Source organism: Amblyraja radiata, chromosome 1 (genome assembly GCF_010909765.2).
Source record: "Amblyraja radiata isolate CabotCenter1 chromosome 1, sAmbRad1.1.pri, whole genome shotgun sequence".
Lineage (NCBI taxonomy): Eukaryota > Metazoa > Chordata > Chondrichthyes > Rajiformes > Rajidae > Amblyraja > Amblyraja radiata.
This window is the reverse complement of record NC_045956.1, coordinates 166,241,962-166,314,050: the sequence shown is the minus strand read 5'-3', so window position 1 is coordinate 166,314,050 and position 72,089 is coordinate 166,241,962. Positions and strand designations below refer to the sequence as shown.

General features: G+C 45.0%; 1 long non-coding RNA gene across 1 annotated transcript; it reads right to left on the bottom strand.

Annotated features, from left to right (window-relative positions):
* Positions 1-30,649: 30,649 nt before the first annotated feature.
* Positions 30,650-38,130, bottom strand: LOC116976591. Its single transcript, XR_004413003.1, has 3 exons — positions 37,994-38,130; positions 32,776-32,778; positions 30,650-30,659 (listed from the first exon to the last, which is right to left on the bottom strand). It is a non-coding gene; the product is annotated as an uncharacterized LOC116976591 (long non-coding RNA).
* Between the last annotated feature and the right edge of the window lie 33,959 nt (positions 38,131-72,089).

Genomic DNA, 72,089 nt, shown 5'->3' with positions numbered 1-72,089 from the left:
TTTCAAATTATCTGGTGTTAAACGACGCCGTCTGTCAGACAGAATATGCTTCAGTTGTAAAAAACTTCTTTCTACCCCAGCTGAGGTCACTGGTGGACACCCAAAAACTCTATATTCATGTCGATATCTTGTGCATTATAACTACCTTTGAGAACTTTAGCTATGTTTTGTATTTCTTCAAGATCTTTGTTAGCTAAAATATCTCTCACATTTTCCTTGTATGTCTTTACCTACATCGCCAGGAAGTTTACGAATATCACCAGTTACTTTGTTGAAAACCTGCAAGTTATTCACTAATGTTTCGCCACATTTCTCAAGGGAAGTGATAGCTTGTGGGAAGTTTGCAAAATTGGAAGCAATAAACACAAGATAAACACAAGATCCCTCCTCATTTTTCTGCATGATTTCACTGACGATCCTGACTGCAGCAGATTCTTCTTCAAAATAGTTGACGATTTCAAGATACAAGGTACAAGATACATTTATTTGTCACATGTGCCAGTTGGCACGATAGAGTTCACCATAAAACATCCCCACACAGTAGAATCAAAAGTTTCCCACTGTGAGGGAAGGCACCAAACTCAGTTCTCTTCCTCTGATGTTCTTGATGTTCACCCGTGGTCGGGGCCTCCGGAGCCCTCCACAGTCACCGCTACGGGCAGCCCGCCGTTCAGGCCCGCTCGCCGGGACATCGGAATGGGAGGCCAACCTCAGCGGCCTGGACCTCCAAATCGGCCTCTTCCCACCAGAGTCCGCAGCTCCCGACGTCCCCAGGCCGCGCCGGGTGGAGATTCAATGCTGGCGGCCCTCGGCAAAGGGCGCCAGGACTCCGCGATGTCGGTCAGCGCCGCCCATGCTGGGAGCTCTGCGTACCACAGCCCCGCGATGTTGGAACTTCAAACGGCGATCCAGGTAGGTATCGCCCGCTCCACAGTGAATCCAGCGCCGCGCCGCTGCTGACGAAGCTCTGGTCCAATCCCCGGTCTCCGGTAGGAAAGGCCGCTATGATCCAGTGGTAGGCCGCGAAGAGGGGGGAGGGGGCGAGTACGCGACTCAGAGCAATAGTCGCATCCTCGCCAGGAAGCGACTGGGAAGCGGTTTCCCCCTTACCCTACCTCACTCCCCCACATAGAAAAACTAAAGTATCCCCAAAACAAAACGGCTTAGACAAACTAAAATTTTAAAAAAGATAGGAAAAAACGGAGAGGCTGTAGGCAGGCGCGCTTTCAATGCAGCGCCCCTGGTGACTTTTATCTTTTTATCTTTTATCTTTGCAGCATAGATCCATGTACCCCACCTAGTCAAAACGGGCTGAGGAGGTAGCGGAATCTTGGGTGCCATTTCCTTGAACAACTGCACACGTGACGGTGCTTTGAGGGAGATTTTCTTAACAATGGAAACTAAGCGATCGACATTTGGAAACAAGCTACGTATGGGCTTGGCAATTCTACGAAGTCCGTGAGCTAAGCATGTCAAATGCAACATTTTGGGGAATAAAACGTTAAGAACATGAGCAGCTTTTTTCATGTACAGAGCTGCATCAGTCACAAACAGAAGAACATTCTTGTGTTTTATACCTTCTGGCCAAAGTACAGCAAGTGAAGATGTAAACAACTGAGCAATAGTTGAGCTGTTTGACTTCTCCAAAACTTCCGATGTCAACAAATACTCCTTTGATGGTTGACCTGCCTCCAGTGTACTCCTTTGATGGTTGTCCTGCCTCCATGCAACTTCATCTCAAGTTTTCTGCACAACAATGTTGAAGTTGATGTCAACAAAATGTTTCCGTGATGATGACTTGCTTGGTATATGTTCCTCTGTGTATTTCTCTAAAAAATCTCTGAGAGATTAGTTTTCCAATTTCCACAGTGGAATTCCAGCATCAATGAATGCCTTACGCAGATCATGTGAAAACTCAGATTTGCGACTGGAGCCAGCAGTAAATGTAGTGAGGAGACAAGCTTGGGTATTTCGCTTGGGTACTCTACACCCCAGCGGTATCAAGATTGACTTCTCTAATTTTAGATAGCCCTTGTCTTCTCCCTCCTCCCGCTCCCCTTCCCAGCTCTCCTTCTAGTCCTACTCTCTCCGGCTCTACCTTTCTTTTTCCCGCCCCCCCCACATCAGTCTGAAGAAGGGTCTCGACCCGAAACATCGCCTATTCCTTCTCTCCATAGATGCTGCATCACCCGCTGAGTTTCTCCAGCATTTTTTGTCTACCTTTGATTTTTCCAGCATCTGCAATTTTTCTTAAATAGATCTTGGAGAAGACTGAACCAGCGGGCAATGGCACGCACGAATGAACGACCGACGGTGGCACCCCCGGTTTCGCCCCGGTGGTGCAAATTTTCTTGTAAGTTATACTATATTAACACGTTAATAATAACTTACTTATATTAACGTGTTAACATAGAAAACGTCATTGTAATCACGGTACAACTAGAGAAAATAGCACGAACCTTTAGCAAAATGGCAAAAAAAGGCTGATTTAGGCACTCGACTGTGAAAAAGGCATTATCGTGGTAAAATCATCAAAAAAAGGCATGAAAAGGCACATGACATTTATGGCAAAATCCTTGCTCTAGTTATGACTCTAGATAAGTGTCATTCATCTGAGATTAAGTGGAACAATAGACAATAGACAATAAGTGCAGGAGTAGGCCATTCAGCCCTTTGAGCCAGCACCGCCATTCAATTTGATCATGGCTGATCGTCCCCAATCAGTACCCCTTTCCTGCCTTCTCCCCATATCCCCTTACTCCGTTATCTTTAAGAGCCCATGTATGTTCCATGAATTAAAACTAAGTGATGGTGATGTATTTCTGAATTAAGATGGCGTGACACTTAGGTTTAGGTTTATTAATAGGTTTATTTGTAGGTTTATTAGGTTATTACATGACTAGAGGTAGAGTGAAAAGCATTGTTTGGATGCTATCCAAACAGACCATGTAATACCGTAAATGAATGCAATCAAGTCCAAATCAAGGGCAATGCGTAGAGCAAAGGGGAAGATGAAGGGTGCAGAAAATAATTTGAGATTTACAGATAGAAAAGAAATGGTATGGGCTCTGGGGATATTTGCAGAGCAGCGAGATCTAGGAGTGCAGGTACATAGTTCGTTGAAATTGACATCACAGGTACATAGGGTGATCAAAAAGGCTTTTGGCACATTGGCCTTCATCGGTCAGATTATTAAGTATAGAAGTTGGGAGGTCATGCTGCAGTTGGAATGGGTGACGTTTCGGGTCAAGACCCTTCTTCAGACTGTTGATTTACTCACAACATGCCACAGACTCAGTCTCTTAGCTATGCCCTTCAAGATCTGACCAGCTCAGTCAGTATGTGAAGGAAGGAACTACAGATGCTTATTTAAACCGAAGATAGTACCAAAATGCTGGAGTAACTCAGTGGGACAGAGATGAGTAACTCCCACTGCGTTACTCCATCATTTTGTTTGTATCTTCAGCTCAGTCAGTAATAGTGCTACTAGATAAGGGTGCATTATGTACTTTTTCAGACAAATATTGGTAATTAAATGAGATTCTTCATCATTTTGACAATGCCACGAGACTTCAAGTGTAATTTTGAGGAGTCCCAAGGCTAATCTTTCCTAACCGTAAACATCTCTACACTCATGTCTGGAGGGTCGGTCCTCCCAGATACCCTATTGTTAAAATCGAAGAATTAAGGTAGCGTAAAGCTTAACACGAGAACAGAATTTGTTTTCTGAGGACAAGTTTTGGTGAAATGTTCAGAATTCAAAACTATACTTTTGGTGAAAAAGATAAGGAAAGCACCTTCAATCAACATTTTCGAGACAAACTGAAATGCTCATTTAATTAATTGAAAGCAGCAGAGATTGTGTTCGATATGCTAATTACAGCAAAGAAGGAAATTAGATAATTAACAACATATTGGAGAGCTGGAGGTCATTCATGACTTACATTAAAAAAAAAATAATTGGCTCAGCTACCACTAGTTTCTTTGCTGTTTCCTGGGAAATTTTGTTTAAGATATTTTTTGTTGATGCTCCTTTCCATAACTCACCGAGAAACATACCCATGGTGACTATCAGACTATCCTTGATCGGATTTTGCTGGCTTTACCTTGCACTAAACGTTATTCCCTTATCATGTATCTATACATTGTAAATGGCTCGATTGTAATCATGTACAGTCTTTCCGCTGACTGGTTAGCACACAACAAAAGCTTTTCACTGTACCTCGTAACATGTGACAATAAACTAAACTATAGTATACTTGTCATCCGCCTGCTGTTTAATGCCTGGAATTTCTACCATAGATGTTGCTGGGAAGATACCTTGAAAATGTGTAGGAAGGACCTGCAGATGCTGGTTTACACCGAAGATAGACACCAAATGCTCGTGTAACTCAGCGGGTCAGGCAGCATCTCTGGAGAAAAGGAATAGGTGCTGTTTTGGGTTGGGACCCCTCTTCAGACTGGGATTAAGCGGACAGGAAATTAGAGGTTTGAAAGGCATAAAGAACAAAGGAATGAAAGGTACGTAAAGAACAAATCAAAGCCAACAATAATGATTGAAGAAGGTGGAGCCCACAATGGTGGGAAGTGGTGAAAATGCCGGAGGATTATGTGCTGCATGTGATGGCTGATGGGGTGAAAGGTGAGGACTAGAGGGTCTCTGTCCCTGTAGCCACGGGGGGGGGGGGGGGGGGGGGGGGGGGGCAAGAGCAGATCTGTAGGATACCAAGGAGACACGTGTGGGCCTAATCTACGATAAAAGAGGCGAACCATCTTGTGTTGATTTTCAGGCCCATTCTGCCAATGTGTAATTATAGACAAACTAAAAGACATCTTCGAGAGTGAAGAGTGTTTAATTATCCTATGCACCAACAATGGAACAATTAAATTCTTATTAGAACACTTAGAAGGAGATGTGTTCAAGTGGGAATAATACTTACGGGTCAAGATATTGACTTGCTCACATAAACCCTGCTCACATGCGATTTTAAATTATGTGTCCAAATATAGCAGAAGTATCTGGGAGGCAAATCTGGTGGATAAACCAGTCCAATATCTCTTCTGTGAGATTGCATCAGCTTCCAATTACCATTTCAAACTTGCACATTTTGTAAATTGGCATTGATTTATTTCATTTCAACAGAGATAGTCAACACCCTTGAAATACAAAACTAACTTCATCAAGATGTTTTCATCAACTTTTCCATGATAATGCTTAAACCTCGACAGTAACTATTGGAACTAAGTCCAATCCTATTTAATTGTCTCATTAGCAATTAAAATCCATCCCTGATTTTAGAAGGTGATAAGCTGCTAACTGACGCTGTCCTGTACTGAACTAGTACATGTCTTATTCTAGAAAGAGCTGGATAAATATTGTAACCTCGAGCAAAAGTTGGTATTCCAAAATAAAAGCTGGAAAATGTTGAAAATATTCATCAGGTCGTGCCACATCTGTGGGTAGAGAAACAGAGTTCATGTAGAAACCAGGAACTGCAGTAGCTGGCTAATACACAAAAGGAAACAAAGTGCTGGAGTAACTCAGCGGGTCAGGCAGCATCTCTGGTGACGGAGTTTTAACAGAATCAATGTTAAATCTGTTCAATCTGAACGCTTTCCATAGAGGTAGTCTGAGCAGTTGAGACATTTACTGATTTCCCGCATCTGCAGGGTTTTTTTGTGATTTTCACTCAGAAGTTGATATTCTACTTGCCTCCCCTCTGATCTTTAATACAAGTTGAAGTATCTCTGGTGAAGTAGTATGCAGCCCAACATATAAAATAGATCATTTTGCATGTTACCATCTGCCACAGTTTTGCCTTCTCACTTAATTTGTTAATGCCACATTGTAACTTCCTGCTTCACTCAATTCTTAAGGAAAGAAATTAAGGAATGTGGCATAAAGTAAGCAAGATTTGATTAATGTTTTGGAAATTCGCTTGGTTAACTTGAGTGGAAGAAACGGCCAAAGTTTTCCCTTGGAGACTAAATTAATTCTTATTTCCAAAATGTAATCTGTTATAATGGTGATGAAGGCATTTTAATCCAGCCAGGAGACAGGAAACCTACTGCCTGAAAAGTGTTCAGGAAAATGATCTAAAGCTTGGCATTGACTCCATTGCACCAATTTATTTTGTAATATTATCTATGTTATTATAGTTTTTTGAAAGACAATATTAGCGAAGTGTTCAAACACAACTCGAGAGTCAATATTAAAAAAATCAACATTTTTACTGCAATATATACTTACGGTTCAGGTTAAAAATGTGAGAAAAAACATTATTAAACATAGTAGGATGGCAGAGTGTCGCAGCAGTAGAGTCCTGACCTCGAGTGCTGTCTGTGTGAAGTTTGCCTGTGGCCACATGGGTTTCCTCCTGGAGCTGCAGCTTCCTCCCACATCCAAAAGACATGCAGATATGAAGGGCAACTGGGCTCTGCGAATTACCCCTAGTGTGTAGCAAGTGAACGTGAAAGTGGGATAACGTAGAATTGTTGTGAATCGGCATGGACTCTGTGGGCCGAAAGGCCTGTTTCCATGCTGTATCTTTCAATCTGTGCAGGTAAGTTAATCAGTGACTGCAAATTATTCTTTAGTATGGGTAAGTGACAAATAGATTCAAAAGGGAAATTAAAATGGGATGAATGGGATTGTTTCCCTGGGGGCTAGCATAGAGTGAATGGGCTGGATGCCCCCTTTATTCTATGAGATGATAGTGCTGATGCAAGTGTCTCCAATGGCCTGAAGCTGATCAGTCTTTCTTCTCTCAAGAGTCCATTAAAAACTATCCTAATAAAGTAAATGTGTTTGTCACATTCGACTAGAAGTGTTCACCTTGTATGTGCAAAGGAAGATATCAATCCTGTTCAAGATCTGTTCATTTTCTGACGAGTTCCTCAGTCAGTGTGCAAAAAAATACCTTGCAGCCATTTCAATCTTCCAGTTTCATTTGGTGAATTTTATTGTCCAAACTAAACAGTAATAGTCATGCAAATTCACGATGTCTTGCATCTGCTTAATCGGTCTGGTTACTAAAATATAGAACAGCAGGTTAATGTTTCCCTGTTAGGCGTTCATCGAAACATTTTCACTCCATACATTTTCTAGAGAATCACCAAAACAAATTATATTTTTCTAGTTTATTGTCTGCACATTAATAAATAAATTCCAGAAATAAATGACATTCAGGTAGGTTTATAGGTTAATTGGCTTGGTATAAATGAAATTGTCCTCAGTGTATGTAGGATAAGTTAATAGATACATAGATACATAGAAAATAGGTGCAGGAATAGGCCATTCGGCCCTTCGAGCCTGCACCGCCATTCAATATGATCATGGCTGATCATCCAATTCAGTATCCCGTACCTGCCTTCTCTCCATACCCCCTGATCCCTTTAGCCACAAGGGCCACATCTAACTCCCTCTTAAATATAGCCAATGAACTGGCCTCAACTACCCTCTGTGGCAGAGAGTTCCAGAGATTCACCACTCTCTGTGTGAAAAATGTTTTTCAGGTACACAGGCAATGGAGAAAGCTAATGGCATGTTGGCCTTCATAAAGAGAGGAGTTGAGTATAGGAGCAAAGAGGTCCACAGTGAGGCCACACCTGGAGTATTGTGTGCAGTTTTGGTCTCCTAATTTGAGGAAGGACATTTTTGCTATTGAGGGAGTGTAGCGTAGGTTCACGAGGTTAATTCCTGGGATGGCGGGACTGTGATATGATGAAGAAATAGAGCGACTGGGCTTGTATTCACCGGAATTTAGAAGGATGAGAGGAGATCTTATAGAAACATATTAAATTACTAAGGGATTGGACACGCTAGATTCAGGAAACATGTTCCCGATGTTGGGGGAGTCCAGAACCAGGGGTCACAGTTTAACAATAAAGGGCCTGTCCCACTTGGACGACCTAATCCGCAAGTCTAGAAGACCCTAGAGGAGTTGAAAAAAATGTCAAGGTCGTTTTGACTCGCCGAAGTAAAAGACCTCCTACGACTATGTCTATGACCTCCTGCGACTATGTCTACGACCTCCTACGATTATATATCTATGACCTACTACGACTATGTCTATGACTTCCTATGACCCCCCTCGACCTCAGTCTTCCACACCTAAGACCAACTACGACTAGCTACGAGTGGAAAATTATCACATGATAAAATGATGTCATGTTCGTATTTTTTTGTTCGGGCCAGTTACCGACCTACGACTACCTACAACTACCTACGATCACCTACGACTACCATCACGACCTACCTACGAGTAAAAAGTATCAATTTTTTCCATGGACGATCTTTTTTTTACTCGTGGGCATTTTTTATCAGGCTGGAAAAAATGCCGCGACCTACTTGAGGCCACGAGTACGCGGAGACCACTCACGAGCATGAGGAAGAGTTACGAAGACCTCCTACAACCTCGTGGCGACCATGCTGCGAGTATGAGTCAAGGGCAAATTCAGCAGAGGTCGCCAATTAGGTCGTGAAAGTGGGACAGGGGCTTTAGGGGTAGGCCATTTAAAACTGAGATGTGGAAACACTTTTTCACACAGAGAGTTGAGAATTTGTGGAATTCTCTGCCTCAGAAGGCAGTGGAGGCCGCTTCACTGGATGCATTCAAAAGAGAGTTAGATAGAGCTCCTAGGGTTAGCGGAATCAAGGGATATGGGGAGAAGGCAGGAACGGGGTACTGATTGTGGATGATCAGCCATGATCACAATGAATGGCGGTGCTGGCTTGAAGGGCCAAATGGCCTACTCCTGCACCTATTCTCTATGTATCTACAGTATGTGTTTATGCGTTGTCCCCATACCCCTTGATTCCGTTAGCCCTAAAGAGCTATATCCAACTCTCTCTTGAATACATCGCTCTTGAGCATTTCACTAATTGCTACCTTCACAACTGGGATCGAAATCCTGCAACAAAACAAACTTAGTCGAGCCTTCAAATGTTAGCGAGGTCAGGTCTTTAGGACCAAAGCATGTGCTAAAGTGTCCTGTAGAAATTACTGAAGAAGACACGAGCGAGGTTCACCTTACATCTCACCGTGAATAGGAACCTGAGGGGCAACTATTTCACACAGTGGGTTGTGCATATATAGAACAAGCTGCCAGAGGAAGTGGATGAGGCTGACCCTATAACCACATTTAAAAGACATTGGGTGAGGTAAATGGATAGGAAAGGTTAGAGGGATATGGGCCAATTGTGAGCAAACAGGACTAGCTTAGATGAGCATTTTAGTTAGCATGGATTTATTTGTCCAAAGAGTCTGTTTCCATGCTGCAAGATACCATAACTATGATTTATTGGACATTGGTTCCCCGAGGCAGATTCTTACAGCGACTGTGGTTCATTTTATGTAAGTCTCAAAAATCCTGCCAGTATAGAAAATGGAACGTCAGCTATTTGGATCAAATATAGATTTTTAAGGTCAAAAAGCGCATTAAGATGGATAAATCCTCAGGGCCTCACAAAGTGCATCCTTGAAACTTGTCGGAAGCTAGGGAGGAAATTGCAGAGGGCTAGAGATATTTATATCATTTTTAGCTGCGGGTGAAGTTCTCGGAGGGTGGCTAATATTATATTCTTATGTAAGAAAGGCAACAAAAGCAAGGAATTGCAGGCCAGTGAGCTTCACGCCATTGATGGGAAAGTAGAAGAGAGGATTCTTAGTGACAGGATCTACCACCATTTGGAAAGGCATGGACTGTCTATGGAGATTCACCATGGTTTGATGCATGAGAAATCATGTCTCACAAATCTGTTTGTTTGACGAGGTCACTAAGAGGATTGATAAGAGCAGGTCCATGGACATTGACTGTGGATTTTTATGACACCTTTAGTCAACAGTGAGGAAAGGCATCTAAGTTTACAACAAGATCTGGATCAGTTGGGAAGGTGGGTCATGACAGGCCAAATGGAATGAACTCTGACAACTGTGAGGTTTTGCACTTTGACAATAGAAATAGACAATAGGTGCAGGAGTAGGCCATGTGGCCCTTCAAGCCAGCATCGCCATTCAATGTGATCATGGCTGATCATCCACAATCAGTACCCCGTTCCTGCCTTCTCCCCATATCCCCTGGCTCCGCTATCTTCAAGAGCCTTATCTAGCTCTCTCTTGAAAGTTTCCAGAGAACCGGCCACCGCCGCCCTCTGAGGCAGAGGATTCCACAGACTCACAACTCTCTGTGTGAAAAAGTGTTTCCTCGTCTCAGTTCTAATAGGCCCCTTATTCTTAAAACAAGAGAGCGTTAAAAATAAGGAAAGATTGGAGTGCAAAAAACAGGCAGAAAGCATAATATTATCTGGGAGCAAAGATCGAGAGGAAATTTGAGAAAGGTCATGAAAGAAAGAACCAGTATTGAGAGGAGGGAAATGAAAGAGAAACATGTGAATGTGAACATGACAAATGGAGTGAGTATGATCCAAAGTGGGAGTACAGAGAAAGAGAAAATGGACAGAGGATAGCGAATATATTGGGAAAGAAAAGGACTTTGATTGCAAGCAAGATTCAAGTATTAAATTACCAAATGTACCAACAATGGAGCAATGGAATTCTTACTTGCAGTAGTTTAACAGCCCCATAAGCGCAATCCACAAAGATAAATATAGCATTCAAAAAATTCAACGAATTAATGCCATTATAGTTTAGTTTTAGTTTAGATTAGTTTAGAGATATGAAGCGGAAACAGGCCCTTCAGCCCACTGAGTCCACACTGACCAGTGATCCCCGCACATTAATACACTAGGGACAATTTACATTTATGCCAAGCCAATGAACCTACAAACCTGTACTTCTTTGGAGTGTTGGAGGAAACCGAAGTTCTCAATTCGGACAAACTCCATTCGGACAGCACCCGTAGTCACGATCAAACCAGTTTCTCTGGCGCCATAAAACAGCAACTCCACCGCAGCGCCACCGTGCTGCACTTAATGCAAAAAAACTAAATCCATAGTGCAACCCAAGGCACAGTCTATAAAAGCTCACATTCGAGGTTAGTGTTGCATAGTGTTCAAGAGCCTGATGGGTGCTTGGGAGATGCTATTCTTGAAGCGTGTGGTCATTGTTTCCAGGTTCCTATGCCTTCTTCCCAATGAGATCATGGGCAGGGTGGTGTTAATCTTTGATGGTTTTTACTGCCTTTTTGAAGTACATGGGAGAATTAGTCGAAAATCATGCAAGCAATTGCTGGCACTTTAATTTGAATGTAAGTGAGTTGAAACTTGGAGATGTTTGAAGATATCAGCAAATGCTCCAGATGTTACACTTAACATTTGCCGAACTCTATCAACAGACATTTGTATTTTCTGGCTCTGAAACTTGGCAAGTCCCACGTTATTTAATTCCATTATAGCCTTTCTTGGAAATTTAAATTCTTCATGAAGACAACTGGTCTTAAACACATGAAAAAAAGGCATAAATTATCCTAAGACCAGTAGATTTTATATTTAGTATGCCATCCAAAAGCATTTATGTAATAAACATCTATTATGCTTTGTAGGGTAAGAAATGAAATGAAAATGAACGGTTAAAATGGGCAAAGTAAGGTGGTGACAGATAGATTTGACAAATAGGTTTTATTCTAACACAAATATACCCAAATAATATCCTTTTGGAATTAGAGTGATGAAGAGCTAGTGAAAAGGTTGGCGCTATTAGAACTGAAAAAAATATCAACTAGTAGTAATAGTGTGGCTTTAGAGTAGGTCTGGTGAGCAGAAGCTGCCAGCTTTGGCTTTGGCCATTTTACTAACTAATTCATGATTTCAGAACAGTAATTCAGCTACTCAGTGGTCTTTTTGGGCATATGGATTGATGGATCAGTGTCTACTTGCCCAATACACCTGTGCGGCACAGTAGCACAGCTGGCTGAGATTCTGCCTCATAGTTCCAGCAATCCAGGTTCAATTCTGACCCAGTGCTGTCTGTGTGGAGTTAGCACATTCTCCCTGTGAATATGTAGGACTGGGACCCAGTCTCTCCCCAAAGGCCAAAGAAGTTTCAGTTGGTAGGTTTATTTGATATTGTACATTGCCCATAATATATAAGTAAGTTGTAGTTAAAGGGAATGGAGAGAGAATAAAATGCCATTGTGAATGGGTAGTTGGAAAAGAGTGGGTGACCCAGGGGCGGAAAACCCGGGGAGGCCAGAGGGGACACGTCCCCCCCTCCCATGTTTTGAGAGGTGGGGGACATCCCCCCCAAGTTTTTGTAATCCGGATTTTAAAACCCTGTGAAATCTCTGCTTTGCGCAAGACAGTGGAGGTGGGACTGATGATCGAGGGCGCCGATTGGACGAGAGAGACGTTGGTCAGCAGGCAATGGGGGCGGGACATGATTCAGCGTGATGATTGGAGGAGGGAGGAGTGGGGGTGGGGGGTGGGACTGAGGATAGAGCGCGGTGATTGGAGGAGGGAGACGTGGCACAGACCTGCGCTTCATCCGCAGCCAGGATCTATCCTGGCCGGGTCTCCGGCGCTGTCCTGTCCCCTCCTGAGTATAGAATAGTGCATGTTCCTTTAACACAGTGACCTCACCACTACTAACCACTCCCCATATCTTTACACTGAGTACCCCCCCGCGGGTGGCCAGAGAGGTCGGCAGCAAAGATCCTCCGCTATAGGATCTTTGGTCGGGAATCAGACGGGCCAGTGCAGAGAAACAGCGCTAAACCCAGCTCAACTCTGCCTGTCTGCCAGGTGAGCTTACAACCCTTCCTGGACTTGCGGGAAATATGTCCAGCGTGGAGAAGCAGCGCAGGTATCTCGTCAGTCCAGTCAGGGCTGTAGGTTAACCCGGTGAGACAGGCAGAGTTGAGCTGCATTTAGCGCTGGATTGAGCCTCCGAAGCCTTGTGCGTGTGTGTGTGTGAGTGTGCTCACAAAAATCTATGTCTCACAAGAATTCTGTCTCCACAATGTTATTTAATGGACAAGGAGCATCAATGATTCCTAACCCTCTGAGAGAAGAACAAGTGAATGTGGACAGGTATGTGGATAGGAAAAGCTTAGAGGTATATGGGCCAAACGCAGGCAAAGGGGACGAGCTTAAATGAGGCATCTTGGTTGACATGGACAAGTTGGACTGAAGGGCCTGTTTCTGTACTGTATCACTCCATGTCTCCAAGATGTTGTCAATGTTGTTCAAAGACTAAATTGGCACCTCCTCCTTCTCCCAGGAAATTGGAGCACACGGAGAATCCAAAGGTGTTTGGAAGATGAAAACTGATACAAAAGGGTAGTGAAACTGTGGAATTCATTGCCGCAGATGGCTGTGGACGCCAAGTCTTGGGTGCTGTTAAAGCAGAGATTGACAGGTTCTTGATTAGTTTGGGTGTCAAAGGTTATGGCGAGAAGGTAGGAGAATGGAGTTGAGAGGGAAAGACAGATCCACCATGAATGAATGGCAGAGTAGACTCAATGGCCGAATGGCCCTATTCTACTCCTATGACTTATGAACATGAATTTCCTCAGCCTTATTCCCTAGGTCCCAATATTCACATTGACTATTTCTCTCTTCCTTTTTCTCTCCTTTTTGGCCATTTTTATATTCCTTGCTAGTTTGCCCACTTAATTGATTTTCTGAACATAATTTCATTTGATTCACCTTTGCCGGATTAACTTTCCCCTTTCTTTGCTGTTTGTCATGAATAATCTCCTTAAATGTCTGCTTTTTCTGGCCTACTCATCCATCAGCCCAGTCTACCACAGCCAATACTATACTCAATCTGTTGTAATTCCCTTCATTTAAGTTGAACACAGTTATTTCAGACCCAAGTTTCCTCCTTTCAAGACAAACATAATATTCCATTATCCTATGATCACTACCTCCCAGCAGACCATTTACTCTCAGGTCATTTGTTAAACATGCCTTGTTAACCATTATCAGATCCGAGATAACTAATTCCCTGGTTGGCTCCAGAACTAATTGCTCTGAGGAACTGGACGAACAGTATAAACCCTTTCATTTAGCTACTCTTTCCAACTAGATTAACCCCAAGGTAGATACAAAATGCTGGAGAAACTCAGCTAGTGAGGCAGCATCTATGGAGAGAAGGAATAGGCGACGTTTCGGGTCGAGACCCTTCTTCATGAAGATTAAAGAATCACATAATTATTGCAATGTTCTTTTCAATACCTATGTGGCTACTTCATGATCATCTCTACCCTACCCCCATCCCAGACACTTCTTTCCAGAAGTCTGAAGAAGGGCTTTGGCCCGAAACGTTGCCTATTTCCTTCGCTCCATAGATGCTGCTGCACCCGCTGAGTTTCTCCAGCATTTTTGTGTGCCCTCTTCTTTCCCTTGTTGTTTATAACCATCACCCTAATGGACACCATCTTCTGAATCTAGATCATCTCTCACAACTATACTTACTTCATATAAAATATATCTAATTATGTCATCTAATTATGCCACTAGTCCATCTACCTTATTACGAATGCTTTATACATTAAGATTCAAAGCTTTAGGTTTGCCTTTTTGCCATTTGGAATATAGAACAGTGCACCAGGACATTCTATTCATTAGAGGGCATGGGTTTAAGGTGAGAGGGATAAACTTTGAGGCTGGTTTGTGACAGTTGGTCGGCTGGTTTGCGACAATTTTACACAGTTGGCTAGAATGTGTTGCAAAGGGAGGTGGTAGGGATAGCAATGTTTGTGAGGCATTTAGACAGGTACATGAACAAGGAGGGAATAGAGAGATATGAACCAGGTAAAGGCAGATGGGGTTATTTTAGATTGGCATTCAGGTCTCTGCCAACCATGACTTAGCAAGAGATTAGCAAGAGATCAGACTGATTGGCTCTAGCCCGAGTGGGAGGAGAGAGGTGAGTCAGTGCTGGGAAAACAGTTGAAAACTGAGGAATTTGGTTTGTAAATTGGTAAATCAGGCAATTTATCAGTCAATTTAAGCAAGACTGCTCTTAGGGAGCGGCAGTGAGTGAGCGGCCTTGTGAGTGAAGTGCCCTGTGAGTCTTTGGCTCGAGAGTCTTTGGCGAGGAGGCTGAGGAGAGGTAGAGACGAAAGAAGGAGATGTCAGGCAAGCTGATTCAGTGCGATGCTTGCAGTATGTGGGAGGTCAAGGACACCGCTGGTGCCTCTGGCTGCTACAAATGCGAGAAGTGCATCCAGGTAGAGCTCCTGAAGGACCGTGTTGCGGAACTGGAGAAGCAAGTGGATGACCTCCGGTTCGTCCGAGAAACGGAGTCGTTCCTCGACAAGTCCACAGTAAGATTGTTACACCTAAGCTACTGGAAGAGAGAAGGTGGGAGACAGTGAGAAAGGGAGGGAAGCATGGAATGCCAACGTCCCCGGGTGTTGTACCTCTTGTGAACAGGTTCACCCACTTAGAAGCTGTCGGGACAGAAGACGTGTTTACACTGAGCGGCGGACTGGCTTGTGATGCGAATAGGGCTGCTGAGCCAAAACCAAAAAGGCCTAAGGCAGGCAACGCCATTGTAGTGGGAGACTCCATTGTGAGAGGTACGGACAGGGGTTTCTGCGGCAACAGACGGGATGCGAGGATGGTGTGCTGCCTTCCTGGTGCCAGGATCCAGGATGTCACGGACAGAGTGCAGAAAATCCTCAAGGGCGAAGGTGAACATCCGGAAGTGGTAGTGCATGTCAGCACAAACGATGTCGGAAAGAAGGGGATGAATATTCTGCAGCGTGACTTTAGAGAACTCGGAAAAATGCTGAAAAGCAGGACCTCCAGGGTTGTTATCTCCGGTTTGCTTCCAGTTCCTCGTGCTGGCGAGAGCAGGAACAGGGAGATACGGTACCTGAACGTGTGGCTGAGGAACTGGTGCACGGGGCAGGGATTTAGATTCTGAGATCACTGGGATCTGTTTTGGGGTAAGGGGGAACTGTACAAAAGGGACGGATTGCATCTTAACAGGTGTGGGACCAGCATTCTGGCAGGCAGGTTTACCACTGCTACACGGGTGGTTTTAAACTGAATAAGGGAGGTGGGGTGTCGAATGGGATAGTGGAGGATGGAGTTAAAGGGAAAGGGTTTCTTAAATGTGTGAGCGTAGAGACAGAGGGGTGTAAAATGAGGGTAGAAGCAATAGGTAGCAAGGTGAAAGATAAAAGCGGCAGGCCGGCAAATCCAGGGCAAAAATCAAAAAGGGCCACTTTTCAACATAATAGTATAAGGGGTAAGAGTGTTGTAAAAACAAGCCTGAAGGCTTTGTGTCTCAATGCAAGGAGCATTCGTAATAAGGTGGATGAGTTGAGTGTGCAGATAGCTATTAATGACTATGATATAGTTGGGATCACGGAGACATGGCTCCAGGGTGACGAAGGCTGGGAGCTGAACATCCAGGGATATTCAATATTCAGGAGGGATAGACAGAAAGGGAAAGGAGGTGGGGTAGCGTTGCTGGTTAGAGAGCAGATTAACGCAATAGAAAGGAAGGACATTAGCTTTGAGGATGTGGAATAGATATGGGTAGAGCTGCGAAACACTAAGGGGCAGAAAACGCTAGTGGGAGTTGTGTACAGGCCACCTAACAGTAGTAGTGGAGTTGGGGATGGCATCAAACAGGAAATTAGAAATGCGTGCAACAAAGGTAAAACAGTTATAATGGGTGACTTCAATCTACATATAGATTGGGTGAATCAAATTGGCAAGGGTGCTGAGGAAGAGGATTTCTTGGAATGTATGCGGGATAGTTTTCTAAACCAACATGTAGAGGAACCAACAAGAGAGCAGGCTATTCTAGACTGGGTATTGAGTAATGAGGAAGGGTTAGTTAGCAGTCTTGTTGTGCGTGACCCCTTGGGCAAGAGTGACCATAATATGGTTGAGTTCTTCATTAGGATGGAGAGTGACATCGATAATTCAGAAACAAGGGTCCTGAACTTAAAGAAAGGTAACTTTGAGGGTATGAGACGTGAATTGGCCAAGATAGACTGCCGATTGATTCTTAATGGGTTGACGGTGGATATGCAATGGAAGGCATTTAAAGACTGCATGGATGAACTACAACAATTGTTCATCCCAGTTTGTCAAAAAAATAAATCAGGGAAGGTAGTGCATCCGTGGAAGGGAAATCAGGGATAGTATCAAAACAAAAGATGAAGCGTACACATTAGCCAGAAAAAGCAGCCTACCAGAGGACTGGGAGAAATTCAGAGTCCAGCAGAGGAGGACAAAGGGCTTAATTAGGAAAGGGAAAATAGATTATGAAAGAAAACTGGTAGGGAACATAAAAACTGACTGCAAACATTTTTATAGATATGTGAAGAGAAAAAGATTAGTTAAAACAAATGTAGGTCCCTTGCAGTCAGAAACAGGTGAATTGATCATGGGGAACAAGGACATGGCAGACCAATTGAATAACTACTTTGGTTCTGTCTTCACTAAGGAAGACATAAATAATCTGCCGGAAACAGCAGGGGACTGGGGGTCAAATGAGATGGAGTAACTGAGTGAAATCCAGGTTAGCTGGGAAGTGGTGTTAGGTAAATTGAATGGATTAAAGGCCGATAAATCCCCAGGGCCAGATAGGCTGCATCCCAGAGTACTTAAGGAAGTAGCCCCAGAAATAGTAGATGCATTAATGATAATTTTTCAAAAGTCTTTAGATTCTGGAGTAGTTCCTGAGGATTGGAGGGTAGCTAATGTAACACCACTTTTTAAAAATGGAGGGAGAGAGAAAACGGGGAATTACAGACCAGTTAGCCTAACGTCGGTAGTGGGGAAACTGCTAGAATCAGTTATTAAAGATGGGATAGCAGCACATTTGGAAAGTGGTGAAATCATTGGACCAAGTCAGCATGGATTTATGAAGGGTAAATCATGTCTGACGAATCTTATAGAATTTTTCGAGGATGTAACTAGTAGAGTGGATAAGGGAGAACCAGTGGATGTGTTAGTTCTGGGACCCCAGCTATTTACGATATATATTAAAGATTTGGACGAGGGAATTGAATGCAACATCTCCAAGTTTGCGGATGACACGAAGCTGGGGGGCAGTGTTAGCTGTGAGGAGGATGCTAGGAGACTGCAAGGTGACTTGGATAGGCTGGGTGAGTGGGCAAATGCATGGCAGATGCAGTATAATGTGGATAAATGTGAGGCTATCCACTTTGGTGGCAAAAACAGGAAAGTAGATTATTATCTGAATGGTGGCCGATTAGGAAAGGGGGAGATGCAACGAGACCTGGGTGTCGTGGTACACCAGTCATTAAAAGTAGGCATGCAGGTGCAGCAGGCAGTGAAGAAGGCGAATGGTATGTTAGCATTCATAGCAAAAAGATTTGAGTATAGGAGCAGGGAGGTTCTACTGCAGTTGTACAGGGCCTTGGTGAGACCACACCTGGAGTATTGCGTATAGTTTTGGTCTCCTAATCTGAGGAAAGGCATTCTTGCCATAGAGGGAGTACAGAGAAGGTTCACCAGACTGATTACTGGGATGTCAGGACTTTCATATGAAGAAAGACTGGATAGATTCGGTTTGTACTCGCTAGAATTTAGAAGATTGAGGTGGGGATTTTATAGAAACTTACAAAATTCTTAAGGGGTTGGACAGGCTAGATACAGGAAGATTGTTCCCGATGTTGGGGAAGTCCAGAACAAGGGGTCACAGTTTAAAGATAAGGGGGAAATCTTTTAGGACAGAGATGAGGAAAACTTTTTTCACACAGAGAGTGGTGAATCTCTGGAATTCCCTCCCGCAGAAGGTAGTTGAGGCCAGTTCATTGGCTATATTTAAGAGGGAGTTAGATGTGGCCCTTGTGGCTAAAGGGATCAGGGGGTATGGAGAGAAGGCAGGTACAGGATACTGAGTTGGATGATCAGCCATGATCATATTGAATGGCGGTGCAGGTTCGAAGGGCCGAATGGCCTACTCCTGCACCTATTTTCTATGTTTCTATGACACCAATCTAAACTCAGCCCACCTGCCTTGACATGGTTCATATCCCTCTATTCCCTGCCTGACTTCAATTACTGAGGGAGAGGATCGGAGAACGGCATTATGGGCAAGGATTCAGAGAGTGGTGGAAGTAATTCTGTTGACTGGATGGTTCTCTTCCAGTCTGGAACTGCACTGGAACGACCAGGTTGCCCCAAGTTCCCCAGGACAACCTGATCCCAGTTCCCAGCAATACATTTTCTCCAAGGATAGCATCATCAAATACAGGAATTGTACTGGAAATGGGGTATTTGTGGGACACTCTGGTATTTCTCTGGCCTGTGAATAAATCGTGGCTAATGTTCTATAATGCTACAACAAAGAGTTGAATGTAGATGTATATGGTGTAAAACAATCTGAACAATAGATGTAAGATCTGGAACGTTAACCACAGAACAATATTTGCCAAAGTGATAGCATGATAAAGTAGCAATTGTAATTACTACGCCACTGGACTGAATGAATGAATGAATGAATGAATGAATGAATGAATGAATGATGCTTTATGCTTTATTGTCACATGTGAAAAGTCACAGTGATATTCATTGTTTTACATACCCAATGTATGCAAAGAGTCGCCACATAAAGGGTGCTGACAAAGTTATGAAGTATCCCGTGCCAGGTCCACCTTGGTTCTCCCCCACCCACCCTCACTGCAATTCCCCCACATGGTTCCCGCCTTTGTTCTCTTCCCCCCCCCCCCCTCACTCCGGTTCCTCATTTGTTCTCCCCTCCCCCCCCCCCCAGCAGATCCCCCACACCGGTTCCTCCTTTGTTCTCGGCGGCACGTCCGTCCTCAGGCACCCGTCCTGGCCCATCTACAGCCACCAGCGCCATCCTCGATGTCGACTGCCGGCCCTCTCAACGACGGCCAACCTCGACCGCGGTACCCTACCAACCGCCGCACCAACCTCCTCATCGACCGCCGCCGGGCCCACTCCTGGCGCCCCTGCAGTGCACGGATCCACCACCGGCTTCTTCGCAGCCTTCTGGGAGGGAGAACTGGTAGGTGGACGACTGGGTAAATCAGAAATAGATATTGAAATTTTTACTCAAACAAGGAGGGACTCGTGTGGATGGAGCATGTTGGTTGATGTGGACAAGTTGGGCCGAAGGGCCTGTTTCCATGCTGTATAACTCTATGGCTCTATAATGATGCAAAATAGTCAAGATGAGCACAAGCAAATCAAAGGCATATGGAATAGTTGTATTCTTGTATTTTGTTTTTGGTAAGTAATATTGCCTTTATTTTGAGTCTGTAAAATTTGTTTCAAGGTGATGAGGGCCAAGAAAGTTCACCAATGCCTCTGCCTCCGAAAGAGACTGAGGAAATTCAGCATGTCTCTGACAATGCTTACCAACTTAATTGAGTTTTACTGTACCCTAATTGGTACAGGTGACAATAAACTGACCTTGACATTGGAAGCTTGAACCTCTGCAGGTGCACGATAGAAGGTATGCTGTTGGGTTGCATCACAGCTTGGTTAGGCAAAGGCTTAGCCCAACACTGCAAGAAATGCAGAGAGTTGTGGATCTAGCCCAGTCCATCACACAGACCTAACTCCCCACCTGAGGAAGGGTCTTGAACCAAAACATCACCCATTCCTTCCATCCAGGGATGCTGCCTGTCCCGCTGAGTTACTTCAGCATTTTGTGTCTATCTTCGGTTTTAACCAGCATCTGCAGTTTCTTCCTACATCCCATAAGCTTTATGGATAGTCCCGATTGTGATGGGTGTGGGCAGAGTTGATGGAAAAATTATCTTCTGATTGCCAAAGGCATCAATACCCTGAGGACTGGCAAAAGAACCAAATATGACATAAGGAAAACCTTTGAAGCAATGTGTGGTTTGCACCTGGAATGCACAGCCAGGGTTGTGGTGGACGGGACCCAGAATGGGAAGAATTTAAAATCGAGATCGAATGGGTTTTTCTGATAGAAGGCAGTGGAGGCTAAATATATTCAAAAAGGAGGTAGATATATTTTGTTAATGCTATGTATTAGTATTAATACTTACGGTGGCGCAGCGGTAGAGTTGTTGCCTTACAGCGCTTGCAGCACCGGAGACCCGGATCCGGGTGCTGTCTGTACGGAGTTTGTACGTTCTCCCCGTGACCTGCGTGGGTTTTCTCCAAGATCTTCGGTTGCCTCCCATACTCCAAAGACTTATGTACAGGTATGCAGGTGAATTTGTATGGTATAAGTGTAAATTGTCCCTTGTGTGTGTAGGATAGTGTTAACGTGCGGGGATTGCTGGTCGGGGCGGACACGGTGGGCTGAAGTGCCAATCTCCCTGCTGCATCTCTAAACTAAACTAAACAAAAGTGAACTAAAGAAATAGTGGAAGAAAGCAGGAACATGGTTCTGAAATGGATGACCCAGTCAAGATCATATTGAATAGTGGGGCTGAATGAGCTACTCTTGATCCTATATTCTACGATCTTCAAGGCAATATATATCTCCTGTGGCATCGGTCAGGAATGACCACACTGGCACTCACAGTAAAATGAACTCACACGATATGCTTTATTCCCAACAAGAAACAAAGGCATCTAGGAGGTCCCGGTCCACACAAGGGGGTAGTCCCTTGTTATCAGTGGGGAGGCACAGGAAAACATTCCATAACATTCCATATCCTGCAAATTAAAAGAAGAATATATTCAATTCCCATAATGCAGGACACGTGATGGGCAGAAATTGTGAATAACTAACGACAGCTCTCGAAGTAGAAACAAAGAACTGCAGATGCTGGTTAATACACAAAAAGGCACAACGTGCTGGAGTAACTCAGCAGGTCAAACAGTACCTCTGGAGAATATGGTTAGGTAACATTTCGGTCGCGACCTGAAACATCACCTAACCATGTTCTCCGGAGATGCAATTTGCATCCTTTTAACTGCAGCTCCACCCTTGGAAAGGATTCCCTTTTTGCAATTCTTCCCTCCCGTGGCAAACTCGGAGAAGCAGTTGTGTTTTATTAACAATATGGAAACTCCCATCATCATGGGTTTTCTCTGGGGCACTTGTTGGTGTCTGCCACAGCCACTTATGCTTACTTTACATATAGAACCAATTACTATAACTGATTGTACAAACACTTCTGTCTACATCCACCCTTTTCCCACCACAAGCACGTCATCACCTACAGACCGTTCTTTGTGTGTGCCTCTGTACACAGCTCCCTTTCATATCACCTCAAGTAAGTTCCTTTCTAACTTTCCAAGAGGCAAGTCTGCGAAGGCCAATTATACTGCAAGCATCATCTCCTCAGATTGTGTGGGGTCGCTCTTCACCAGCACAATGCTTCCTCTTGTTGCTGTCCGGTGATATCTGACCTATTCATCTTTCAAGGCTGTGTTACTCTGTGTGTGGTCCGCCGAGCAGTCACAGAGACATACAGCGTGGAAACAGGCCTTTTCGGCCCAACTTGCCCACACCGACCAACATGTCCCCTCTTTTCTAGTCCCACCAGCATGTAGGACTTCGTCAAGGCTTTACTAAAGTCGCTGTGGATCCATTTATCCCTGGCTGTCCAAGTCTTTCATCAAAGTTTCCAACATAAAGGCTTCCAAGATGGCGCCCAACCTGTGTGCTAGCCACAGATGCAGATCTACTATCACATATTACAATCGATCCACACTCTTAAATCTCTATTCCTACAGCAACATTTCTTACTTTAACTATGATCTTCTTCCCTTATCATGCACCTATACACTGTAAATGGCTTGATTGTAATCATGTATTGTCTCCTTTATCATAAAAGCTCTTAGTCATAGTGTGGAAACAGGCCCTTCGGCCCAACATGCCCCAGCTACACTAGTCCCACCTGCTTGCACTTGGTCCATATCTCTCCAAACCTGTCCTATCCATGTACCTGTCTAACTGTTTCTTAAACGTCTGGATAGTCCCAGCCTCAACTACCTCCTCTGGCAGCTTGTTCCAAACACCCACCACCCTTTGTGTGAAAAAGTTACCCCTCAGATTCCTATTAAATCTCTTCCCCTCTTATCCAGTCACAAGGCCTCTGTGTCATGACCCCTGTCTCATCACTCCCCTCTCTTCTTTATACTGTCCACCTTCCCTCCTCCCCACTCTCAGTCCTGAACCAGGTTATGAATCGAACCATCGAACATTTCTTAGCCCCCACGGATGCTGCTGAGTTCAGCAAGTAATTAGTACAGGTGTTAGAGGCTATGGGGAGAAGGCAGGAGAATGGAGTTGAGAGGGAAAGATAGATCAGCCATGATTGAATAGCGTAGACTTAATGGGCCGAATGGCCTAATCCTGCTCCTATATTTATAATCTTATGAATTGTTTGGTGCTCTCCTTCACGAAACCTCTCCTTGACAAGAGCCCCCACGTGACTATGTATCTCATGGCAGATCTGCTTTGGCAGTAAAGCACAAAGTGCTGGAGTAACTCAGCAGGTCAGACAGCATCTGTGAAAGGAATGGATAGGTAAGGGTCCCAGCACTTTGTGTTCTACTCAAGATTCAAACCTCTGCAATTCTCTGTATCTGCCTTAACTAAAAAAAAATGTCACTTCCACACAATGACAATAAGCTTGCATTAAAGATATTGTTTCACATAGACATTTTTAAAAGTCAGGCTCTGTTTTGGGATTTTTTTTAATTCTAAAGCCATGCCAGATTTCTACGGAGCCGTCTAATGTGAGCATGCCTTCACGTTGCATATCATGACTGTTCCTTCCAAGCCTAGGCAAGATTGATTTAATGCTTGGACAGTGGGGCAGCACGGTGATGCTGCAGTAGAGTTGCTGACGTACAATGCCAGAGACCCGGGATTGATCCTGATTATGGGTGCTGTCTAGACCGAGTCTGTACGTTCTCCCTGTGACGTCGGTTTTCCTGTTTCCTCCCATATTCCAAAGGTGCACAGGTTTGTAGGTTAATTGGCTTTGTTAAAATGTGTGTAGGATAGTGTTAGTGTGCGGGGATCGCTGGTCGGTGTGGACTTGGTGAGCAGAAGGGCTTGCTTCTGCGCTGTATCATATAACATATAACAATTACAGCACGGAAACAGGCCATCTCGACCCTTCTAGTCCGTGCCGAACACATAATCTCCCCTAGTCCCATATACCTGCGCTCAGACCATAACCCTCCATTCCTTTCCCATCCATATAACTATCCAATTTATTTTTAAATGATAAAAACGAACCTGCCTCCACCACCTTCACTGGAAGCTCATTCCACACAGCTACCACTCTCTGAGTAAAGAAGTTTCCCCTCATGTTACCCCTAAACTTCAGTCCCTTAATTCTCAAGTCATGTCCCCTTGTTTGAAACTTCCCTACTATCAGTGGGAAAAGCTTTTCCACGTCAACTCTGTCTATCCCTCTCATCATTTAAAAAACCTCTATCAAGTCCCCCCTTAACCTTCTGCGCTCCAAAGAATAAAGCCCTAACTTGTTCCACCAAACTAAACTATACTAAACTACTAAACTAAACTTGGACCTGTAGATGTGTTGACTAGGAAGCAATTGGCTTTAACAGGCAAGGTGTTTAGCTTTCATTACGCCCATCAGTGACATTACGTTAAGAGCTGCATCGGAGTGAAGCCAAGGAGAGAGACTGAGTGTGTAGGAAAGAACTGCAGATGCTGGACTAAATCGAAGATAGACACAAAATGCTGGAATAACTCAGCGAGACAGCCAGCATCTCTGGAGAGAAGGAATGGGTGACGTTTCGGGTCGAGACCCTTCTTCAGACTTCTTCAGACTGAAGAAGGGTCTCGACCCGAAACATCACCCATTCCTTCTCTCCAGAGATGCTGCCTGTTCCACTGAGTTACTCCAGCATTTTGTGTCTGTCTTCGAGAGAGACTGAGTCCTGATTCCACACCTGTTAGCAGCAGGGAGGGAGTCCTCATTGTAGGTTGGAGATTAAACCTTGGAACCAGAGGTCCCCCAGGAGTTGGAGCTTGGTCGGGGCCAGTATCTGGAGATGGATTGGAACCAACAGCATGAGCAAGAGTTTCTACAGCAACTGGAAGTGGAAAATGGCCCTAGGTCTAAATTAAAGTATTCACAGAGCCGTGAAGGATTGTTTATAGCTTACGTAATGTAATTAAACCTCTTACAGGCAACTTCTCCCAGTTATTTCTTGGGTAAATACCAAGTGCAGTACTGAACCCCACTGACTTGGACACAGAAATGTCCTGAACTAGCTCAGGTCAGCTAAGGGTACTAGTTGTGGTAACTACAATAAACAACTGTGCTCTTAGATTAATGAGAGAGAAAGTCAGAGAGCGAGCAGCTCGGGAATATTATCCAGAAAGTCTACAGGAGACAGGATCAATCTCATTTATGAAGACCCAATGCTCAGACCCTCTGCCCACGAGTACTCCTCTTCATCGCTGGCACTGTAATGGTCTCTGGCACTGTAATGGTCTCTGGTACTGTAATGGTCTCTGGTACAGTAATGGTCTCTGGTACAGTAATGGTCTCTGGTACCGTAATGGTCTCTGGTACCATAAAGGTCTCTGGTACCGTAACGGTCTCTGGTACCGTAACGGTCTCTGGTACCGTAACGGTCTCTGGTACCGTAACGGTCTCTGGTACCGTAACGGTCTCTGGTACCGTAACGGTCTCTGGTACCGTAACGGTCTCTGGAACCGTAACTGTCTCTGGTACTGTAACGGTCTCTGGCACTGCAACGGTCTCTGGTACTGCAACGGTCTCTGGTACAGCAGCGGTGTCTGGTACTGTAACGGTCTCTGGTACTGTAACGGTGTCTGGTACTGTAACTGTGTCTGGTACTGTAACGGTCTCTGGCACTGCCGTGCTACAATGTTGAGAACTGTATTTTGCACTCTACATCTTCGCCTTTGTTCTATCTATTGTACTTGAGTCTGGCTTGATTGGATCCATGTATAGTATTATCTGATTTAATTGGATAGCATAAAAAAGCTTTTCACTATACCTCGCTGCAAGTGGCAATGAAAAACCTAACCCCAAACCTAAAAATCACAAACTATTTTTTATTCTAACTCTACAGCAGATGCCTGATGTGTTGCTGGCTTCTGTTAACCTTCCACAGAGGGTTTTCTCTCTCTCTTCTCTCACACTCACTTTCTCTCCCGCTCTCTCTCCCCCACTACAACTTTACCCTTCTCCCTTTCCCCCTTTCCCCTTCCTCTCCCTCTCCCACTACCTCTCCCTATCCCCTCTCCCTCTCCCTCCCTCTTTTCTTCCCTCCCTCCCTCCCTCTCTCTTTCCTTCCCTTCCTCTCTGTCTCTCTCCTAGCCTCCCTCCCCCCTCTCCCTCCCCCTCTCTCCCTCTCACCCTCTCTCTCTCTCTCCTGTCCACCCTCTCCCTCTTTCTCTCTCTCCTACCCTCCCTCCTCCCCTCTCTCTCCTTCCCTCCCCCCTTTCTCTCCTTTCTCTCTCCCTCTGTTGCCACTTGCCCCTTCCTTGCTACCTAGCTAGACATCGATGTTGCCATCTAGCATGTCTCCAGTGGGTGTAGGATAGTGTTTGTGTGCGGGGATCACTGGTCAGTGGGCATCTGGTGGGCCGAAGGGCCTGTTTCCGCACTGTTTCTCTAAGCTAAGCTAAGCTAAACTAAACAGCAGACCCTTCGGCCCTCAATATCCACGCCGAATATGATGCCGTTAAACTAGTCTCCTTCGGCTGCATGTGATCCACACCCCTTCATTTCCTGCATATCCATAAGCCGAATATAGACATAAAAAGCTGGAGACAGGCAGCATCTCTGGAGGGAAAGAATGGGCCTCTCTTAAAGCCTCATCAAAACCTCATATCTGCCACCAGCATCACCTCTGGCTCCGTGTTCCAGGCACCCACCAATTTCTTTAAAAACTTGACACTTGACAGCAGCCAGCAATTGTTAATCCAGGTTGCAGCTACATTCAATGCGATCACTGAGTCCTTTGACTGTGCCTCACTTGAGGTCTGCCACAGCTCACTAAGGTCATGACAGATCATAATCAGCAACACCAGCAGATGGCAGCAACGAGTAAGTTTAATTAACAATGATAGCTATCAGGTAACGAAGCTGCATCTGCCTTGCGTATTGTATTGTGGACGAGGCAACTCAGCCATTTACGATTCATTGTTTATAGCATTGCCCCCTGTCACCTTATGGGATGTGGACACTGGTTTGGGTTGATTGTGCTAAATTACTTGAAAAACGTCATGATCATAAGAGGAACAGATTGGGTAGATGTACAGAATCTCTTGCCCAGAGTAGGGGAATCGAGGCCCAGGTTCAAGGTGAAGGGGAAATCAAAATTGTACAGGAATGTGAGGGGTGACTTTTTCACATGAAGGGTGGTGGGTGTATGGCACAAGCTGCCAGAAGAGGTAGTTGAGGCTGGGACTATCCCAACGTTTAAGAATCAGTTAGACAGGTACATGGATAGGACACGTTTGGAGGGATATGGACCAAGCGCTGGCAGGTGGGACTAGTGTAGCTGGGACATATTGGCTGGTGTGGGCAAGTTGGGGCGAAGGGCCTGTTTCCATGCTGTATCACTCTTTGACTCTATGACTCTAAGTGTGAACAGCTAGCATCAGTTCCTTTTATTAAAAAGATAATATTTTTCCAAATCTACTCGAGCATCATGGACGTGATCATATTGCGTACGGACGCTATGTCCTTCGGACCAGAGGACGAGGGCGCTTAGTGCCCTGAGAGTGTGCACAGTGAGATCCTCAGGCGACGAGATCTGGGATGGCACAGTGGCACAGTGGTAGAGTTGCTGCTTTACAGCACCAGAGACCTGTTTCGAACCTGACCTTGGGTGCTGTCTGTACGGAGTTTGTACGTTCTCCCTATGACCATGTGGCCTTACTCAGAGTGCTCTGGTTTCCTCCCACACTCCAAAAAAGTCCAGGTCAATTGGCTTCGGTAAAATTGTAAATTATCTCTAGTGCGTAGGATAGTGTTAGTGTACGGGGTGATCGCTGGTCGGCACGGACTTGGTGGGCTGAAGGGCCTGTTTCCACACTATATCTCTAAAGTCTGATACAAGAACTAGTTCTTATATCTGCCTTTTTATTATGTCCTTGCATCCCTTTGTATAGCTTTCACACACAGGGTGTAGTGCATATGGTACAAGCTGCCAGACGAAGTGTGCCATTGGTGAAAGAGAGTTCATAAGACCATAAGTGGAAGTAGTAGAATTGGACCATTCGGCCCATCCTGTCCACTCCGCCATTCAATCGTGACAGATCTATCTCTCCCTCCTAACCCCATTCTCCTGCCTTCCCCCCCCCCCATAACCTATGACACCCAGTTCCAAATTTTCGCCACTAAAAACCCATTCAGGTCACGGGGAGAACGTACAGACTCCATACAGACAGCACCCGTAGTCATGATCAATCCAGGGTCTCTGGCGCTGAAAGCCAGCGAATCTACCGCTGTGCCACCGTGACGCCCCAGTTAAAATCGGTCCTTAGGATCCTGTTCTGAGGTGTTTTATTTGCCAACAGACAATTTTTACTTTCCTGCCAGGGTATAAGGAAGTGCCAGATTTCATTGTCGCCCGTTTAATTTTCAAATTTCAACTTCACTTTTCATGAGCTGTGTTCAGGCTGACATCCAATATCTGTAAAAATAGAATCATAGAGAAAAGTGGAGCAAATTTGTTTTGTTTAATAAAATATTCTTTTACTTGAATGAAGGTTGACATTGGGTGCATGCAAGGAGCTGGAAATGAATTAACTGAAAATGCAAGATGATTTGCGCAGTCACAGACACTACATTTATGAGTCTCAGTGTTTTCCAGCAAGTCTCGCCAACCCACACTCTCATCTGTATTAAAACCCTGTTTGCTAAGTAGTATTCTCCCAGAACCTCAGACGAAGTCAAGAATGGAAAAAGTTTCCTCAGCATCAACAGTGCCAGATGGCATCATAAGGTTGTGAACAGCCAGCAGGGGCAGATCTTCAAATGTTGGGTCCTTGTCCAGTTTAAAAACTCCAACTTGCCTTCAGGTACCATCCTTCGTTGACCTTGGATCATCCTGGAGTCTAAAGTATATTTGCTGTGTTATCCATTGCAGTGTAGTGTCAAAACAGTATTTGGATCAATTCAATCACTCAAATACATTTTATCAGGTTCAACATCACTGATATAAAATTAACCCAAGAAGATATAATACTGGTAGATGATGAGAATCTGCTGGCGTTTCAACATTTAAAAGACATTTGGCAGGTTCATGGATAGGAAAGGTTTAGAGGGATATGGGCCAAACGTGGGCAAGTGGGACTAGTGTGGATGGGACATCTTGGTCATCATGGGCAAATTGTGCCAATTCTCCATGACGTTTTTTCTAACATAAGGTCAGAAGTGGGGATGTTCACTGATGATAGTATGTTGCCCATTTCCATTAGTAACTTCTTAACAAGATAAACAACAGTTTCTCGACTTCACGGTAGAACCAAAAAAGAAACCTCCAGTAAAATAACCAGTAGATGAAATGCCTGCAATGTTATTACTGTGAACAAAGTCATAGCCTCAAGAAATGCATATTCTGAATTGTGCTTTCCTTTGGGGTATGGGGGCAGGTTTAGTTTAGTTTAGTTTAGAGATACAATGCGGAAACAGGCTCTTCGGCCCAATGAGTCCGGAACAACCATACAATATCACTAACATTAGGAACAATTTCCAATTTTACCGAAGCCAATTATCCTACGTCTTTGGAGTGTGGGCGGAAACCAGAGCATCCGGGGAAAACCCACGCAGTCACGAGAAGGTTGTACAATCTCTGTTCAGACAGCACCCGTGGATCAGGATTAAACCCGGGTCTCTGGCACTATAAGGCAGTAATTCTACCACTATGTCATTGTGCCGCCCCTGTCATTGATGTTATGATCGTGATTTTCCCCCATTTCAACAGTTGCCCAGTTTACATCATGGCTCAAAGTAAATATTTGTCCATTTATCTGAAATCTCTCAAGAGTGTAAAAGAAAATCAGATTTGTGCATCTGTGGCACTTTTTGCATGGGCTCTAATGAGACGTTGTCATTTGTGCCGTTTGTCCAGGTGTTCCTCTGAAGGGGAGGTGGGGAATCAAGAGATCTGCATAAAATACATCCTCATAGAAAAATAGGTGCAGGAGTAGGCCATTTGACCCTTCGAGCAAACACTGCCATTCAATATGATCATGGCTGATCAACTTAAATCAATACCCCGTTCCTGCTTTTTTCCCCATATCCCTATATTCCTTTAGCCCTTAAGAGATAAATCTAACTCTCTTGAAAACATCCAGTGAATTGGCCTCCACTGCTTTTTGTGGCAGAGAATTCCACAGATTCACATCTCTCTGGGTGAAAAGGTTTTTCCTCATCTCAGGCATAAATGGCCTATTCATTATTCTCAAACTGATGAATAAAAGATGCTGGGTTACACCAAAGATAGACACAAAATGATGGATCAATTTTCTCCAGAGAAACTGCCTGACTCACTGAGTTACTCCTGCATTTTGTGTCTATCCCCAGAAATAACTTCTCTCTTTGGTTGACAAAAATGCTGGAGAAACTCAGCGGGCGAGGCAGCATCTATGGAGAGAAGGAATAGGTGACGATTCGGGTCGAGACCCTTCTTCAGACTGATGTGGGAGGGGGGGGGGGAGGATGGAAGAAGAAAGGAAGAGGTGGAGACAGTGGGCTGAGGGAGAGCTGGGAAGGGGAGGGGAAAGAGGGAGAAAGCAAGGACTACCTGAAATTGGAAGTCAATGTTCATACCGCTGGGGTGTAAACTACCTAAGCGAAATATGAGGTGCTGCTCCTCCAATTTGCGGTGGGACTCACTCTGGCCATGGAGGAGGCCCAGGAACAGAAAGGTCAGATTCGGAATGGGAGCGGGTAGTTGAAGTGCTGAGCCACCGGGAGATCAGGTTTGTTATTGCGAACTGAGCGGAGGTGTTGGTGAAGTGATCGCTGAGTCTACGCTTGGTCTCACAGATGTAGAGCAGCACACACCTAGAGCAGCAATAGATGAGGTTGGAGGAGGTGCTGGTGAACCTCTGCTGCACCTGGAAAGACTGCTTAGATTCTTGGATGGAGTCGAGGGGGGAGGTAAAGCGACAAGTGTAGCATTTCCTGCGGTTGCAAGGGAAAGAACCAGGGGATGGGGTGGTTTGGGTGGCAAGGAACAAATTGACCAGGGAGTTACGGATGGAGCGGTCTCTACGGAAAGCCGAAAGGGGAGGAGATGGGAAGATGTGGCCAGAGGTGGGATCCTGTTGGAGATGGCGAAAATGTCGGAGGATTATCTGTTGTATGTGACGGTTGGTAGGATGGAAGGTGAGGATAAGGAGGACTCTGCCCTTGTTACGAGTGGGGGGATGGGGAGTGAAAGCAGAGCTACGGGATATAGAAGAGACCCCAGTGAGAGCCTCATCTATAGTTGAAGAGGGGAACCCCCATTCCCTAAAGAATGAGGACATCTCCGATGCCCTGGTGTGGAACACCTCATCCTGGGTGCAGATGCGGAGTAGACGGAGGAATTGGGAGTAGGGGATGGAATCCTTACAGGAAGCAGGGTGGGAAGAAGTGTAGTTCAGATAGCTATGGGAGTCAGTGGGTTTGTTGTAGATGTCGGTCAGTAGTTTGTTATTTCTTTCCTGCTTTGGTATACCTGCCTCTGTGTTATCAGCATCCCACTTTGCTCTAATGATCCAAGTCAAGTCAAGTCACATTTATTTATATAGCACATTTAAAAAACAACTCTCGTTGGCCAAAGTGCTTTACATTTGTTATAAGAATAGCACAACAAAACAAACTACATACATATATATGGTCTGGTCTGAGCGCAGGTATATGGGACTAGGGGAGAATACGTGTTCGGCACGGACTAGAAGGGTCGAGATGGCCTGTTTCCGTGCTGTAATTGTTATATGGTTATATGGTTATACATGTAGCCCTCACTCAGAGGACGTCAGGAAAGGCTTGGGAGTATAGATAAGTCTTTAGTCTTGACTTAAAAGAGTCGATGGAGGGGGCAGTTCTGATGGGAAAGGGGATGCTGTTCCACAGTCTAGGGGCTGCAACCGCAATGGCGTGGTCACCCCTGAGCTTATGCCTAGACCATGGGATATTCAGCAACCCCAAGTCGGCCGATCTGAGGGGCCTGGAGGTGGAGTGGTGGGTGAGAAGACTTTTTATGTAGGTGGGGGCAAGCCCATAGAGGGCTTTGTAGACATGGAGGAGGATCTTGAAGTTTATACGGAACCGCACAGGGAGCCAGTGGAGAGAGGCCAGGATCAGGGTGATGTGGTCCCTTTTTCGGGTGCCCGTCAGGAGTCTCGCTGTGGCGTTTTGGACCAGTTGTAGGCGGGACAGGGAAGATTGGCTGATGCCAGTGTGGGAGTTGCAGTAATCTAGGCGGGAGGAGATGAATGTGTGGATGATCTTTTCCAGGTCATCAAACTGGTGGATGGTCAACTTAACCTGAAAAAACAGCGCCTCGTCTTCCAGCTGGGTACATTGCAATAAGTATTGAAACAAGGTTTCATTTAACAGTAGAAAATAACACAAAGTGCTGGAGTAACTCAACAGGTCAGATAGTTTGTAGAAACAAAGGACTGCAAATGCTGATTTATACCAAAGATAGACTTGATTTTCGTGCAACAAAAAAAGCTTTTCTTTGTACTTCTGTACACGTGACAATCAACTAAACTGCTAAACTATCAAACTATCCCTTCAGTCATCTCCACATTCACCCTACACTACAACTTAAAGCATTCTGGCCGTCTCAATTTTCCAAAGTACACAAAAGTGCTGGAGAAACTCGGTGGGTGCATCAGCATCTATGGAGCGAAGGAAATAGGCAATGTTTCGGGCCGAAACCCTTCTTCAGACAGTCTGAATTTTCCAGTTCTGATGATGGGTCCTTATTTGTCAATGAAATGTCAACGTTGATTTTCTCTCCACTGCTACTGTTTAGCCTGCTCCAGTATTATCTGTTTATATTACCACATAAGTGACTTTTCATTGCAGCATAGTAGCTGTTGTAATGCAAGGAATTGCACCACCTATTATCCACAGGCCAAGACCCCTCAAGACCTCAAGAGTCATGTCAAGAGTCACGATTCATGTGCGTTTAATTGTCGCTGCAGTGGAACAATAAAATTGTTACTTGCTGCAGCTTAACAGGCCTGTTAATGCCTGATGGATGGACACATGGATAAATATATAATAATCAATGTTAATAAATTAATAACCGTCATACTAGGTACTGATGATAGTGCAAAACCAAAGGCTGTAGTCCAATCAAAAACACAGTCCATATGAGACCACAAGAGAATATTCATCAACATACCGAATCTCCTCAATCCTCTAAGTAACTAGAGGTGTTATGGGCTTTGTGATTGCATCAATGCGCTGAGTCCAGGAGAGGTCTGCAGAGATGTTCACATCAAGGTTCTTGAATCCAATTACTCTCTCAACTGCCACCTTGTCTTTTATAGGACTTTGGTTAAACTACATTTGGAACACTGCATGTAGTTTAGTTTAATTTAGTTTATTTTAATTTAGTTTAGTTTAGTTCAGTTTAGATATACAGTGTGGGAACAGGCCCTTCGGCCCACCGAGTCTGTACCGACCAGCAATCCCTGCACATGAACACTATCCTACACACTTTAGGCACAATTTACACTTATACCAAGCCAATTAACCTACAAACCTGTACGTCTTTGGAGTGTGGGAGGAAACGGAAAATCTCAGAGAAATCCCATGCAGTCATGGGGGGGGACGTGTACAGACGGCACCTGTAGTCGGGGTCGAACCCGGATCTCTGAAGTTGCAAGCACTGTAAAGCAGCAAATTTACCGCTGCACCAACATACAGCCCTAGTTCTGGTCACCCTGTTACAGAAAAAGTGTGGATGCTTTACAACGGATGCTGAGGATGTTTACCAGAATGCTGCGTGGATTTGAATTGAATTGAATTGAATCCTTTATTTGTCATTCAGACCTTTCGGTCTGAACGAAATGCTGTTGCCTGCAGCCATACATGTAATAATAACAAAACACAATAAACACAAATTAACATCCACCACAGTGAGTTCACCAAACACCTCCTCACTGTGATGGAGGCAAAAGTCTTAGAGTTACTGTCTCTTCCCTCCTCTTCTCCGAGGCGATACCCCACCGGGCGATGGCGGCCCGGGGGGTGGTCGAAGCTGCCCGCAGCTGTTGCAACGGGTGCTCCGGAAAACAGGCACCAGCCTGTGACCTGCGAGCTCCCGACATTGTCCTCCACCGGCCCGCGGCCGAGCCCAGGATCAAGGTCGCCGCCGCCTCAGCCGCCGTAGCACCGGCTCCGCTCCGCACCGGGCCGCCCACAAGGCAGCGATTTGGGAGTATTAGCTACAGGGAGAGGTTGAACAGACTTGGATTGTTTTCTCTGGAATGTCGGAGGTTGAGGGGCGACCTGATAGAAGTATATAAAATTATGAGAGGCATAAACAGGGTAAATAATCAGAACCGTTGGGTTGCTGGGGTTGGTGGTGGGGGCATTTGAGTCTTTTGGATGGGCACATGGATATGGAGAGAATGGAGAGATACAAATTATGTGCAGGCGGATAAGAGTTGTTCTTGGCATCAAGTTTGGCACAGACGTTGTGGTCTGAAAAACCTGTTCCTGGGATGTTCCATGTTCTATCCTTCTGAATCTTTCCTATCCATGTACCTGTCCAGATGTCTTTAAATGTTGTTATTGTACCTGCTTCAACTATGTCCTCTGGCAGCTCACTCCATATACCCGTGAATATGGGTATAAGTCTGAAGAAGGGTCTCGACCCGAAACGTCACCCATTCCTTCTCTCCAGAGATGCTGCCTTTCCTGCTGAGTTACTTTAGCTTTTTGCATCTATCTTCCATATACCTATCACCTCTGTGAAAAAAGGTTGACCCTCAGGTTCCTATTAGACCTTACACCTCTCACCTTAAATCTATGGCCTCTAAATTCCCCTATCCTTGGAACAAGACTCTGCTCCAGTAAAGAGCCAACAAGATCGCATCACCTGATGATCTAATCTATTATTAGTAGGTGAATTAGAGTAGGTCTTGGTCCTTTAAATGGCAGGAGATTCACACACAGGGTGGTGGGTACATGGAACAGGTTTGCTGAGGAGATAGGTTACACAGGTACTATAATAACATTAAAAAAATATTTGGGCAGGATACGTGGATGGGAAAGGTTTAGAGGGATATAGGCTAAACGCAGGCAGGTGGGACTAGTGTAGATGGGGCATCTTCTAGTCAATATGGGCAAGTTGGGCCAGGGGGCCTGTTTCTGTGCAATATAATTCTACGGCTCTATGAGTTGATATGTCATAAGCAAAACACTTCGTAATCTGCAGTTGTACAGAGCCCTAGTGAGACCACACCTGGAGTATTGTGTGCAGTTTTGGTCCCCTAATTTGAGGAAGGGCATTCTTGCTATTGAGGGAGTGCAGCGTAGGTTTACAAGGTTAATTCCCGGGATGGCGGGACTGTCATATGCTGAGAGAATGTAGCGGCTGGGCTTGTACACTCTGGAGTTTAGAAGGATGAGTGGGATCTTATTGAAACATATAAGATTATTAAGGGTTTGGGCACGCTAGAGGCAGGTAACATGTTCCCGATGTTGAGGGAGTCCAGAACCAGGGGCCACAGTTTAAGAATAATGGGTAAGCCATTTAGAATGGAGACGAAGAAACACTTTTTCACAGAGCGTTGTGAGTCTGTGGAATTCTCTGCCTCAGAGGGCGGCGGAGGCTGGTTCTCTGGATACTTTCAAGAGAAAGCTAGATAAGGCGCTTAAAGAAAGCGGAGTCAGGGGATATGGGGAGAAGGCAGGAACATGGTACTGATTGGGGATGATCAGCCATGATCATATTGAATGGCGGTGCTGGCTCGAGGGGCCGAATGGCCTACTCCTGCACCTATTGTCTATTGTCTATAATGATAGCACCATTGGTCAGTAGTCATTGAGGCATGTCCTCAATTCTTCTTGGGCACTGGTATTAATGATTACCTCAGACCTTAGTAATGAGAGGTTGAAGATGTTCACAAAATCTCCAGCCAGTTGGAAAGTGCAGGTTTTAACAGCACTGCCAGGTACACCAGCTGTGTGATAATTGCTAAAGAATCAGTTTTTAGTGATATAACTGGATATTGGGATAATCTTCCCAATCTGCTTTTAAGCAGTGCAATGGAAGGATTTATATCTGCCTGAGAGTACAAACCAAGTCTCTTTGAGTCCCACCTTAAAGACTGTAAACATTCAGTCACCACACATCTCCTTTAAACTTTGCCAACACTGAACATCAGACTAAACTTCTGTGTTCAGTTTAGTTTAGTTTAGTTTAGTTCAATTTTGTTTAGTTTAGAGATACATTGCAGAAACAGGCCCACCGAGTCCGCGCCGACCAGCGATCCCCGCACTTTTACACTATTTACTCGGGAGAGATTTACATTTTACAATTATTCCAAACCAATTATGCTGCAAACCTGTATGCCTTTGGAGTGTGGGGGGAAACCGGAGGTTTCGGAGAAAACCCACACAGGTGACGGGTAGAGCGTGCAAACTCCGTACAGACAAGCACCCGTAGTCAGGATCGAACCCGGATCTCTGGCGCTGTAAGGCAGCAAATCTACCGTTATGCCACCATGCCGCCCCTGTTCTCAAGCATTTGGAATGAGACTTGAAACTGCAATCTTCTGCCTCAGAGGCAAGAAATTAACAAACTGAATCACAGTTAACAACCCAGTCATTTACAACATAGAGCGTAGAAAAGTGCAGCCCTTCGGCCCTCATTGCCCATGCTCAAAATGATGCCAAGATAAACTAACCTCATCTGCCTGCACATGAACCATATCCATACACTCTCTGCTCATGCCTCTTGTTTCAAGAATGGAAGCATAAAAGCCGCGATCCGTTAAGAAATGTTATTGCGGTAAAAAGTATTAGATGATTCTGGATGGAAAACTTGAGCAGAACCTCCTGGACTTCGTCATCTGTAATATGTAAATAAATGGTTTTGTAACATGTAAATAAATGCAGATAGTGTGGGAGATATAAGGTAATCACATTTCAGCCAGGGGCAGGCAGTGTGTCATTAAACATTCACTGGGATTAAATGCGCTACTGTACATTTTCACAGCCCATCTGTTTGGTAGCAATAAGTGGCATGAGACAGATGCAGTAAATCTAGACCTCAGCCTTATGTCATGTTTTGGCCATCATTTTGACATCAAATGTGTGCAATGTCAATTCACCCGTCAACTCTGAGCATCTTTTATAAATCAAACCACAGATGCTGCGGATTATCATCAGTATTTCTCGAGTGAGGAATTTGCCAATGTCTTCTACATAGCCACTGTAAACCATCGACTGGACTGGGAGCATTACAAACATAGGTTTCCCAGAAATCGCCGGGACTGACTGCTGGAAAAATTGAACGGGAGAATTTTGACTCTAAATTATCCATTTATCCGTGGCTGGTTTTCCAAGCGTTTGACCTTCCAGCACAATTCCAGTGGGAAAACGAGATGTCGTGTTAATCTCCCACCTGCTCAGAGCCATCCTGGAAATGTCTTTTCAATGAATTACTGGTTTCTTCCTTCAGTTCCAGTTCTCTCTCAACTCCATCTGCCTCACTTTGTGGCTCGGAAAATGGGGAATCAGAGAGTTTAGTCTAGTTTAGTCTAGTCTAGTTTAGTTTAGTTGTTTAGTTTAGTTTAGTTCAGCTTAATAGTTCACAAGTGCTTTATCTGTCACATATGCAACTGCACAGTGAAATTCCTTTTGCATTTATAACTCACGCAGGTGCCACCATTTTTAGCACCATTATTGAAAGTCCAAAGTCCAGTCGACCCGCCTACTCAGAGTACAGTTTACTTTAGTTTATTTTAGTTAGTTTAGTTTAGAGGTACAGCATTGAAATATAGAAACATAGAAAATAGGTGCCGGAGTAGGCCATTCGGCCCTTCGATGGCTGATCATCTAAAATCACGAACCCCATTCCTGCTTTCTCCCTTCGGCCTTTGAAACAAGTCCTTCAGCCCACGCCAACCAATGATCACCCATTCACACTATGTTATCCTGCCTTCTCATCCACTCGTTACACACTGGGGATTATTTACAGAGGCCAATTAACCTACAGACCCGTACGTCTTTGGGATGTGGGTGGAAACGGAGCACCCGGAGGAAACTCAGGCGGTCATAGGGAGAACGTGCATACTCCAGACAGACACATCGAACCCGGCTCTCTTGCACTGTAAGACAGCAACTCTATCGTTGCGCCACCATGCCACCAAGAATTTAGATCATTCCGACACTTCTGTCTTTCTAGACTTTGCTGTGTGCTTTGAGCTAACAATTCTGCTAACAGCATCAACATTTCTATATTTAAGAGCAGGGTTAACATCTGGCTGCCTGGTGCATTCCATGACTCGAGTGGACAGAACGACTGTTTCAGGCAAGAACTGTGTGCTAATGAATTTAGGATGGATACTTTGAAATGAGAGTTGATGTTCATAAGATTTACGGCAAAAAAACGTGTCCCGTAGTTTTAATATTGTCAGTCGGTGATTATTTGGCGTCAGGTGGCTCCATTGAGTACAACCTGATAAATAACATGGTGGAGATAAAATACTGAACACATACATGACTCCTCAGTGTGATGGTGTGTCTTAAAAGCCAAGTTAGCGGAAGTTAGCGGAAATACAAGAGGTAATTCCCAAACAGGCTCACCACATTTGGTTAGCAATGTTTTTGCTATTTTGGTGAAGTTATAGGAAGAGGCCAGTTATAGAATTTTAAGGTTCGCAGTCCGTGGCCTGGCTCAAGAGATCACTCTACTGGTATAAATGTTTGGAAGAAAACTCAAGCCATGACAGTATAACGTTGAAGAAATCGAAATGTAAAGGGTTTTGTGGTCAAATTAAAATATATTTACATCATTTGTGACACAACATAGGAAATTCCACTCCCTGTTAACAGAGAGCCAACACAAAATCACTTTGCACACATGGAAAAAGTATGAAAAAGTGGGTTAAGCATGAACTGGATGAATTAAATAACAAGCACTTTGATTCAGAATCTAGCTTAGTCCTCAAGGAATTGAAGGAGGTGAGCAATGTTTACATATTCTGTTGTGCTGCCGCAAGTAGGAATGTCATTGTTCTATCTGGGACATGACAATAAAACACTCTTAACTCTCTTGATTTAATGACCGATAATCTTCAGAAAAATGTTGTTGAATTTTTAAATGTAACACATTGCAAATTTAAACAGCTTAGAGTCATAGAGTGGAAACAGGCCCTTCAGCCCAACTTGCCCACACCAACCCAGCTACACTAGTCCCAGCTGCCCACGTTTGGTCCATATCCCTCCAAACCTGTCCTATCCATGTACCTGTCTAAATGTTTCTTCAACGTTGTGATAGTCCCAGCCTCACCTACTTCCGCTGGCAGCTTGGTTCATACACCTGCCACCCTTTGTGTGAACCTTGATTGTGTTGTTTTAAGATAACATTTTGCATCTGAGAAAAGAAGAGAGGAATAGCGACAACTATTTTACTGTTCCAAAAGACGACTTCAGACTCAGTGAAGTGAAATTGCCTTTTTTTTCAGCTATTCTTACCGAAGTTGGATCAATATTACTTGCTGAGAACTGAAGTGAAACATTTAAGTACTCTGTCTGTCTTTCTTCTCAATGTGATACACAGGAAGGAACCAGGACTTTACTAAGTTAAGGACCACAAAGTGATGGACAAGTCTATGGTCAAAAAGCGTCAAGGCAGAACAGGACTTTTGGATAAAGGCCCCGTAGTAGTTGATATTCCATGCAAAGACATTGAGCAATGGAACTGAAAGAGATTTTGGACCAAAGTATTGTTGACATGGCAACAGTAAATCTTCAGTGAAAATTTGTTTAGTTCAGTCTAGTTTATTATTGTCACATGTATGAGGTACTGTGAAAAGATTTTTGTTACGTGCTATCCAGTCAGTGAAAAGATGATTACAATCAAGCCGTCCACACTGTACAGATACAGGATAAAGGGTATAATGTTTAGTGCAAGATAAAGTCTAGTAAAGCCCGATTAAAGATAGTCCAAAGGTCTCCAATGAGGTAAATGGGAGATCAGGACCACTCTCAGGGTTCAGTTGCCTGATAAGAGCTGACCAAAACTGTCCCTGAATCTGTAGGTGTGCGTTTCCAAACTTATGTACCTCTTGGCTAATGGGAGAGGGGAGAAGAAGAAGTGACCAGTGTGAGACTGGTCCTTTTTTGTATAGTTTAATTTAGAGACGTAGTGTGGAAACATGCCCTTCGGCCCACCGGGTCCATGCTGACCAGCGATCCCCGCACATTAACACTACCATGACTCCAAGCCTGTCTTATCCATGTACATGGATAGGACAGGTTTGGAGTCATCATGGGAAGATTGGTTTACATGTCGGTCTGGGCTCAAGAAACTACAGATGATGGAACCTTGTGCAAAACACAGTCCTGGAGGAGCAAGGAGGTCCTTCTGCAGTTGTACAGGGCCCTGGTGAGACCACACCTGGAGTATTGTGTGCAGTTTTGGTCTCCTAATTTGAGGAAGGACATTCTTGCTATTGAGGGAGTGCAGCGTAGGTTCACCAGGTTCATTCCCGGGACGGCGGGACTAACATATGGTGAAAGAATGGGTCGACTGGGCTTGTATTTACTGGAATTTAGAAGAATGAGAAGGGATCTTATAGAAACATATAAAATTCTTAAGGCATTGGACAGGCTAGATGCAGGAAATATGTTCCTGATGTTGGGGGAGTCCAGAACCAGGGGTCACTTTGTAAGAATAAGGGGTGGGCCTTTTAGGACTGAGATGAGGAAAAACCTTTTCACCCAGAGAGTTGTGAATCTGTGGAATTCTCTGCCACAGAAGGCAGTGGGGGCCAATTCACTGGATGTTTTCAAGCTCTTAGGGCTAAAGGAATCAAGGGATATTGGGGGAAAGCAGGAATGGGGTACTGATTTAGGATGATCAGCCATGATGATATTGAATGCCGGTGCTGGCTCAAACGGCCGAATGGTTTACTCTTGCATCTATTTTCTGTTTTTCTATTTTTCTATGTTAACTCAGTGGGTCAGGCATCATCTGTGGAGGGAATGGACTGATGACATTTTGGGTCTTACAACTCCAGATAAAGGATTCCAATCTGAAATGTCGTAGGTTCATTCCCCCCTCAGTTACTGCCTGACCTGCTGAGTTTCTCCAGCACTTTGTATTTTGCTAAAGGGCATGTATGTCTGTGTTAGGGTGATGCTCAAGAGAAAGTGAATGTACTGTAGTGCTGCCTGCTGAACCATCCCACCGAAACTAGAGAGCTGTCCTGAACTACTATCTACCTCATTGATCAGACTTTACTGGCTTTACCTTGCACTAAACGTTATTCCCTTATTGTGTATCTACACACTGTGAATAACTCGATTGTAATCTTGTATTGTCTTTCCATTGACAGGTTAGTACATAACAAAAGCTTTTCACTATACCTCAGTACACATGACAATAATCCAAACTGAACGGAGGGAGGGTGATGGACGTTTGTTAATTGTCTTCAATCTGTCAAGAGCAGAAGTAAGTTAAATGATATGAACAAGAACAGAGAGGAGAAGAATAAAGATGCCAGAGCTTTGAAGTACAAAATATCATATCTGATATGAAAGAAGATCCAGGAAATATTTCGCAGGCCATGTAGCATTAGCGGAGAAGTAAAAATAGTTAATATTGCAGATAGATGACCCTTCACCTGAACTGGCCAGTTCTATATCAGTCAGAATGATGAGTTATTTTAAATTGTTCTGTTCAAAGTTGAGTCCTAAGGGCTGTAATGTGCTTCATCAGAAGATGAGATGCCTCAAGCTTAAGTAGACTTTAATGGAATACTGTAGGAGGTCAAAGACAGAGAAGTTATAGTAATGAGCCTGTCCCACTTAGGCGATTTTTTAGGCAACTACAGGCGACTAGTTTGCCGCCACATGTTCGCCAGTGGTCGCCGGGAGCAGTCTTCTCAGTTGTGCAAAAAGTCGTAGCGTCTTTCCGATCGCCATTAAATTTTCAACATGTTGAAAATTTTTCGGCGACAGTGGGTTTGACGCCAATGAGCGTACCTTGACTTCTCATGACATAGGTGCTGTCGTAGGTTGTCGCCAGGATGACGCAGGTTGTCTCCGGGTTTTCGGCAACATGCTACGACTATGACAGTCGCCGTCAATTGCCTAAAATACTGACAATAATCAAAATTTATGATTGACTGCTGATCTTTGTATGCAGAAAACTAGAATACAAAGGTATTCTACAGGTAATGTTACAAAATTCTAGTTTGACCTCGCTCACTTGAGAGTGGTTCTGGCAGGAAGCCTTAGATAGGCCATATTGTCCTTTGATCCGTATATTCATTGGAATAATATTTTGATTTAGGAAACTCAATTATGAAGAGAAATTACATGAATTAGATGCTCTTTTCCATGCTCTTTTCACTTCCAGTTTTTTTCCCCCTGCTCTCCTTACTACAATCAGTCTGAAGAAGGTTCCCAATCTGAAACGCCATCTATCTACTTTCACCAGACCAAACCAGCTGAGTTACAATAGACAATAGAGAATAGACAATAGGTGCAGGAGTAGGCCATTCGGCCCTTCGAGCCAGCACCGCCATTCACTGTGATCATGGCTGATCATCCACAATCAGTATCCCGTTCCTGCCTTCTCCGCTATCTTTAAGAGCTCTATCTAACTCTCTCTTGAAAGTATCCAGAGAAACGGCCTCCACTGCCTTCTGTAACAGAGAATTCCACAGATTCACAAATCTCTGGGTGAAAAAGTTTTTCCTCGTCTCCGTTCTAAATGGCCTACCCCTAATTCTTAAACTGTGACCCCTGGTTCTGGACTCCCCCAACATGTTTCCTGCCTCTAGCCTGTCCAATCCCTTAATAATCTCATATGTTTCAATAAGATACCCTCTCATCCTTCTAAATTCCAGTGCATACAAGCCCAGTCACTCCATTCTTTCAACATATGACAAGTCGCTCCATTCTTTCAACATATGAAAAGTTACTCCAGCACTTTGTGTCTATCTGTTACATGAATTAGAGTTGTGCCATCTAGAATTGAGAAGGTTTAAGGTTGATTTGATAGGTTCAAATAGCAACTGTTGGGATCTCCAAACTAAACTAAATTCCTTGCTGCACAGGAGGATGAGGATGAGGATTGCAGGAGGATGATCTTACAGAGGTGCACAAAATCATAAGAGGAAAAATCGGATAAACGCACAGTGTCTCTTGCCCAGAGAAGGGGAATCGAGAACCCGAGGACATCGTTTTAAGGTGAGGGGGGAAAGATTTAATAGGAACCTGAAGAACACAATTTTCACTCAGAGGTTGCTGGGTATGTGGAACGAGCTGCCAGAGGAGTTAGTTGAGGCAAGTATTATAGTAAATATTAAAAAGGCATTTGAACAGGTACAGGGATAGAGGAATTATAGGCCTAATGCAGGCAGTTTGGTTTAGTGTAGGGGCATCTTGGTCTGCATGGGAAAGTTGGGCCGAAGAGCCTGCTTCCGTACTGTGACTCTATGACTTGACGACATTTGAAAACTATGCAGCTTGATAGATTAATTGTCCACGGTAATTTGTTCTGTGTGTGTGGAAGCTATAGTGGTGGACAGTTGACTGGAATATGGGGAGAATAGGTTAGGGTAAGATTTGTGTAAAACTGGGTGTACGATGTTTGACATGGACTCAGTGGGCTTACTCCTGGGCTTACTTCTGTGCTGTATATCTTGAATTTCTACTTTATTGTGCCCAATGCAGATCCATTCAGGAGTTGCAAACTTTCATGAGAAAGGAAAGTAAAGTTTAAGATTTTCTTTCCACTTTATATTTTAATTAATTTCCTGTAGTGTATCATATTTTCAACTTTTAATTTTAATGACAGATCACTGGTTTTCTCCGTCGGCATGCATCAGCATCAAAAAAAAGTTACCAAAAGAACAATTGCTGCCTTACAGCGTCAGAGGCCCAGGTTGGATCCTGACTCGGGGCTGTCGAAGCTCCTGCGGCTTGGAGTTCACGGTTGGTCTCTGACCAGAGACCGCGAGCTCCACGATGTTAAAGTTCGCAGGCACCCGCGGTAGAGCTCAGAGGTCGACCCCTGGCAAACCTGCCCGGGTTTGGCCCATATCCCTCTAAACCTTTCCTATCCATGTACCTGTCCAAATGTCTCTTAAATGTTGATATAGTTTCTGCCTCAACCTCCTCCTCCGGCAGGTCGTTGAGTCTCTCAATTTAAAGCAATGCCCTCTAGTCTGTGAGATTTCCACCCATGGAAAAGGGATCTGATTACAAGAAGGGTCTCAACCCGAAACGTCGCCTATTTCCTTCTCTCCATAGATGCTGCCTCACCCGCTGAGTTTCTCCAGCGTTTTTGTCTACCTACAAGTTACAAAGGTTCTCAACTTCCTGAGTGAAGAATTACCGTCACCTCAGCCCTGAATGGCCAGTGCCTTAACATGAGATTATGGCACCTTTTTACAGACTTCCCAGGCAGAGAACAACTCTGCCAGTCAAAATGTGGGAATAGCTAACTTAAAAAATAGACCACGGAAAGTAAACATTAAAATTATTTTAGGTGGTGATTGCGGACAAACACGGTGCCAATTTTCCAGCTGTGAAGTAGACAGTACAGCAGTAATGTCGGCTGAGACGTTCAGCTCAAGTGCCTGGGGTGGGACTAACACAGTACAGAACCGTACTGTGCAGGGACAGACCAACACGTCTCCAGTGACTGTGATGCTAATCTAAACTAATCTCATCTCCCTGCACATTGTCTGTATCTAGCCTATAGGATGTAAATTTAGGTATAGACTGAAGGACTTTTGAGAATGAAGGGATATGGCAACAGGAATGATCTCATTGAAAGCTGGAACTGGATCATATCACTTTCTCCTGCTCTGGTTTTAATGTATTTTGTGGCTTGTTCTGAGGCAGACCGAATAGTTTAGAGGAAGTGTTCAAGAAGGAACTGCAGATGCTGGAAAATAGAAGGTACACAAAAATGCTGGAGAAACTCAGCGGGTGCAGTAGCATCTATGGAGCGAAGGAAATAGGTAATGTTTTGGGCCGAAACGTTACCTATTTCCTTCGCTCCATAGATGCTGCTGCACCCGCTGAGTTTCTCCAGCATTTTTGTGTACCGAATAGTTTAGAGGGTTAGGAGGAAAGCAGAGGCAGGTGGGACTAGTGTAGATGGGACATGTTGGCCAGCGTAGGTTAGTTGGGCTGAAGGGGCATGTTTCTACATTATATGTGTTGTTGCCTGCATTCTGAGAAAAACAGCAAATAAGGTTTAGGTTTAGGTATATTATTGTTACATGTATCGAGATACAGTGAACGGTTTGTTTGCATGCTATCCAATCGGAGCAGTAAATACTACACATAAATACACAAGCTTATTTTTTGTTATTTTAATACTTTTATTAGAAGCAATGTACAGTCGTATAAACCATGGCATATAACATAATACATTTCGTGTACAACTTCCTGTTTTAAATTTAACAATATAAAAATAATAGACACAAGAAAAGAAGAAAAAAGAAGAGATTAAGGAAAGTAGTGAAGTGTAGGCCCCAGAAGTTAACAATTGGTAATTTGTGGATAGATAGAAAGAGCCCATAGATGTAGAAAAAAAGAAAAGACCAGAAAGGAAGAGCAAAAAAAAGAAATAGAAAAAAAGGGGGGAAGAGAAGAGAGAAAAAAAGGAAAAGAAAAAACAGAACAGAAAAGAAAAGGAATATACCTACTTCGTATCTTTCCACACCCCTCACCCAGTTCTGAAACGGTTAATTACCAGAGTTATGATGCACCATATTATACTTGTAATAAATCGATGTAAGGAGACCATATCTTTAAGAATTGTTCGAATTTTCCTGCTAGAACGAATTGCATAAATACATAAGTTAAACACAAGTATAATGGATAGGCCAAAGGGAAAGATACAGAGTGCAGAATATGGCTCTCGGCATTGTAGTGCACCAGTTAACCATATAACCATATAACAATTACAGCACGGAAACAGGCCATCTCATCCCTTCTAGTCCGTGCCGAACACGTATTCTCCCCTAGTCCCATCCTGCGCTCAGATCATAACCCTCCATTCCTTTCCCGTCCATATAACTATCCAATTTATTTTTAAATGATAAAAACGAACCTGCCTCCACCACCTTCACTGGAAGCTCATTCCACACAGCCACCACTCTCTGAGTAAAGAAGTTCCCCCTCATGTTACCCCTAAACTTCTGTCCCTTAGTTCTCAAGTCATGTCCCCTTGTTTGAACCTTCCCTACTCTCAGTGGGAAAAGCTTATCCACGTCAACTCTGTCTATCCCTCTCATCATTTTAAAGACCTCTATCAAGTCCCCCCTTAACCTTCTGCGCTCCAAAGAATAAAGCCCTAACTTGTTCAACCTTTCTCTGTAACTTAGTTGCTGAAACCCAGGCAACATTCTAGTAAATCTCCTCTGTACTCTCTCTATTTTGTTGACATCATTCCTATAATTAGGCGACCAAAATTGTACACCATACTCCAGAATTGGCCTCACCAATGCCTTGTACAATTTTAACATTACATCCCAACTTCTATACTCAATGCTCTGATTTATAAAGGCCAGCACACCAAAAGTTTTCTTTACCACCCTATCTACATGAGATTCCACTTTCAGGGAACTGTGCACAGTTATTCCAAGATCCCTCTGTTCACCTGCATTCTTCAATTCCCTACCATTTACCATGTACGTCCTATTTTGATTTGTCCTGCCAAGATGTAGCACCTCACACTTATCAGCATTAAACTCCATCTGCCATCTTTCAGCCCACTCTTCCAACTGGCATAAATCTCTCTCTAGACTTTGAAAATCTACTTCATTATCCACAACCCCACCTATCTTAGTATCATCTGCATACTTACTAATCCAATTTACCACACCATCATCCAGATCATTGATGTACATGACAAACAACAGTGGACCCAACACAGATCCCTGTGGCACCCCACTAGTCACGGGCCTCCAACCTGACAAACAACCATCCACCATTACTCTCTGGCATCTCCCATTCAACCACTGTTGAATCCATCTTGCTACTCCACCATTAATACCCAACCATTGAACCTTCTTAACCAACCTTCCGTGAGGAACCTTGTCAAAGGCCTTACTGAAGTCCATATATACAACATCCACTGTTTTACCCTCATCAATTTCCCGAATAACCTCTTCAAAAAATTCAAGAAGATTAGTCAAACATGACCTTCCAGGCACAAATCCATGTTGACTGTTCTTAATCAGACCCTGTTTATCCAGATGCTTATATATATTATCTCTAAGTATCCTTTCCATTAATTTGCCCACCACTGACGTCAAACTAACAGGTCTATAATTGCTAGGTTTACTCTTAGACCCCTTGTTAAACAATGGAACAACATGCGCAGTACGCCAATCCTCCGGTACTATTCCCGCTTCTAATGACATTTGAAATATTTCTGTCATAGCCCCTGCTATTTCTACACTAACTTCCCTCAATGTCCTAAGGAATATCCTGTCCGGACCTGGAGACTTATCCACTTTTATATTTCTCAAAAGTGTCAGTACTTCCTCTTCTTTGAATCTCATAGTTTCCATAGCTACTCTACTTGTTTCCCTTACCTCACATAATTCAATATCCTTCTCCTTGGTGAATACCGAAGAAAAGAAATTGTTCAATATCTCCCCCATCTCTTTTGGCTCTGCAGATAGCTGTCCACTCTGACTCTCTAATGGACCAATTTTATCCCTCGTTATCCTTTTGCTATTAATATAGCTGTAGAATCCCTTTGGATTTACTTTCACCTTACTTGCCAAAGCAACCTCATATCTTCTTTTAGCTTTTCTAATTTCTGTCTTAAGATTCTTTTTACATTCTTTATACTCCTCAAGCACCTCATTTACTACATGCTGCCTATAATTATTGTAGATCTCTCTCTTTTTCCGAACCAAGTGTCCAATTTCCCTTGAAAACCATGGTTCTTTCCAATTTTTACTATTTCCTTTCAACCGAACAGGGACATAAAGATTCTGTACTCTTAAAATTTCACCTTTAAATGTCCTCCATTTCTCTTCCACATCTTTCCCATAAAACAAACTGTCCCAATTTACTCCTTTTAAATTCTTTCGCATCTCCTCAAAGTTAGCCTTTCTCCAATCAAAAATCTCAACCCTAGGTCCAGTTCTGACCCTCTCCATAATTATATTGAAACTAATGGTATTGTGATCACTGGTCCCGAACTGTTCCCCAACGCATACCTCTGCCACCTGACCCGTCTCATTTCCTAACAGGAGGTCCAGCACCGCCCCTTCTCTAGTAGGTACTTCTATGTATTGCTGCAAAAAACTATCCTGCACACATTTTACAAACTCCAACCCATCCAGCCCATTTACAGAATGTGTTTCCCAGTCAATGTGTGGAAAATTGAAATCTCCCACAATCACGACCTTGTGCTTACTAATAATATCTGCAATCTCCTTACATATTTGCTCTTCCAATTCTTGCTCCCCATTTGGCGGTCTATAATACACCCCTATAAGTGTTGCTACCCCTTTCCCATTTCTCAGTTCCACCCAAATAGCCTCCCTAGACGAGCCCTCTAATCTATCCTGCCAAAGCACTGCTGTAATATCTTCCCTGATAAGCAATGCAACACCTCCACCTCTTGCCCCTCCAATTCTATCACACCTGAAGCAACGAAATCCTGGAATATTTAGTTTCCAATCACAGCCCTCCTGCAACCATGTTTCACTGATCGCCACAACATCATACTTGCAGGTGTCAATCCAGGCTCTAAGTTCATCCACCTTTCTTACAATGCTCCTAGCATTAAAATATACACATTTAAGAAACCCACCCTCTCTTATTCTCTGTTTATTGTCTTTATCTTCTATCTCCCCTACATTTTGGGTCAGAGTGCTACCATTCACTGCCTCCTGCCTCACACACTGACTGCTAGCTTTCCCAATTTGAGTCCCTCCCCCCAACCATACTAGTTTAAAGTCTCCCCAGTAGCCTTTGCAAATCTCCCCGCCAGGATATTGGTCCCCCTCGAGTTCAAGTGCAACCCGTCCTTTCTGTACAGGTTGCACCTTCCCCAAAAGAGGTCCCTATGATCCAGAAACTTGAATCCATACCCACTGCACCAGTCCCTCATCCACTCATTTATCCTCCACCTCGCTCCATTCCTACTCTCACTGTCGCGTGGCACAGGCAGTAATCCTGAGATTCTTACCTTTGCAGTCCTTCTCCTTAACTCTCTACCTAACTCCCTAAATTCTTCTTTCAGGACCTCTTCTCTTTTTTTACCTATGTCGTTGGTACCTATATGTACCACAACCTCAGGCTCCTCTCCCTCCCATTTCAGGATTTCTTGGACACGTTACATGGACCAAGTCCAATGTCGACAATGGGTTGGAGGTGATTCGGACAGTACCCCAGTTTAAGGAAGGATCATTCAGAAGCCTAATAACAGAGGGGGAGAAGCTGTTCTAGAGTCTGTTGGGCACGCTTTCAAGCTTCTGGATCTTCTGCCCAACAGGAACGGGGAGAAGAAGACATGACCGGGGTGGGACATGTTTATGATTAGGTTGGCTGCCTTTCCGAGGCAGTGTAAAGTGTAGATGGAGTCAACGGTGGGGAGTCTGGTCAATGTGACGGACTGGGTTACATCCACAAATCTCCGCAATTTCTTGAGGTCTTGCGCAGAGCTGTTCCCAAACCATGATGTCATGGAAGCCTCCTTATTTTCTGCCCATTCAGTTCAGTTCAGTTACTGTTCAGTTTAGTTTATTGTCACATGTACTGAGGTACAGTGAAATGTTTTTGTTGCGTGCTAAGGAGCCAGTGGAAAGACACTACATGATTCCAATCAAGCCATTCAATTGTCTATCTGAAAAGCCTCTCAAATGTCGATAGTGTATCTGATTCCACCACCTCTTGTGGCAGATTTTCCCACTTGTTTACCATGCCCTATCACCTTTAACCTATGCCCACAAGTATTTGACATTTGCACCCTGGGAAATAGACTCTAACTATCTACCCTATCTATGCTTCATAAACTTGTATATATTTCAATCAGGTTACCCCTCGGCCTCTGAGGATCCAAGGAAAATAATTTAACTTCTCCTCACCATTAGTGCACCCAAGTCAGACAACCTTCTCTACGCCACTTTCAAAGCCTCCAAATTCTTCCTGCTGTGTGGCAACCAGAACTGCACTTACTCCTCCACATGTGGCCTAATTAAAACTTTATATATCCCAGCTCATAACATTTTAGCTAAGAGGCGAGAACACTGCTAAATACTGTAGGCCATAACCAACATCTCGCATGACTGTGGAGGAAACACCAACGCCAGGTTGCTGTTTGCAGAAGGCAATGGTTTGAGGAGGTCCATTACCAGCTTGTCAATGACTAGCAGTGTCCCATGTGCTGGCCACGTCTCCAGACTAAATATAAAAATATAAAATAAGGTTTGAAAAGCTTTACTGCTTCCAAGCTAATTATGAGTGGGTTGCGTTGCATCATCTGCGGGATGGAGCCCATGCTTCCAGTCGTAGGTTTGTTTTAGTGGAGGTTGACTCATTTGGGTGGGTCGCAGAATAGCAAGGAAAATTGCAACAACGCTTACATTCAACTTCTTGTTCAAGCACAGGGATCTGAAATTAACTGAAAACTCACCAGCAAGCCAGCAGCCCCCAGTTGGCAAACCTCCGTGGGGATTTCACAGCACAAAGATAACTTTGTACGGGAACTTGAAATGGCCGCTCACAAGGGAGTAGCTGGTTTTCACTCCCTCCCAAACAAAGTCGAAGGAAATAAAAATGGGCAGAGATGTTAAAAGTATTGTTCACTGTCACTTATTTTACACCATCGTGTACCCATGCATGTTCTTTGCATTAATGGATATCTTAAACCATTATTATTTGCATTACATCAAGAATGCAATGCAAGAATAGTTGTCCTTTGGATATTCTGCACCGATGGGTATTAAATATTGAGGGATCCTCCTGCTCAGAAAGACGCATAGATTGGACAAAGACATTATGTGAGAAAGTAAAGGAAGAACTTATGTTCATTATTTGTCCACATAAAATTAACCTTTCAATATGCGTTAACAAACCACTCAGCAAAATATTACCCGATCAAAGTGTAAGATAATAACGAACAATGCTAGAAATATTCACCAAATCAAGCAACGTCTGTGGAGAGAGAAACAGGACTATTTATTCCAGATCAGTGACCTTTCATCAGAAATGTACACGGTGAGAGTTAAACAAGCTTTGGGGGAAGAGAAGGTTGGGTGGAAAAAACAAGTAAACGCAGGAGTACAACAATATGGTAATGGGACACCAGGAACTGCGGATGCTGGTTTACAAAAAAACCCACAAAGTGCTGGAGAAACTCAGCGGGTCAGGGTTTATCTTAGTTTATTGTCACGTGTAAAGTGAAAAGCTTTTGTTGTGTGCAAAGCGGTCAGTGGAAAGACCATACATGATTACAATCGAGCCATTTACAGTGTATAGATACATGAATAAAGGAAAGTGCAAGATGAAGTCCAGTGAAGTCCGTTTAAAGATAGTCCGAGGGTCTCCATTGAGGAATGTAGGTTAGGACTACTCTATAGATGTTGATAGAATGGCTCAGTTGCCTGATAACAGCTGGGAGAAACTGTCCCTGAATCTGGAGGTATGTGTTTTCACTCTTCTGGTGATGTTTCTGGTGATGTTTTGAATCTGGACCCTTCTTAGACTGATTGTGGTGGGGAGGAGAACGCTGGAAAGGAGGTGGGGTGGGGGTGGGACAAAACCAGGCTAGTGATAGGTGGATACAGGTGACATGTAAACCATCAAGAGATGCGTTTAGAAGTGTGAATGGGAGTTGCAGATTCACCACAATAAATCAACATCAACAACGGAGTCCTTGAGTTTACTTTCAACTTCATTGGCCTCGTACAGGGTCAGGAGGGAGCGGGCCACAGTTGGAGTGGGGCAGAATAGAATGTGAGGCAGCTGGTAGCTCAGGGTCATGTCTGGAGACTAAGTGAAAGACTTTGGCCAATCTTTCGAGTGTTGTGGATACCACACTGCCAGCACTGAATGCCATACACTAAACAGGTTAAATTAGTTGTTGCACATTTTTTTGATTTTTAGGTGGGGAATTTAGGGTGTTACTGTGATGACGATGAGTCATGATGATGATATGTAAATAAGATGACCTCTGTATCAGATGACCTGGAGATCAGATTGGATGGGGGCTGTGTAAAGGGCCTGTCCCACCAGCCTGTCCCACGCGCGACCAAACGTGGTGGCTTGAGGCGTACGGCCTCGCGGGGCCGGTCCCACTTCCAACCGCGGAGCCGTCTGGAGTTGTGCGGCCCTGACATCACACTCACCAGTCAGCTGGGCAGGAGGCGGGCCGACTGAATTTGGACATCGCATGGCATTGGGCGGTTACGTCATCGCGCAACGGCATGCCGGGCGGTGACGTCATCGCGCAACGCCACGCGCTAGGCGTACGGCATCAAGACGCTGTATACATCGTCAAGACGCTGCGTACGGCGTCGAGACCAGCCCCGCACAACTCAATACGGCTCCGGCGATCGAAGTGGGACCGGCCCCGCGAGGCCGTACGGCTCAAGCGACCACGTTAGGTCGCGCTGGTGGGACAGGCCCTTAAGCCAAGATGGAAGCTGTGACTGTGTGAGTTAATAAACACGGAGAACAATGAATGTAATCTCTTAATAATGTGACAATATCATTATTACTTCACATCTGCAGCCAGCATGTGATACAATACAATACAATTCAATACAATTCAATTTATTGTCATTTGGACCCCTTGAGGTCCAAACGAAATGTCTTTTCTGCAGCCATACATTACAAAACAAAAAGACCCGAGACACAACACAGTTTACACAAACATCCATCACATCGTTGTGATGGAAGGCAAAAAAAACTTATCTCTCCACTGCACTCTCCCCCCCGATGTCAGAGTCAGAGTCAAAGTCAAAGCCCCCGGCTGGCGATGGCGATTGTCCCGCGGCCATTAAAGCCACGCCGGGTGATGCAAGGTCGCGCACCGGGTCTTGGTGTTAGAGCCCCCGGCGGGCGCTCGCAAAGTCCCGCGGCCATTCCAAGCCGCGCGGGGCGATGGTGTAAGGCCCTGCTCAGGTGCTCTTCAACCCCGCAACTCGGGCGGGAGAAGTCGCCGTTGCGGAAGCCCCGAAAAGCGGTCTCCCAGCAGGGACCCGCGGGCTCCCGGTGCCGCCGTCCGCCAAACCCGCAGTTGCAGCCTCCGAAACTCCGGAGGTCGGGTGGCAGCAGCGCTCCACCACAGCTCCACCCGCTCCGGACTCGACCAGCCCCGTGACGGTGAGTAGTCGGCAGCTCCACAACTGGAACCCCAGGTCGTTCCTGTCGGAGGCCGCTCCACGTTGCAGCCCCAACGACAACGGAGACCCGACAAAGAAAAGGTCGGGTCTCCCGTGCAGGGGAAAGATTTTAAAGTTACCCCCCCCCCCCCCCCCCCCCCCCCCCCCCCCACACACATACCCCAACAAAAAAAATAACAAAAACTACATAAAAACGAGACAAAAAATAATAAAACACAGACGGACTGCAGAGGCCGCTGCTGACGAGAGTCGCGCCGCCCACCGGATGGTTACTACTAAGGAAAATATTGCCCATCCCTGACTGCAGTTAGTGTAGGTGAAGAAGACAACTTGCACAAACCACTGCTGTTCGTCTGACCAAGGTGCTCCCTACTGTGGAGGAGCTCCAGGATGTAGAGCCGTCAGTGATGGAGGACCATAGATATTTGTTTGTGTGAATGAACTGCAGATGCTGGTTTAAATCGAAGGAAGACACAAAATGCTGGAGTAACTCAGCGGGACAGGCAGCATCTATGGAGAAAAGGAATGGGGTGCCGCAAGGCTCAGTGTTGGGACCCCATTTATTTACAATATGTATTAAAGATTTAGACGGGGGAATTAAATGTAACATCTCCAAGTTTGCAGATGACATAAAGCATCTTGGCAGTGTGAGCTGCGATGAGGATGCTATGAGGCTGCAGGGTGACTTGGATAGGTTGGGTGAGTGGGCAGATGTTTGGCAGATGCAGTCTAATGTGGATAAATGGGAGGTTATCCACTTTGGTGGCATGAACAGGAAGGCAGATTATTATCTGAATGGTGTCAGATTAGGAAAAGGGGAGATGCAACGAGACCTGGATGTGCTTGTACATCAGTCACTGAAAGTAAGCATGCAGGTACAGCAGGCAGTGAAGAAAGCTAATCGTCCGCCTTCATATCGAAAGGATTTGAGTTTAGGAGCAAGGAGATCCTACTGCAGTTGTACAGGGCCCTAGTGAGACCGCACTTGGAGTATTGTGTGCAGTCTTGGTCCCTTAATCTGAGGAAGGACAGTATGGCTATTGAGGGAGTGCAGCGTAGGTTCACTAGGTTAGTTCCCAGGATGGCAGGACTGACATATGATGAAAGAATAGAAACATAGAAATTAGGTGCAGAAGTAGGCCATTTGGCCCTTCGAGCCTACACCGCCATTCAATATGATCATGGCTGATCCAACTCAGTATCCTGTACCTGCCTTCTCTCCATACCCCCTGATCCGTTTAGCCACAAGGGCCACATCTAACTCCCTCTTAAATATAGCCAATGAACTGGCCTCAACTACCTTCTGTGGCAGAGAATTCCAGAGATTCACCACTCTCTGTGTGAAAAATGTTTTTCTCATCTCGGTCCTAAAGGATTTCCCCCTTATCCTTAAACTGTGACCCCTTGTTCTGGACTTCCCCAACATCGGGAACAATCTCCCTGCATCTAGCCTGTCCAACCCCTTAAGAATTTTGTAAGTTTCTATAAGATCCCCCCTCAATCTTCTAAATTCTAGCGAGTACAAGCCGAGTCTATCCAGTCTTTCTTCATATGAAAGTCCTGACATCCCAGGAATCAGTCTGGTGAACCTTCTCTGCACTCCCTCTATGGCTAGAATGTCTTTTCTCAGATTAGGAGACCAAAACTGTATGCAATACTCCAGGTGTGGTCTCACCAAGACCCTGTACAACTGCAGTAGAACCTCCCTGCTCCTATACTCAAATCCTTTTGCTATGAATGCTAACATACCATTCGCTTTCTTCACTGCCTGCTGCACCTGCATGCCTACTTTCAATGACTGGTGTACCATGACACCCAGGTCTCGTTGCATCTACCCTTTTCCTAAGCGGCCACCATTCAGATAATAGTCTACTTTCCTGTTTTTGCCACCAAAGTGGATAACCTCACATTTATCCACATTATACTGCATCTGCCATGCATTTGCCCACTCACCCAGCCTACCCAAGTCACCTTGCAGCCTCCTAGCATCTTCCTCACAGTTAACGCTGCCCCCCAGCTTCGTGTCATCCGCAAACTTGGAGATGTTGCATTCACTTCCCTGTTCCAAATCATTAATATATATTGTAAATAGCAGGGGTCCCAGCACTGAGTCGACTGGCCTTGTATTCACTGGAATTTAGATGAATGAGAGGGGATCTTATAGAAACATATAAAATTCTTAAGGGATTGGACAGGCTGGAAAAATGTTCCCGATGTTGAGGGAGTCCAGAACCAGGGGTTAAAGTTTAAGAATTAAGACATTGAGGGAAGTTAGTGTAGAAATAGCCAGGGCTATGACAGCAATATTTCAAATGTCATTAGAAACGGGAATAGTCCCCGAGGATTGGCGTACTGCGCATGTTGTTCCATTGTTTAAAAAGGGTTCTAAGAGTAAACCTAGCAATTATAGGCCTGTTAGTTTGACGTCAGTGGTGGGCAAATTAATGGAAAGGATACCGAGATAATATATATAAGCATCTGGATAAATAGGGTCTGATTAGGAACAGTCAACATGGATTTGTGCCTGGAAGGTCATGTTTGACTAATCTTCTTGAATTTTTTGAAGAGGTTACTCGGGAAATTGATGAGGGTAAAGCAGTGGATGTTGTATATATGGACTTCAGTAAGGCCTTTCGGAAGGTTGGTTAAGAAGGTTCAATGGTTGGGTATTAACGGTGGAGTAGCAAGATGGATTCAACAGTGGCTGAATGGGAGAAGCCAGAGGGTAATGGTGGATGGTTGTTTGTCGGGTTGGAGGCAGGTGACTAGTGGGGTGCCTCAGGGATCGGTGTTGGGTCCTTTGTTGTTTGTCACGTACATCAATGATCTGGATGAAGGTGTGGTAAATTGGATTAGTAAGTATGCAGATGATACCAAGATAGGGGGTGTTGTGGATAATGAAGAGGATTTCCAAAGTCTACAGAGTGATTTAGGCCATTTGGAAGAATGGGCTGAAAGATGACAGATGGAGTTTAATGCTGATAAATGTGAGGTGCTACACCTTGGCAGGACAAATCAAAATAGGACGTACATGGTAAATGGTAGGGAATTGAAGAATACAGTTGAACAGAGGGATCTGGGAATAACCGTGCCTAGTTCCTTGAAGGTGGAATCTCATATAGATAGGGTGGTAAAGAAAGCTTTTGGTATGCTAGCCTTTATAAATCAGAGCATTGAGTATAGAAGCTGGGATGTAATGTTAAAATTGTACAAGGCATTGGTGAGACCAAATCTGGAGTATGGTGTACAATTTTGGTCGCCCAATTATAGGAAGGATGTCAACAAAATAGAGAGAGAACAGAGGAGATTTACTAGAATGTTGCCTGGGTTTCAACAACTAAGTTACAGAGAAAGGTTGAATAAGTTAGGTCTTTATTTTCTGGAGCGCAGAAGGTTAAGGGGGGACTTGATAGAGGTCTTTAAAATGATGAGAGGATAGACAGAGTTGATGTGGATCAGCTTTTCCCTTTGAGAATAGGGAAGATTCAAACAAGAGAACATGACTTCACAATTAAGGGACAGAAGTTTAGGGGTAACATGAGGGGGAACTTCTTTACTCAGAGAGTGGTAGCGGTGTGGAATGAGCTTCCAGTGGAAGTGGTGGAGGCAGGTTCGTTGGTATCATTTAAAAATAAATTGGATAGGCATATGGATGAGAAGGGACACAAAATTGCTGGAGGAACTCAGCGGGTGCAGCAGCATCTATGGAGCGAAGGAAATAGGCGACGTTTCGGGCCGAAACCCTTCTTCAGAGAAGGGAATGGAGGGTTATGGTATGAGTGCAGGCAGGTGGGACTAAGGGAAAAAAGTTGTTCGGCACGGACTTGTAGGGCCGAGATGGCCTGTTTCCGTGCTGTAATTGTTATATGGTTATATGGTTATTAATAAGGGGTAGGCCATTTAGGACTGAGATGAGGAAAAACCTTTTCACCCAGAGAGTTGCGAATCTGTGGAATTCTCTGCCACAGAAGGCAGTGGAGGCTAATTCACTGGATGTTTTTAAGAGAGAGTTAGATTTAACTTAGGGCTAATGGAATCAAGGAATATGGAGAAAAAGCAGGAACGGGGTACTGATTTAGGATGATCAGCCATGATCATATTGAATGGCGATGCTGTGTCGAAGGGCCGAATGGCCTACTCTTGCTCCTATTTTCTATTTCTATTTTTAATATGAATGTGAGGTGCTGTTCCTCCAGTTTTTGCATGGCCAAGTACAGAAAGGTCAGTATATGAATGGGAAGAGAAGTTAAAATGGAGATCCTGTAGGTCTTGGGGGATTGAGTGCGTGTTTGACGTCTGATCTTCACTAAAATCTGCAGACATGATTAAGAGAGCAAGCAGGACTTACCATCGCAGAGCTGGCTGACATCGGAGGCTGTGGTGGGTTTGTGATGCGGCCGCGACTCGACTTCGGAAGCTTCGGCCGCGGGCCCTGTGGACTGCAACATCGGGAGCTCGCAGGTCCCTGGTTGGCGACCGATTTTCGGGAGCTGCAACAGCAGCTTCGTCCTCCATGAATTGTCAGGCTATAATTGGTCCATTCGCAGGGTCTTTCATCGCATGGCGCGGCTTAAAATAGGCCACGGGATCTCCCATCGCCTGGCGGGGGCTTCAACATCGGGAGATTGCTTGCCTCAACGCAGCAGTTTGACTGCCTGACCGCGGGAGAAGAAGCAAGGAAGAGATTACTTTTTTAACCTTCCATTGCAGTGAGGAGGTGCCTGGAGGAGAGTCACTGTGATGGATATTTGTGTTAAATTGTGTTAATTGTGTGTGTTTGTTGCTTTTTTACTGTTATGACTGCATGGTAACGACATTTTGTTCAAACTTGTTTTTGAATGACAAATAAAGAAATTCAAATTCAAATTCAAATCAATATCTCTTTCACACTAATTCTGTTATCCCACATTCTCATCCACTCCCTGGACATTAGAAGCAATATTGCTCTATCCCTCGCCCTCAATTCGGTAAATCCTGCTTCTTCCTGCCAACAGGCAGCAATTGAAGAGCGCACCCCCAGAGGTGAGGATTGTACAGAACTGGTCGGTGGGGGGGGAGGGGCAGAGGAACAACTCCAGGACTGTTTGGAGTCTGTAGACTGGGCAATGTTCAGGGACTCGGCAACGGACCTGAATGAATACGCCACAGTCGCTACAGACTTCATAAAGAAATGTGTGGAGGAATGCATCTAAAATGAAAACCTTCCGAGTGTTTCCTAATCAGAAGCCTTGGATGAACCATGAGATCCGCACTCTTCTGAAGACCGATCCCGGGCATTCAGGTCTGCAGATACAGAGGTCTACAAGAAGTCCTCATACGACCTTGGTAAGGCCATCAAAAAGGCGAAAAGGGACTTCTGCTCCAAGCTAGAGGATGAGACGGATGTTCTGAAACTGTGGCAGGGCTTAAATGCCACACTTCCTACAAGGCGAAATCAGGAGGCAGCTCAATTGTCAGCACGCTTTGATAGGGAGAACACTGATGTGCCTTCCCGAGCCCTCATTCGCCGTGATGGTATTTCATTCACAGTCACAGAGGCCGACATCAGAAAATCCTTCAGGGGGGTGAATGCTCGGGAAGCACCTGGACCTGATGGTATACCCGGGCGTGTTCTAAAAACCTGTGCGGACCGACTGGCTGGAGTTTTTACGGACATTTTCAACCTCTCACTTCTGAGGTCTGAGGTCCCCACCTGCTTTAAAAGGGCATCAATAATACCGGTGCCCAAGAAGAGCAAGGTGACGTGCCTCAATGACTATCGACCAGTGGCACTAACGTCTGTGGTGATGAAGTGCTTTGTGAGGTTGATAATGGGGCATATCAACACCTACCTCGACAAGAACCTCGACCCACTGCAGTTCGCTTACCGCCACAACAGATCAACGGTGGATGCGATCTCACTGGCTCTCCACTCCGCTCTGGACCAGTTGGACAGCAAAAACTCATATGTCAAGCTGTTATTCATTGATTACAGCTCGGCATTTAGACAATAGACAATAGACAATAGACAATAGACAATAGGTGCAGGAGTAGGCCATTTGGCCCTTCAAGCCAGCATCGCCATTAAATGTGATCATGGCTGATCATCCCTAATCAGTACCCCGTTCTTGCCTTCTCCCCATATCCCCTGACTCCGCTATTTTTAAGAGCCCTATCTAGTTCTCTTTTGAAAGCATCCAGAGAATCTGCCTCCACCACCCTCTGAGGCAGAGAATTCCACAGACTCACCACTCTCTGTTTAACGCCATCATCACCTCCAAGCTGGTTACCAAGCTCTCAGATCTGGGTCTCTCCACATTCTTCTGCAATTGAATCCTCGACTTCCTCATCTACAGACCACAGTCTGTCCGTATTGGTGGAAATGTGTCATCCTTGATAACAATCAGCACGGGGGCACCTCAAGACTGCCTGCTCAGCCCCTTGCTTTACTCACTCTATACTCATGACTGCGTAGCCGGACATGGTGCTAACTCCATCATCAAGTTCGCCGACGACACCACTGTTGTGGGACGTATCACTGATGGGGACGAGTCAGAGTATAGAAGTGAGATCCACCAATTGACCAAATGGTGCCAGCACCTGCAAAACCAAGGAATTGATTGTGGACTTCGGAAGGGGTAGGATGGGGACCCACAATCCCGTTTATATCAACGGGTCGATAGTGGAAAGAGTCAAGAACTTCAAATTCCTGGGCGTGCATATTTTCGAAGATCTTTTCTGGTCCCAACACACTGATGCAATTAAAAAGATAGCACATCAGCGCCTCTACTTCCCGAGAAGATTACGGAGAGTCGGTGTGTCAAAGAGGACTCTCTCGAACTTCTACAGGTGCACAGTAGAGAGCATGCTGACCGGTTGCATCGTGGCTTGGTTCAGCAACTTGAGCGTCCAGGAATGGAAAAGAATGCAGAGAGTTGTGACCACTGCCCAGTCCATCATCGGCTCTGACCTCCCCACCATCGAAGGGATCTATCGCAGTCGCTGCTTCATAAAGGCTGCCAACGTCATCAATGACCCATATCATCCTGGCCACACACACATCTCTCCGCTGCCATCAGGTAGAAGGTACAGGAGCCTGAAATCCGGTACATCCAGGTTCAGGAACAGCTTCTTCCCCACAGCCATCAGGCTATTAAACTCGCCATCAAACAAACTCTGAACTATAACAGCCTATTGCACTTTATCTGTTTATTTATGTGTGTATATATATGGTCTATGCTATATAGACACGCTGAGCTGTTCTGCATTTATGCTTACAATACTCTGTTGTGCTGCAGCAAGCAAGAATTTCATTGTCCTATCTGGGACACATGACAATAAACTCTCTTAACTTGACTTGACTATCTTTGGGATGTGGGAGGAAACCGGAGCACCCGGAGGAAACCCATGGGGTCACAGGAAAAACGTACAAACTTCACACAGACAGCACCCATGGGCAGGAACAAGCACTGTAATAGCCCTGTCCCACAGTACGAGTTCATTCCAAGAGCTTTCCCGAGTTTAAAAAAAATCAACCTCGTGGTAAGCACGGAGAATGAACGTAGCGGGTACGTCACGTAGCGGGTACGTAGCTGATCAGCCATGATCATATTGAATGGCGGTGCAGGCTCGAAGGGCCGAATGGCCTACTACTGCACCTAATTTCTATGTTTCTATGTTTCTATGTCGGAGCTCGGGGACGTCTCTTAGCTCTAACGGCAGGTACTCTGGAAGACTCGATAACGGCAGGTAAGCACGGGAAGACTTGTGAAGATTTTTCAACATGATGAAAAATGTCCATGAGAGCCCCGAGTACCGACGAGTGGCCATTACCGTATATCTCAGAGTTCGAATCAGGGCAAACTCGGGAGAACTCTTGGAATGAACTCGTACAGTGGGACAGGGGTTTAAGGCAGCAATTCCAGCAGCTGTGCCACTGTGCCACCCTTAGGGATTCTGAGGGGGATCTAAGTAATGAGGAGCAGTTCTGCCAGGAAAGGTGAAAAGTGAAATGCCATTAAGAATGTTGAAGGAGGTTAGAACAAACTGCCAGTTTATTTGTTGTAGAGACTGCGGATCCTGGTTTACACTAAAGGCCACAAAGTGCTGAAGTAACTCAGCGAGTCAAACAGCATCTCTGGAGAGTAAGGATAGCTGTTATTTCAAATCGGGACTAGCGCGACCTGGTGATCGATGGTCGGCGTGGAGTCAGTGGTCGTAGGGCCTGTTTCCATGCTATATCTCCAAAGTTTAAATCTCAAAACCTTTGGTCCTTCTGCCGAATGCAGGGAATGCTGGAAATACTCAGGCTGCAACTTCAATGAGGAAAAAACAGAATTATCAATTCAGATCAATCTCCTTTCTCCACAACAATGAAGAAAGGAATTATTTAAGAAGGAACTGCAGATGCTGGAAAATTGAAGGTAGACAAAAGTGCTGGAGAAACTCAGCAGGTGCAGCAGCATCTATGGAGCGAAGGAAATAGGCTTTCGGGCCGAAACTCTTCTTCAGTCTGAAGAAGGACTTCTCCAGCACTTTTGTCTACCTAATGATGGAAGGATATCACTCAACCTAAAATGTAAAACGCTTATGAAATAGAAGCAGGAGTAGGCCATTTGGCGCATTGAGCTCGCACCATTGAAATCTGTTTTAAATGAACTCAATTATTAAGACCTCTGCAACCTTGCAGGTATGAGACTTCCCAAGATTCACTCCCCTCTGCATGAAGAACTTCATCCTGATCTCACCTCAGTCCTAACCGGCCAGTTCGCTACACTGAGGCTAACACTGGAGCAGAACGTTAAGGGAGTCTAAACCCTGGAATTCTACAATAGCTCAGTAGCTATTGAGCTCAGAGCACATTTCTAATTTGAGGTAAATGTCCAGTTGGTCATCTCTTGTAAGCAGGATGATATGTGATATAACAGTCTGAAGAAGGGTCTCGACCCAAAACGTCACCTATCCATGTTCTCCAGGGATGCTGCTTGACCTGTTGAGTTACTCCAGCGTTTATAGTCCCTTTGTGTGTTAACTAGCATCTGCAGTTCCTTGTTTTGCTCCCAACCCAAAACGTCACCTAACCATGTTTTCCAGAGATGCTTCTTGCCCTGCTGAGTTACTCCAGCACTTTGTGTCCTTACTAGTTGATCTTACCTGGTGTAAAACGTGGTTGTTCTGGGGGTGCAAAGAGGTCCAAGTTGCTCCACAGTTGCCCAAGTAATGGCTTGCATGGGAATGGCATTATCTCATGCGGCCCTGACAAGTGTTGTACTTCCGGTGGCGCTGGTGCCAGCAGCCTCCACCTACAGCCCGGTATCTTTTTGTTTTTTTGTTTATTTAGTTATGTAAAAGTGTGTTTTTTGTGGTTTTTATGTGGGGGAAGAGGGTACGGTGCGGGGGATACCGTCCTTCAGCCGCTTCCTGGTGAGGACGCGACTATTATTCGAGTCGCGTCCTCGCCCCCCCCCCAGCGGCCTACCTACTGGATTAGCGCGGCCTTTCCTGCCGGGATCGACCAGAGCTCCAGCAGCGGCGGGACAGCGCTGAAACATCGCGGGGCTGGCGATGCCTTACCGGGGATCGCCGTCTGGAGCCCGGAATGCTGGACCTGCTGCACCGACATCATGGAGCTGCGGTTTGCGGGCTCCCAACTCGGGCGGCGCTGATGGACAGCATGGGGTCCTGTGACTCTGCCCGGCTCGGGAGCTGCGGACTCGGGAGCTGCGGACTCCGGCTGCGGGAGGCGGCTGATCAGGAGGTCCGGGCCGCTGAGGAGGAGGATGTTCACCGTCGGGGTTCGGCGTCGGCGTTCCACCAGCCCGGCGTGAGGGCCTGAACATCGGGCCACCCGGGGCGGCGACTGCGGGTGCTAGGAAGACCTCGAACACGAGTGAACATCTGGGAAGAACGGAGGGGAGGCTGGCTGGACTATGGTGCCTTCCTCACCTTGGTGCCACTGTGTTATGTTGTGTCGTGGACTTTCAGTGTTTGTGCTTTTTTTTAAATTCTATTTTATTTTTAATATGTTTTATTATTTATTATTATTTTTTATTTATTTTTATTTTTCTAATTTTTATGATACTGCCTGTAAGGGAAATTCATTTCGTTGTCTCTAACTGAGACAATGACAATAAATTTGAATACAATACAAAACAATACAATACATGGAAAAACGTCAGGGTTGCAAAGGTGACTCGCGCCCACATGCGCCCATTTGAACTTTCAGAGTAGCATGAGGAGACCCAAAATAGTAAGATTAAACGAGAACTTACCAGTTTGATCTGTATTTTATGAGGAGTTACGATGAGAGATTACGTGAAGAGCCCGCTCAGCACGCATGCGCGGCACACTTCAAAGCAGCGGTGTGGAATCACAGATAGACACAGTTATTGAAATAAACATAGTAAAGAAAAGGAGACATCAGTTATCAGTTTGACCCATATTATTGAGGGTGGGAGCGGAGGGCACGTAATCCCTCATCGTAACTCCTCATAAAATACAGATCAAACTTCAAACTGGTAAGTTCTCGTTTAATCTTACTATTTTACTTCGGTCACGTGAGTGATTCTGTGAAGACTTTAAAGCTCTGTGATTTCAAACCGTGTAACAGTTATTACTTCACTCACTGCCGAAGTCCTTGAGGGAGGAAGTGTGTTATCGTAATCAACCAATGAATCTGTTTGTAGAAAAACACAATGGTATGTTTTAACAATAACAACAAAGAAATTAAATTGCTCCCCTGGGCTTAAATTAATTATTTGCAGTCTGTAAAAAAATGTTTTGCAAATAAAGCAGGTTTTGCCAACGGCTTATTATAAAATTTCTGACCGGTCTTTCCCCTGACCATCCTGCTGTAGCCAGGATGTGGTCTATAGGCACGTCCATTCTTTTGGCCGTCGACGTGGATGCTGCCCTGGTGGAGTGAGATTTGTACATGTTAGTGTTTATCCCAGCAGCTTTTACCACCTGCTTGAGCCATCACGAAATGGTTTGGCTCGTCACCCGACCATAAGGTTTTTTATGACTGACCCACAAGGCTTTTCATCTCCCTCGAATATTTTTGGTTGTGTCTATGTAGGACAGTAGGTGGGTCATGGCACATAACCGTGGTTCTGGCGGGTAAGCCCGGAATTCCACGACTGGATTAGGTGTTCCTGGTCTGCTCTGCTTGATCAGTCCCTGGATAACGACAGAGATCTGGTCTGGAGCTGTGAGCATGCTGTCCAGTCGCAATAGGTGTAGTGACTGGACCCTCTGTGCAGATACAAGTGCCATCAACATGAGTGTTTTGAGCATAGATTGTTCCAGGTTGAGGGATCTGGCTGGTGGCCATCCCCTGAGGTATGTCAGGACCACACTGACATCCCATATATGGGTGTACCTTGGTCTAGGGGGTTAGAGTTGTAAATACCCTTCATTAGTTTGACCACCAGCGGGTGGGACCCCATGGCCTGTTGTCCTGGATCTGGTTTTAAATAGACAGACAGGGCACTTCTAGCTGTGTTGATGGCTCTGTAGCTGAGTCCTTCATCATGGTGAAGGTTCGCCAGGAATTCCAGTACGTTGGTAACTGTAGCGGTTGAGTAGGTGGTCCCTGTATCCAAGCAGTACTTCTCCCATTTTTTGATGCTGGACAAGTGCTGTTTTTTAGTGGATGTTCGGAGGGATGCTGACATGGTGTCGACGGTTTGTTCTGATAATCCCAGTCCCAGAAGTGGTTTGTGCAGAATCTGCAACCCAGGAGTTTGATTTTTTTCATGGCACGGGTGGCTTGTGCCCGACACTGGGTGTTAATAACTCTGGGTCACTGGGGAATACCATCGGAGTTTCAACAACCATGTCATGGAGTATTGGAAACCATGGCTGCGTAGGCCAGTCGGGTGCTATCAAAATACCTGAAGCAGAGTCCATTTGTATTGTGCGTAGTCCCCGACTGATGAGGCAGAAGGGAGGAAATGCATAGAAGAAGAATTTCCCCAATCCAGCGCGAACGCATCTACCGCTGCTGCCTCAGGGTCTGGTTCCCAAGCGACAGACATAGGTACCTGGTGATTTAGCCTTGATGCAAATAAATCGATATCTGGCGTGCCATATTGCTTGATAACTTTTGCAAATTTTTTGGGGTTTAACATCCATTCGATGTTGTCATTAAATTCACTTGACCTGGTGTCTGTCACTGTATTTAGCTTACCTGGCAGGTAAGTTGCTGATAGCCAAACATGTCTTTCGACACACCATTGCCAAATTGTGTTGACCAACTTGTCGCATGATACCGATTTTATGCCGCCCATATGGTTAATGTAGGCCATCACCGTAGTATTATCTATTTGTAACCGTACATGCAAGTGATGCATATTTGATGCATATGCTTTTAAACCATAAAAGTCACCCAACATCTCTAGATAATTAATGCCCAGTGTAAATGGTAATGATGACTCTGGGTTAGTCCATCTACCACCTGTGCTGGATATGGAGTTAGTTGCTCCCCAGCCTTGAGCACTGGCATCTGTTTGGATAACTAACGTAGGGTTAGTGATGATAATAGGGCTGAAAACTATGCCAAACGTTTTTTGCCCACCACTGTAGTTCTGATATTGCTTCAGTGGGTAACTTCATGACATGATCATAATGACCTGTATGTCATTTTGGTGCCTGTACCTTTGCTCTTTGTAAGTTTTGACAGTGCAAAGGTCCGAATTGTGTAGCCGGAAATGCTGCTACCATTTTCCCAATTACTCTGCTACTTGTCGAATAGTTGGTCGTTCGTTGACCATTAAATTGTTGCATGATTGTGCCAATTCAACTGTTTTGTCTCTTGGCAATGTAATGCGGCTTTTACACGGGGCGACTTGACGCAAGAGTTAACCAGAGTTCAACATCGTGGGAACCTCGTGCGATAACAGTGCGGCATTCGTGGACCACCGTGGACCACCGTAGCGCTAACGGCAGGTCATCGTGTAACTTGGTCACTCGGGAGAAAATTCAAGAAAATTGGAATTTCTCCAAGAGTGACTTGTACACTTGTGGTTGAGTATTGCAACATTATATGAACGTAGTGGCCAGTGCGATATCCGTGCGATATCCGTAATAACTCTTGCGGGTACCGTGGGAACTCCTGCGAACGGTGAACCCGGAAGCTGGACAGAGGGGACAGAAGGTGATTACATATTATCTTCAGTGGGATTGAATTTAAAAAATAAATAAAAATAAAGATTTACATCCGCATATGGACATCAACTTATTCATGAGTTATGTTAATGAGATTCAAGAAAATAACTATAATCTTTAAAAGGGACTTTAAAAGGGACTTTACTGAAAGGTTACGCATTTTTATGGTCCGTGAGATATTTTTCACATGTACTTCTTTGAGAGATACAGGTCGGAGTCCTCGGGTCCAGGGGTCCGGAACGCTACCAATCAATGTTGTGCAGAGACCCGTGTAAGGAGTGAACTGCACATGCTGGTTTAAACCGAAGACAGACACAAAAAGCTGGAGTAACTCAGCGAGTCAAGCAGCATCTCTGGAGAAAAAAAGCTGATGTTTCGGGACGAGACACATCTTCAGACTCAATTCCGATTAGGATGTCTGAAGAAGGGCTCCGATTCGAATCGTCACCTATTCTTTTTCTCCAGAGATGATGCCTGACCCGCTGACTTACTCCAGCTTTTTATGCTTTTCTTCCCAGATCTGACTTACCTGCTGAGTTACACCAACATTTTGTGTCCTTCTGTGCATATTAACCAGCATTAACCAGCGTCTGCAGTTCCTTTAGACATTACATAACTTCAGATTTTAGAGATATAGCGCGTGGGAACTCCTGCGAACGGTAAACCCGGAAGCTGGACAGAGGGGACAGAGGGTGACTAAAAAAGGTGGTCTCAAAAGGACACATGGGAACATGTGTCCTTCGAGGACGTCCCACCTAATTGTCATTGTTGGATAATCTTTTTAACAGGAACACTTGCAGAGATGGCTCCCAGAAAATCTCAAAGGAAGGGGGTAAAGCTGGTCAGAGATGTTTTTGCCATGCAGGAGAATGAGGAGGAGACGCAGCAAGAGAGACAGGTGGAGAGGCAACAGGAGATGCCACAGATAACACTGCCTGTGGGCTCCTTGGAGCAGGGAGAGGGTGAGCAAGGTTCGGCAGCCTGGCCAGCTGTTCGACCTTTAGACTTTCGCTTACCGCCGACACCTCCAGCCCTCCTTCTCATGGCCGATCATCGGTTCATGAGTTGGATGGGGTGCCGAATATTCTCCGGTGCCCGGGCCAAAACTCCTCAGCTGGCCCACCGGCTCGGTCAACGAATTGCCGTCGGCAAATTTGTCCCTTATTTTGACCCTTTGACCCTTATTTAGGAGTGAGAAAGTTGTCAACCCTAGTTGGCGTGGGCAAGTTGGGCCGAAGGGCTTGCTTCCGTGCCCAATTACTTCATGACTTTGCACAAATATGGTTAGAATTCTCAATTAATGCAGATAACTGTCTTGCTCTTCCGACCCCTGTGCATGCCTGGCACGCTTGCCAGATGTGGGCTTGGCGTGCAAGCGGCTGAGCAAATAGGGACCCATCTAGCAAGCCAGAAGGAGCTCAGAGGGTGGGTGGTCCACCGAAAGGGTCACGTGGGGAGAAGGGGGGGGGGGGCGGTTGATTGACAGCGGAGGCGACCATTCGCAGGCAGGCGGCGACGACGTCACAAAGGGAGGGGTCGGGGAGGGAGCGGGCGGGCCAATGGGAGCGGGCGAGGTGGGCGGGACCATGCCCCCTTTGTTACTGTAGCGAGATGGAGGAGCCGTGGGCGCGGGGGCAGCAGCAGCAGCGGCGCCGCGGCAACAACAACAGCAGCGGCAGCAGCAGCAGCAGCAGCAGCGGCAGCAGCGGCAGGAGATGCCTCTGGTTGCACTGCTTGTGCTGCTGCGCCCTGCTCTTCCTCCTTGTGACTCTGCAGGTCAGGCACTTTCTTGCTGCTCTGTCCCATTTGGAGACAGAGGCCCTATTGCCACCTCCCTACCCCCCTAGTCTGATCGGAGCAGATCACGGTGCAGGGATGGATCATCTGCGAGGCAGCAGTAAACACCCTCTCTGTAAAAGGTCATGTCCTTCCTTCACATCGTTTTTGCATTCACGTCCACGTTTTTAATGCAAGCTCCGAGTAAACTTGCACATTCCTGCCAATGGGTCTCTGCCCATATACTGCCAATGAACTTGCATTTACGTGGCGCCTTTCACCACCTTGGAAGATCATAAAGTGCAATTCGGCCAGTAAGTTAGGTTTGAAGCATTACAAATCAAAGCAAGTACTGGAATCACAGCATCTGTGGTTACTACTGGATAGATTAATAAAGGCACTCCCGTTATAAAAGTAAAACGAATTCACGAATTGAAAAGTTGACTGGTAAATGTGTGCACATGTAAGATTTTTATATGCATATGTGCAAGCTTCGTCTTTATGAATAGCGCCTGGGATAAACCATAGTTTAGACATTTAAATGATCGCCATACAAAAGTTATTAATTTATAAAAACTATTTTCCTCCATTTAAAAGTTTCCCATTCATTTAAAATCCAGTTGCAAACATTTTGATGGCTACGTTGCAATTTACTTTCTTGCCATAATACAGAAGACATTTGAGCCGATTCAACCAAGGGAGGATATATATAGTGTGTGAAAAAAAAAGTTACATCATTTGTGTCACGTGTAGTTCACGATGTTCATTCAAGATTTAACGCGACAGCTCGGGAAACGGCCAAGTAACTCGCACGAATAACATAAATGCCGAGTACCGTGGGAACTCTTTATCTACTGCCGTTATATCGTGCGAGACTCGTGCTGGACCACGACCTCTTCATTCTGGTGACATCTTGCGTCAACTCGCCCCGTGAAAAGGCCCTTTTACAGTCATGTAGACTGAATTAATTGTGAAGCCCAAGTAGTCCATGATTGTGGATGGCTTCAACTTAGATTTATTTGGATGTAAGACAATCCCAGGGTTTCGAGCAACTGTTTGGTAGCTGATACAGCTAACATAGTCAATTCCATGGTCTTGCCTACTATTAAGATATCATCAAGATATGCCATGACAATATGTTTTTGTCTTCTTAATATTGCCAGAGCTGGTTTTAGTATCTTGGTGAATAACCTTGGGCTGATGTGAACCCATTGGGTAACGCTTTAAACTGCCATTGCTGCCCCATCCAGGTAAATTTCAGGTATCTGCGATGATCCTTGTGAATGGTACTGAATAGTAAACATCTTTAAGATCAATGCTTGCCATGAAGTATCCTTTGGAAATTAGTTGCTTGGCAGTAACAACCGTTTCCATTTTGAAATGTATATACTTAACAAACATATTTAGTGAAGTTAAATCAATGATGATGCGACATCCACCATCTTTTTTGGGTTTAGTGAATATATTTGATACGAATTCCAAGGGTTCATGTTTTCCCATGATACCCTTTGTAATTAGTCTCACCAGTTCAGCTTGTCCCTCTCGTTTCTTTAACGGAGAGGGAAAATACCCTCTGGGGTGACTGTTGAACTGGTGGCAATTTTTCTAGTATGAATTGTATTTTGTATCCACTAATGCCATTGAGTATATACTGATCACTCGTGATAGACTCCCGTGCTTCTTTAAACAGGTGTAATCTCCCCCCTGTTAGTATTAAGCCCCTATTTTCTATACGCTGGTAGGAACCAGACCCACCTACCTCCATGGTTATGGGTATTCTTCTGTTTCCTGCCGGCCAACGAGTCTTGCACGTTTTCCTCGAGTCTTGCACGTTGTCTGACGTGGCGGTGATGTTGGGGGGTGGCGCATTTTCCATGGGGTCCGCTCTGGGCCCTGGTCTAAAGAAGACTTCCGGTGATAGAATGCGGACCCCGAGCTTTCACCAGTCCCATATGGTAGACGTCGACTGATGGACGCGACTGGGTGCTGCTGCTTAGGAATTATTGTTTTTGGTTTGCTCGTCCCGGGGCCTGCCCTCATGAGACTGAAAGTTTTTTAAGGCCTCTTCCATATCCTTCATATGCTTTGTGAGGTTTTTGCCAAAGAGCAGTGGGTCTGGCTCAGTGGCTGGGGTTTTGCACAACCCCGCAAATTTAGGATTTTATGGCAGGTCTTATGATTTGTTTACGAAGGTTGTGGTCATCTCCGTATTGGTCCACGGAACGAACAAACGATGTGATGGCTGACGTCAGGAGCCTGAGGATCCGCTGCAGTTTTAGCTCCTGGTTCCGAATATTTGCCCCAACGTGCCCCCAGTTTTGGTTGTTTACAGCCGGCACTTTAAGGGACTCACAGTTCTCTGGACCTGTATACGTTTCTAAGGCCTCATTGACCACCTCTCCTGTAGGGGCCTGTTGGCGAGGTGGTTAATGCTGGCCGCTGGTTTGGCCTTTAACGGCCTCCTGCACGTGGGGCTGCCACGTAGCGGTCCACCACACCTAGCAGCTCTTCCTGTTCCTGCACCCCTTGCATACTCCCGACATCTTCAGCCAGCGTCCCCTCTTCTTGACCAGCCCAGTCCTGGTCACCAAAGCTACCCTCGGGTAAGGAGGAAGCAATGGACAGTGCACAAGACACTGTGGAGGGAGTGCCTGAACTCCCCCTGCGAGAGCGCCCCTCACGAAGCGCGTCTCGCTGGAGCTCCTGCTCCAGGAGCCGCTCCATGCGGCTCAGGCGGCTGTCTCCCCTCCCCGTGCGGGTGGAGAGACATCCCCGTCCGACAAGTCGGAAGCCACCGGCCGGACGCTTCTTCGGTAGCTTTACGCCTGCCGCGCATGCGTGCTGAGCGGGCTCTTCACGTAGTCACTCACGTGACTCCGAAGTAAAATTAGCCGTTTTTACATTAGTCATTGATTTTCAATAGTAACACTGATAAACACTAACTTAATGCAGTTGATTTTTCAAGCAGATATTCATTCATTTTATGGAAAGTCGTAGAATGCATTTCCAGCCTGGCAGTTCCTCCATTGGTGACATCATGCCGTAGGCATTATATTTCCAAAAGCTAATTAGTTCTTGAAAAAGCAATTAGTTCTGTCCAATTTGCCATAGTGTGCTTACAGAATTCTGAATGCTAAGTAGCATTTTCAGGCAGTGATAGAAATTCATTTGCATGAACATTTTGTTTTAACTGCAATGTGCGTAAAATCAACAGAAATTATGATGGGTGGCCAATAATGTCATACATTATAGATTACACCCCAACCTGCCCACTCCAACTAAGTTACAGTCACAGAGTCATGGAGTCTTACAGCATGGAAACAGGCCCTTCAGCACAACTTGCTTACACCAGCCAACATGTCCCATTTACACTAGTCCTATCTGCCAGCATGTAGCTCATATCCCTCTAAACCTGTCCTATCCATGTACATGTTCAAATTTGTCTTAGACGTTATGATACTACCTGCCTCAACTACCTCCTCTGGCAGCTTGTTCCATACACCCACCACCCTTTGTGTGAAAAAGTTACCCCTCAGGTTTCTATTAAATCTTTCCACCCTCACCTTAAAGTTATGTCACCTAGTTCTCGATGCACCCTACTCTGTGTGCATCTACCCGATCAATTCCTCTCATGATTTTTATACATTTTCGGGAATTATGAGATCTTCGGTTCCATCCCACACTCCAAAGACGTACACGTTTTTAGGTTAATTGCATCTACCCGATGTATTCTTCTCGTGATTAGTTTCCTTG